We start from the raw sequence: 65,665 nt of genomic DNA, 5'->3' as shown, positions 1-65,665 counted from the left end.
TTTGTCACATTCACTTTTCAATTATCAAGAACAATGTAGGATTTTTGGGGAAAGTTGAATACGAGAAGTTTTTTAAGTAAAAAAAATTAGTCACCATCAAATCGGGTGTCCTGTTCCTATAAAAAGGAATGATGTCTATGAGACACACTTTGGAGAATAAATACATTGAGCTGCATGAACGCCTTGGTTAGGAGTTTGGGATGACTTAATTAAACTCCAACTAAAGTGTGTCTCTCATACACACCATTCATATTTTATAGGAAGAGGACATCGTATTGGATCCTAAGTCAAAAAATTAAGGATTTCCTACAAGAAATGGTTGAATAGGGTAAAAGCATTGTTTTAAAAGTTGAAGAGTTTTGAGGACAAAGTGGGGTTTTGATAGAAAATTCTTGGGTTTTTTTACTATGAGTGGAAGATGAGGACATTTAAGTCATTTTACTAGTCTATTGGGAAGACCATGGTCTATCAAAAGTTGAAGGGGTATCTCAAATATTCACCAACCCCCGAGGTTATGCCTAATATTCTCTTATGATACCCAAAATGTTCAACGATACTATTACTACTGTTGCGTCAGCCTCAAAGACCACTTCCCAATTTCCAAGGATTCACATCCCTATTTAAACCCTCGTGATATGTGTAACGAGTCCGATGAATATCCAACGGCTTGGACCCATCTAATTAGGGTGTTGTTTGGCGGACACCAACTCTATTTGGGAGGGTGAGACGGATAAGCAGAGTTGGTGGCGTAGTTGGTGAGCGAGTAGTGGTGGGCCAGTCCTCACGCATTGCTATTAGTCATTAGAATTTATACAAGTAACCTTTACAAGAAAAAACGACAGGCTTTTAGTAGGTGAAGTAAGACCTACTTAAACGTGCATTATTTTCCTTGATTTTTTGTTGGTCTTTAAAGGTAGGTGAGTCTACTATGGAGTGGAGAAATTTTTAGATTTTATATGGAGGATTTGGATTCATTTTTCTAAATGAATCTCATAGTCTCTTTCTATCTCAACCATGGTTGATGCTCTACCTCAAATGTCATTTGAGACTAATATTTTTTTGAATATGCAAGTGAGAAACATGTAATATTGCATTTGTTTTTATTGTGGAAAGGCGTTGAAGGTGCCAAAAACAATGTTTCAACGTAGTAAGGGTGTTTGGCTTGTCAAGTTCAAAGTTAGCAATCAATCAAATTCAATTAATTTTTGCCAAATCAGTCGACCAGCACAAGTTGAACGAATCCCTCAACTATACAACACCTTTCTCTCTCTCTCTCTCATTCTCTCTCACTGGAATTGTGTGATTTTAAAAATAAGAAGCAGAACTCATGGATTGGAGAAATAGCTTAAGTTGTAACAATCTTCCCCTCTCTCTTCTCCACTCTTTTTCTTTTTAAATGTTTTATAAAAACAGGGAACTCCCTTTAATTTGGATTTTTGTTCTTTGTTTTCTATCTTCTTTATATTTATAAAAATAGGAAAAATCTCATATTTTTTAGTTTTATTTTTATTTTTATTTTTATTTTTATTTTTGTTTGTTTTTCTTCTTCGTTTTATAAAAAACAAGGGAACACCTCTTTATTTTTTAATTAAAAAAAAAAAAACTTTGTTTTTTGGGAAACATTTTTTTTTTATGTTTTATTTTGAAACTATTTTATTGTTCTTTTTCAAAATATTATTTGGTTGATTTTTTTTCAAAATGATTTTTTAATATTTTTTTTAAAAAAAATTTTGCGTATATTTATTTTTATATTTTATCTTTTATTTTCAATGATGATTAAATTATTATATTTATAGAAAGGCATAATATTTGGGATATCAGTCTCTTTCATGTCTGTGAGAAAAATATATACAATATCACAAATTAATAGACACCTTTAAAAATTTTATTTATATAATTGTATTGTTATTTTGAAGTTGTTTGAAAGTTTCGGAATTAAAAATAGTAAAAGTTGTCATAATGTAAGATAGTAAAAGAGTAACAAATTTTCTTAGATAAAAGGAAGAATTGATTGCTGATATGAATATTATACGAAGTGAGATTGTTTAGCAGATTTATAATGTCATATATACATGATGATGAAAATTTTTATTTAATTATTTGTTGTTTATTTGATAGACATTAAATATGTTAATACGGAAAAAATGAAATTGAATTTTATTTTTTTTAATATTAAATCATATGTTTATACTTTTTATTAACATGTTATAATCACTTTTTTAAATATTATTTTTAATTCAATCCAGCAAATTTTAGATAACAAGTTATCAAACAGTTTAACATCTTAACAGCGCAATTAGACAGCATGTTACCAAACAGTATACTCAATTCAACAAGTCGCTTCAGCAACTTTACATACAACTTTTTTCAAACAGAGCATTAAACGTGCATTATTTTCCTTGTTTTGGTAGCTTATCTTAATGAAAATGACTTTTTATTAGTCTTTAAAGGTTGGTGAGTCTACTATTGAGTGGAGAAATTTATAGATTTTATATAGAGGATTTGGATTCATTTTTATAAACGAATCCCATAATCTCTTTCCATCTCAACCATGGGTTGATGCTCCACCTCAAATGTCAGTTGAGACAAATATTTTTTGAATGTGCATGTGAGAAACATGTAAAATTCTTGTTTTCGACATTCATATTTTTTGAGGAAGCGAACATCAAATTATGAGTTCCCATATCATTGGACACGATGGATCTTACAATAAAACATAAGCAAAAAGTTTTTGTTTTGTTGACACATTTAATCTCTTGCAAATTTGGGTTTAATCTACAACCTTTTCTAAATTTTTGGACTTTGACAATTAACTACAACAAATCAAATAACGTTGAAAAAATATTCAACACCCCCCCCCCCCCTTGTTGTGGTTTGTGGAGCTTAACAGTACTAGTAAACAAGGAGGTATTGTAAATCAAACTATGTGTTTACGTTTCTCAAGAATATTTTCATAATTTCACTAATATTATGTAAAATCCTAGTTGGATTTGTTGAGGTATTTATATTTCTCATTTTTTGGGTGAAAGGGTGTAATCTATAATTGCAAGTTTTCTTTTTCTAGTGGAATCGTTGTGATCCATGGATGTACCTTAATCTTGAGGGAACCACGTAAAGTCTTTGTGTTTTTTTTTTTTGTAATTGCACTTGTGTTTGTTTTTTTTTTTTCTTGGTTCGATTGCACCTATTTTTCTTAACACCCCCTTTAAAACATTTGAGGAAGGCAATGGTTGAGGACTTGAGGTGATGTGTTTCATTAGTTTCAGAGGGTCAGCCCATCTTACAAACTCTGATAGAGTTTCAATTGATTGGAGAAGGTTTGTTGATTAGGGTGGTGAATGGGGGTGTTTTTAATGAAAACTACTTAATAGACCTAGTGGGAGGGAAGTCATTCTAAACCCATGCTAAATTTTGGGACTATATCTTAACAACCCCCTTAGCAAAATCGTTCTTCCTTAATGTTCTATATAAAATAATGAATTGAAACAATGAGATTGATATTCAAATCACTGATAATTCATTTTTAAACATCAAAATTGATGATTGCAAAATATTGATGTAGACAATTTGAATAGTTGAAAGCAAGGATTCATCTTCTCCCGTCGATATCGACAATTTACAATCATTGATCTTGACGGTTGTAAAAATTGATCTCGGTGATTTGAATTTTTGATTGTGACAAAAATCACTTAAATGGACTTTCAAGTTTCTACGGGGGAAAAAAAAAAACAAAGGAGTAGAAAGAAGTCCCTCCAATAGTGGTGTATTAAGTGATTTTCACTTGTTTCTAAAGTTTGTCAATTTGGTTAGGAATGGCTTTGAACAATATTTAAAATAAAATGAAAATGTTTGGTTGGACCATCTAGAGTTTGAACAGTATTAGGGTTTTGAATTAGAACCTTTAATTAGGTTTCCTCATAATAGTTTGCTTTATAAATGGACTGTTTAGAGTATTTATGACATATTTTATGTTTATCTATTAGATCAGGGAGAGTATGGACCACTATTAGACTCCATATGGATATACTTAAAAAAGTTGTTTTTTTTTTTAACTTTTGAAAGTTGAAAAGCTTGTTTAAATTCATTGTAAAAAACTATTTAAAAAAATTAAAAAAAATATAACATTCTAAAATGGAAAGGGAAGCCACCTTCTACTTTCTTCCACAATTACTTTCTATTTTCGTGCTTACTTATTTATCATCCATATAGGTTGGTTTGCTATCCATTCCAACCTAGTATATTTGACCAACTCATCCAAAAATCTAAGGCCTTATTTGAATACTAAGGGTATGTTTGATTGCATGGAAAGTCACTTTCCATGGAATTTGAAATCCATGGAAAATTAGTAGTGGAAAATATAGGGTTGGAAAATCAAATTCCATTGTGTGTTTCACTTGGATAAAATCATGAAAAAAATATGAGAAAAAAGAAGAAGAGGAGAAGGAAAAAGAAGAAGAGGAGAGGAGGGGGAGAGGAAGAAGAAGAATGGACAAGGAGAGGAAAAGGGGAGGATGTGGCGGCGGCGACGGCGACGGTAGCGGTGGCGACAACGGAGGTAAGTGAGGAAGATGGGGGGAAAACGTGGTGGTGGTGGTGGTGCCAAAGGAGGTGAGTGATGGAGAAGAAGGAGAAGAAGAAGAAGAAAAAGAGAGAGAGAGAGAGAGAGAGGTGGTCGGAGACGGAGCCGACGGTGACGGTGACGGCGATGGAGATGACGACGGCGGCGACGATGAGGTTAGTGTAATGGTGGTGGTGGTGGTGGTAGTGGTGATAGTTGGTGGTGGTAGGGAAGAATTGAGGATGGAAAATATGGGTGGATTTCATTTTCCCACCCATATGGGTGGGAAAGTGAAATCCATGATTTAGTGGACTTTTGGAATGGGGTGGAAAATGAATTTCCATTTCCATGTGCAATCAAACACTTGAAAAATGTCATTTTCCATGGAAATTGATTTTCCACCCTATTTTCCATGTGCAATCAAACATACCCTAAGTAGAAAATAGAAAGTAATTGTGAAAAAAACTAACTTTTGAAAAGTAGAAGGTAATTTCCCTTTCCTAGGCCTTGGATTTTTGGATGAGTTGGTCAAATATCCTAGGCCATTGGATGTGTTTGCAAATGTTGAAGTGTAATGGTGTGTTTGGGAAAATTTGGACTAGGTTTGTAAGACGAGTTGGTCTTAAATCCAAGTCATTAGATTATTTTAGGTTTATGTTGAAGAATATAATGGTGATGTATTTGAAGGAATATGGACCCTAGGTTGTGTAGTTAGGTTACTCTATTTAGATTTTGGTGCATGAGATGAGCCAAATGGTTAGTGTTGAATTGAAGAAAAATCACATTAACGTCAATACCTGATATTTTTTTTAAGGATCCTGCAAAGACATAATCGTCTTCTTAGAGAAACTTAACACAACTTATTATATGATAGAGTCAAAATAGTCATGGTGTGCATCATTAAGGCTCTTGCACTTCGTCCAAATTGTTGATCCTATGAGACTCATACCTTATAATTGTTACTCATTTCAACAAAAAAAAATAAAAATGTTGCATGGTCCCTGAATATTTGATTATTCTTCCCAATTTCTCAAGCATAGAGACGGTGGAATACTAGTCACTTTTCATGCCAAATAGTTATTCCAAGATTAAAATGTACAATACATATTAATAAGTGAATCAAATCACCTTTAGTTAGCAAGTCCTCCATCATATAGAAGTTGCATTACATCCAATGCAACCTCAACTATGACAAATTAAGTACAAATCAAATATAATTAGTTTGACTATGATAATGTGTTACCTTCGCATTTGGTCGCAAAAGTGACTCCATTGAGCTCTTTTAGAGGTTGGTGTGATGGCTCATGTATAAGATATTTTTCGTTAGGTATCAAGGGGCAACATGTGGCAGTTAAGGATTTGAGTTAGATATGGAGATCTGAGGGTAAACTCGGTGGCTTAGTTGCAAAACGACCATGGGCTCGAATTTCGATTGGTCGAGGGAATATCGGGTCAAGATTACTCGATAGAATGGTTTAGTCAACAAAATCGGGGATTGGGCATAGCTAATGTAGTAGGAATTTTTATTAAAGGAAAATCTCGAAAATGAAGAGTTAAACAATGAAATGATATCGATTAGAGATATCTCTAATCAAGATCCACTTACTAAAGTGGATAAAAGCAAAATTGAAAAGGGGATAAAAAATGATCTTAAGTTTTTTTTTTTTTTTAATACTAAGGTTCTGACTTGGACGTCAAAGAGGTGTTGCTGCAAGCATACCCATGAGCATAGGAGGGAGGAATCGATCCATCAATAAGAATGTCAGGGTAGTACAAGTTTTTTCATCTACAACTTGATGTCGTCCGTGGAAAACTTACAAGGAGAAACGACAAATGGTAGGAGAAAAAGTTACTCAAAAGATCAACCACATGTTTATGGTTCTTAATTTAATTTTGTAATTTTCCAATTGGATTCTTCGATGTTTCAAGTTGTGTAAATATGAATTTTGCACATCTATATTGATGGTATTAATGACGAATCTTTGCTCAATAGAGCCACTAGGGGTATGCTGAAAAAAAAAAAAAAAAAAACAATCACTATAGTATTGCAATCGTGGTAAGGGAACTTTATCAGAGATAAATCGGGTAAAACAAGGGATGAGGAAGACAATGGTAAGGATAGGTTGGGAAAGTATAAAAAAAGAGTCACCGAAGAGAGGGGGGGTGACTGATGTGGAGATCATGGCCAACAAGGTATGATCTAACAGTGTGATCAAAAGTCTTTAATTCCAAGCAAGCAATGTTGAAGCATTGATATTGCAAGGGCATTAACGATATGGCCAGGTGATTTTATTTTTTATTTTTTATTTTTTTAAAATACATGTTTCTAAAAAAACGATAATAATAGAGAATAATGATTGGGTGTGTGACACTCACATCAACTTAGATATGCATTTGAATACCCTCTGATTTTAAAACACAGGAAGGAATCTTAAAAATTTTAAAAGTGAAACTTGGGCTATGATATACATCATTCTTGATATGTGGTAATACTTTATGTTTAAAGAAAAGTAACCAGTAACATGTCGTTGGGTAGAATTAGATGACATACATCACATCAATCTTGATGTTTATTTATAGGAATCCAATTTTTAGAACATAAAATATTATATTGCTTTGTAAGCATGCACCAATGACTTTAATTTTTTTATTTCATATAGACCTATAGTTGAATCATGGTTTTTAAACTCGTCCGATGCTGAGACGTATCGTCCGAGTTAACTCGGTATCAGAGCTGAACGAGACCAACTCACAAAGTCAATTTTTTGACCGAGTTTTATGTCTCACATTATATTTTTTGAGTTATCTTACAAGACGTCTCAAACGTATTGAAAAACTCATCCGAGACGCCTCGGTATCGGAGTTGAACGAGACGAGATACGATATCGAGTTTAAAAACCATGAGTTGAATGAAGAAACATCAAAATAAAAGGCAAAATTGGTAAGTGCCCAATTTGAGTGGTGGGTTTCGATTCTTCGAGTTAAAGGATTCCATCGACTCAAATTAGTTAGTCAAGAACTAGATCCAATCAAGGGATTCCATCAAGTTCATTAATCGAGAACTTGACCAAGTCATGGCACCAATGCTCTGTTTGGAAAAGCTGTATGTAAAGTTGTTGATGCTGAATTAAGTTGCTGAAGCTGAGAGAAAGTTGTTGTTGTTGTTGCTGAAGCAACTTGCTGAATTGAGTATATTGTTTGGTAACATGTTGTCTAATTGTACTGTTAAAATATTGAACTGTTTGGTAACATGCTGTCTAGAAATTACTGGATGAAATTAAAAATAATATTAAAAAAATAGATTATTTATCTGATATAAGTAATAATATGTTAATAATAAATATAAACATAAGATTTAATATTAAAAATAAAAATAAAAATTCAATTTCATTTTTTCTGTACTAACATATTTAATGTCTATCAAATAAATAATAAATAATTAAATAAAATTTTACATCATGTATATATGGCATTATAAATTTGTTGAGCAATCTCATCTCGTACAATATTCATATCAGCAACTAATTCATCATCAACTTCATTTGGTGTCATATTAGATGCGCTTCCTCTATCAATGCCAACATTTTCATCCTCATATTGTGTAAACCAACTATCAGTAACTGATTGTTATCGGATAAAATTATGTAAGGTCATGCACATACATACAATACGTATCTGAGTCACAAAAGAGTATGAAGCCATCCGTTTCAAAATCGGAAATCATTTCTTCAATACACCGAAGCAACGCTCAATAACATTTCTGCACGAAGAGTGATAATAATTAAATCACTCCTCCTTCGTTCTTGACCCATTTCCTCTATGAAAATCATGAATGTGATACCGTGTATTACGATATGGTGCAAGATATCTTCGCATATTTTGGTAACCCGCATCAATCATGTAATATTTTCCTAAGATAATTAAGATATTTTTTTCAGTAACTTAAAATTACTTTAATGGATATAAAAAATATAAAAAATAAGAAAATAAAATAATATTTCATTACCAACATGAGGATGTGGGAAATTCAAACTCGGATCGCTAAACGCAAATTGAAAGACTCTCCAATCGTGTACTGAACCTTCCCATCCAGCCAAAACAAAAGTGAACTGCATGTCAAATGAACAAATAGTCAAGACATTTTGTATACATTCGGTCTTTCTTCCTGATCGAAATGGTATTTGTTTGTCAAATGGTATAACTGCAGTTATATGAGTCCCGTCAATTGCACCTACGCAATCCTGTTTCATTTAAAAGTAAACATTAAATAATTAGTATGTTATTGATTATATTAATTCAAATATTACATAATTAATTACCTTAAACCATGGAAAATATCGTCGATCTGCTAATATTTTTGGTGGTGTGACGCTCAAGTCAGGTGCTTTTATTAAGTCATGGGCAAAACTATATAATGCTTGCAACACGTGATGAAAATATCAGCTTATTGTTTCACCAGAATATTGGAATCTATCTTGATTATTTCTATTCCTAACATTATGCTCAACTGTATATAAAAAAATTACAATTTGTTCTTCAACTCTCACTGTTTTACTATCTTGAAGTAATCCTCTATCTCTCATAAAATAACATAATCTATTGAAGACATATTTATCCATACGAAAATTGTCATAACAAGGCACTGGGTTGTCTGAATCAAGTATTTCTCTGACATATGAATCATCAGAAAGTAGTGAAGTTCGACATTGTTTCATGCGTCGATTATTTATACGGTAGTAATGCCACAGTAAAATAGGGAAGAAAATTGTCTTCTTTGTGATATCATCCATCTGTTATTGCATACATGTAAATCACATGATTATAAACATATAATAATTTATAATTATCAAATCATATAGAGTTTAAATGAAAAATAAAAAATTTAAACACAAATATTTCTACCAATCATAACGTAAAACTATTAAGTAAAAAATGAATTTAAAAATTTAATAAACTTAAATAATGTCTTCTAACAACTATGGTAATAAAAAAAAATAAATAATATCACTATTCTATTATAATATTTAATAGAATTTATAATCATAAATCTACCCTATCCTTAAAAGATTATCCATCACAAGATCCCATGAGCTTCTTCAAACTTCATTTTAATCCATTCTGATGCAGACATGTGGTTAATATCCATCAAGCCAACAAAAATCTCCCTGTTAGAAGACTCTTTGAACAATTTATCGATTAAAAACATCCATACTGGTCCATATCGATCCATGTCATTGAAAGTACTTAACAGGTTGATGCATGAGATAATAGAAGTGTCTTTCTTTGTGTTCTGTGTCATTTCTTGTTTTTTCAAATCCGCCTCTATACTATCAGCCATTACACAAAGTATTCTATGGACTTCAACATCGCCCATTTTTGCATTTCTTTTCGCATTCATACTTGTGGTAGAAGAGGGGTCAAACTCATTCGATCTCTTATGACGTCTTCTAGGTATCTCTTCAACAAATTTTTTAACTGGATCAATTGAAGTATTTGGTGTTGACCCTTCATTCACATCATCAATATCTGCATCCAAATCATCAAGAGAAACACGACTATCTTGCAAGATTGAAGAAGACATCTCGTTTGGGGTCATACAATATTTTCCAATTGCAACGATCCCACCAAATATTTGATCTAATTCATCTTCGTACTCCAGTGCTTTATATCGAAATTGATTGGAATGTTTATTTAACTGATAAAAGATATAAAATGTAATCAGAAAAAATAATTAACTAACACATTTAACTTCAATTATTATATTACCAAAACATATGACTTTCATTGTTCATCAGTTGCTTCAAAAGATTCTGTATTTACATCACATCCTAATCCAGATTTCATCCTGAGATTCTTCCACGCTTTCCATCTATCTTTCACATAATCCCAGCGATGCTTGTATTGAACTTTGGTGTAAGATTTTTTTGACTTTTCTTCAAAGATAGTTATAAAATAATCATGTCCTTTTGAAGTTAGACCCCCTCCTCCTTTACCATACTTTTAAACTACTTCAACATAACATTGCACTCAAATTTTATGTGTTGCTGAATCCCAATATGCATTTACTGATGGTTGACTAGACATCATTTTGATAAAAACTACAAAAATAAATTTTAAATTAAAAAAATTAAGAAAAAAATAATAATAAATTAATTCACATACAAATTTGTCTATGTATCAACCTGATTAAGTTATTGTTCAACTTACTTGTAGACATGTCATCAAGCATTCTAATTAAAAAACTACTCTAACTCAACATAATAAAATATTATAACACTCATTTAAATAAATTTATTAGTTTTTTACTATTAAAAAAATGTTCATATAAAAAATAAAAAAATCTAAGTAAAATAAAAAAAAATGAGAGTTTCTAATGGCACCTCAACTTGTTCTTACTTTCTACCATTCACCTATTTTTTTTATTTATTACTAAGGTTTGCCTCAAATTATAATGTCAACATAATAAAATATTATAACACTCATTCAAATAATTTTATTAGTTTTTTACTATTAAAAAAAGATTCATATAAAAAATAAAAAAATCTAAGCAAAAGAAAGAAAAAAAAATGAGAGAGTTTCTAATGGCACCTCAACTTATACTTATTCTCTACCATTTACCTATTTTCTTTATTTATTACTAAGGTTTGCCTCAAATTACAATGTCAACATAATAAAATATTATAACACTCATTCAAATAATTTTACTATTAAAAAAATATTCATGTAAAAAAATAAAAGAATCTAAACAAAAGAAAGAAAAAAAAATGAAAGAGTTTCTAACGGCACCTTAACTTGTACTTACTCTCTACCATTCACCTTTTTTTATATTTATTATTACTAAGGTTTGCCTCAAATTACAATGTCAACATAATAAAATATCATAACACTCATTCAACTAATTTTACTAGTTTTTTACTATTAAAAAAAGATTCATAGAAAAAATAAAAAAATCTAAGCAAAAAAAAAAAAAAATGAGAGAGTTTCTAATGACACCTCAACTTGTACTTATTCTCTATTATTCACCTATTTTCTATATTTATTACTAAAGTTTGCCTCAAATTATAATGTCAACATAATAAAATATTATAACACTCATTTAAATAAATTTATTAGTTTTTTACTATTAAAAAAATATTCATATAAAAAATAAAAGAATCTAAGCAAAAGAAAATGAGAGAGTTTCTAATGACACCTCAACTTGTACTTACTCTTTACCATTCACCTCTTTTTTTTTTTTATTACTACGGTTTGCCTCAAATTACAATGTCAACATAATAAAATATTATAATACTCATTCAAATAATTTTACTATTAAAAAAATATTCATATAAAAAAAAAAGAATCTAAACAAAAGAAAGAAAAAAAAAATGAAAGAGTTTCTAATGGTACCTCAACTTGTACTTACTCTCTACCATTCACCTGTTTTTTTTTTTTTATTACTAAGGTTTGCCTCAAATTACAATGTCAACATAATAGAATATCATAACACTCATTCAAATAATTTTACTAGTTTTTTACTGTTAAAAAAAGATTCATATAAAAAATATAAAAAATCTATGCAAAAGAAAAAAAAATGAGAGAGTTTCTAATGGCACCTCAACTTGTACTTATTCTCTACCATTTTATTTTCTTTATTTATTACTAAAGTTTGTCTCAAATTATAATGTCAACATAATAAAATATTATAACACTCATTAAATAAATTTACTAGTTTTTTACTATTAAAAAAATGTTCATATAAAAAATAAAAGAATCCAAGCAAAAGAAAAAAAAAATAAATGAAAGAGTTTCTAATGGCACATCAACTTGTACTTGTTTTCTACCATTCACCTATTTTCTTTATTTATTACTAAGGTTTACCTCAAATTACAATATCAATATAATAAAATATTATAGCACTCATTCAAATAATTTCAATAGTTTTTTACAATTAAAAAAAAAAGATTCATATAAAATCGTAAACCTAAAACAAAAGAATTTAACGTGTGTCCTAAATGGGCACCCGATAATAAAATACTAAAAATATATATGAATACACTTAGATTTCTTAGGAATATCTTCACATCTTAATGATTTGTTGGACACTAAAATTTTTCAAAAAAAAAATTAAAGAACACGAAAATGCTCACTTTTAAAAATAAAGAGCTTTTATTGCACACCAATCCATAATAAATTAGCAAATAATTGTATTGTTGTTGTAGCCTTAGTAAAATTTAGTGTGACAGTAGTAACTCTCTTTTTACTCTCTTTCTAACCCAATCAATTTTTGTGGCTGTGGCATACATTGGAATAAATCAACAAATAATTGTATAGTTGCTGTAGCGTTAGCAAAATTTAGTGTGACAGTAGTATCTCTCTTTTTACTCTCTTTCTAACCCAATCAGTTTTTGTGGCTGTGGCGTACATTGGAGTCCAATCTCTCCAAAATCAGTCCTCCACCATGTTTGATCTCCATCACCACCACAAATTTTTCACTGCAAAGTGTACAAATCTTTACCATCTCCACTCAAAGATTTATCTTCCTCTCAAGAGAACCTCAATCTCTCTCAAAGTTTCAGGTTTGTCCCAAATTTCTTCATATTTTACCATTCAATTTCAAAACAACATTCTAGTTTTTTTTTTCCTACTTAAAGAATTTATCTTTCTTTAGTTTTTTTCTTATTTCCATTATGATCAAGAGTGATAATTAGAAGATAGAGATTGGAGAGCAATTACCGACTGGAAATTTAAGGTTTTAAATATTGAAAGAAAAAAAAAAAAAACAAAAAAAAACAGAGGAACGTTGCTTACCTGACAGAGATGAAGATGGAGAAAGAAAGGTTCTTTGTTGTAAGAGAGAGAGAGAGATGACGTCAAATTTTTCCCTTTTATTTTTGTGGAGCCGTGTGATATTGCGGAGGCTCGTTAAAGTATTGGAAGTCGAGAGAGTCGAAAGATTTTTCCGAATGAAACGGAGTATGAAAGGATTTCTTATCGAATCCAAACACTCAAGTTCCAAAACCAGAACGAGTTCGGCGTGATTTTAGCCGTGCGAAGGTGTTTCCAATCAGAGTATTGGTGGAGTCAAGCTAACTCATAAAGAGACAAATAAAATAGAAAATGTGAGTTCTGGAAAAGGTTTATTTAAGATGCATGTCATACGCATCAAGTTTCGATGCATTAATTTGAATGGGTCTTCTAATGCTTGGATTGGCAAGTGTTGACACACACCTGGCTGTGATTGGCCCACAACAATATTTGTATGCGAAGGGAAGAAATAACTTAAAGATAAGAAAAGAAATGATTTGTTTGGGTACAACACATGCGCATCATTATGATGCTAGGATGTGTATGAGTTGAACCCCTCTACTTGCATAGAGAATAAAGAAAGTAAAGTGGGATCAAACCTAATAGGTCAATTTAATTAATTGTGAAATCAACCAAGCCAAGAAACTCAATCGAGTCAAGTGGCTTAATTTATTAAAAAAAAAAACATATTCAATCAATCCTGACTTTCTGAATCATATGCTATAAGTAGGGGTAATTCGGAAGACTAATTTGTTAATGGGCAACTTCGACTTATTGGCCTCGACTCAACGAGTTGAGTGAATTTGACTTAGGAAATCAATTTAAAAATTGGATACAATCATTTTACATTATTTTAAACAATGACATACATCGATAAAACTGGATTGAAAAATAATTACCTCATTTTTTTATGCAATTATTATTGGTCTTTCACTATCTCTATCCAAATGCAACTAATTATATTATTTTGGGTAAAAAATTAAAAATTCATATTTTCACAACAATGGCATGAACTATTGATTTAGGGAAGAGACATAGTACACTATCAACATTTTAGATTTTTTTTCTTTTATTTTATATTATTGGCGCTTTAGTATCGAATAATGATTTTTTGACTTGAAATTTTTCACTATGTCGACATGGCAAGTGCACAGAACTGTAAATCTTTTCGTTGTGTATCCCTAAGAAAAAGATCTATGATTCTGTGCACTTGCACATCGATTGAGTGAAATATTTAGAGTCAAAAAATCACAACTTCTCTATATCTATTCTCACAATTGGTAGTTTACACCATTGTTACGAAATTTCATATTTTCAGATGTAAACCACACATGCATATGATGCCAAACATATGTGTGTGTGTGTGTGTTCGGGGGGTGGGGGTAATTTTAGTTTTTCTCACTCAACTTAATTACAATAAGTGCCACGAGTTGTCACATTGCGTTCTCTAGTTACATCTAAGTATCTATAGTTTTGTGTTGGATTTCATTTAATTCGTATCTCAACATCTGAGATGAATCTAATTTTTGTCATATTTATTTTCTATATATATCTTGATTATTATTATTTTTTGGATTTTTGAAATTTAATAACTTCCAATATATAAGTTAGTATCCAAAAAATATTATCATTATAAAGTTATAACATAAATCCATCATTCACTTTTTCTAATCTAAACATAAGATTATTATTTATATTTTTATGTACCATACTTTGAATATCTATTATATTTTTTTAATAAATTTATATTATTTTTATCTAAAATAATATTTTATCAATTTACACATTTAGTGGAAGGGCAAAAGACTCATCAAAATCTCTGGGCTTTTGCAAATTTTATTTGAGTAGTGATTTTTTGACTCGAGTATTTTCACTCGGTCTAATGTGACAAAAGCACAAAATTGTTGATCGATTTCTTCAAAATGCTTTGGGATGTAGAAAGAAATCGATCAACAATTTTATGCCCTTATCATGTCAGACCGAGTAAAAATACTCAAGTCAAAAGATCATTAGTCATTTTATTTCTTATTTAAGAGAATTATAAACAATAAAAATACTATTATATTTAAAACGATTATGAGATATTATTTTTAATAATGTTAATTCATTTATTTAAGATTTTTTATATAATAAAATACTTTAATAATGATTTATAAATATCAATTAATGTGGTTTGAGTAAATAGTATCTTGGTATAGAGAGGTTATTTTGAATATTATTAATAAATATTTTAAATACATTTTTAATGATCGTTATCTTTCGCGTGTGCGAAAATCTCATCTTATTGATCGAAACCTTCCATGTGCTTCATTCGCATCGTGTGAAATCCCATTTAAGTGACGTGAGTCACGTGACAACAGTGATTCAAAGAATTAAAATAATCATAATTATAATTAGAAATAAATAATAAAAGGTTTTGTTAACGAGTGCTGTAAGGGCACACGTTAAAATGCATTAATCGCACCTATGGAATAAGCACGAGGGGGTATTTTGATAAAAAAAATATTTTGAGGGCATTTTCGGTAATAATAATATATTTGATAATAATTATAATTGTAATTATAATTAATAATTAATTAAATAAAAGCTAATACAGAAAACCACAAAGCTTTAACACGTTCGATCGCTTTGCTTCGACTGTAATCGTTTTAACTCGAGAGAAGCTCGAGGTCTCTTAAGTGTCGGCTCAAAAACCCTAACCTTAACATAATAAACAAAATTCTCTACTTTTCTCCTTTTTCTTCGTGACGATCTTCATTATCGACTACGAGGTCTCTATAACGCCGAAATCAAAACCCTAGACAATCGAAACGATTGATTTGAGCAGAGAAAATCAATGGAAATGGAGTCAGATTCAGAACAATCGACACAGAAAAAGGCGGAAACTTTGCAGGCGTTGGCGACTGGTCCCATAGCGTCTACAATTGCGAAGCTTTCGAGTTCTTCGAGAGGAATCCCTTCGGAAGAAGATTTCCATTTCTTTTACAATTTCAGCGAATTTAAAGCTCCAATAAAGGAAATAGCAGAGATATCTGAGTCGATGTTGAAAAGCATCGGTTCATCTAGTCATATATGGGGGAAACCATTGATATTTCCTGATTACGATGATTCTGACGAAGCTTATAATTGGCTGAGTGACGTTAACGACGAAGCTTTTGAGAGATTTGATGGTTGGGTGGACGAGTTTCAGAGATTGCGGAAAGAAGAAGAGGAAAGTGGGGTTTCTGTTAGTTCGATTGATACTGATGATGGGTTTCAGTTGGTTTGTGGTAAAAAGAAGAATCGAATTAGGGATAAAGATGAGGGGGAGAATTCCACTCCTTTGGGGTCGGTGAAGACGGTTTCCAGGGACAAGAAGACAATGGGTGCGCGGCCTCGTGTGCCGTTTCATATACCGACGATTCCTCGGCCTCAAGATGAGTATAATATATTGGTTAACAATTCAAATCAGCCCTTTGAGCATGTTTGGCTGCAGAAGAGTGATGATGGGAGCAGGTTTATCCATCCTCTGGTTAGTCCATATTTGATCTCTCTTTCTTTGAATCATATTAGTTTTTTTCTTTTTAAATATATATTTTATAATGGGTGCATCTGAGTTTGCTTAGTTATTCTGTTTAGCACTTTATCAGTGACATCGAAGATTTTATTTATGCCTAAATTTAGGTGAGAGATGGTAAAACCTACTATAATAATTCTGTGATGCCTGAGTAGGTACCTATATGATTACAGATGATTGAACCTAACATACAAGTTGGGGTACACTCGAATGAAGAATATCTCTTGGAAGATAAGGAATTTCACCCAAGCAAAATAATCAAACTCTAGTCATCAACTTTTCTGTGAAAATGGCAAGAGTGCATCAGTATTTATAATTTCTCTAGCCCTCAATTTCCCAATTCTAATAAAAGAAAATTAGAAACTCCTGCAATCTACCTTCCAATGAGATCAAATCCGTAATTTTAAATAAAGAAAATCCTAAAATATAAGTAAACCCCAATTCTGTGAGTTACGAGATTTATTTAACTTGGGTTTGAGCCCATGTGATGATTTTTTGGGCCTCTGGTCCATGTTGCATGAACCCCTTGCTTGAAAGAACTCGACCATTTAGAGTTGGACGCCTGGTCATCAGGTTCTAGTGCTGAAGTATACCTTTCGCCTGGATGATGTACTTGGATTATTAGCTGTCCTTCAGTCTGAAGTGTCAATTTACTCCTTGATCGATCAATCAAGCCAGCCAAGGGTAATGATTGAAGATGCTTTATAAAGTCTGACAAAATCATTGTGAGGCACATCAATGTGTTTGACAATCATCGCGGGTGCATTTGAGGGAGGATTTGATGTTTTCTTTAATGATCTTTAATATATGTAGGAACTTGATAGTTATTCACCTATTGAGATTCTTTTCCTACAACTGGGGTAGAATCATGATCAGTGTTGTCAAATGCGGTCGCATATTCACATATGTTATTTTCAAATTGAAAATCACATACCCCAAATTAAACTACCTACCACTATGCAATGTCATATTTTTGTGTGCGATGGCATATGCAAAGTGTGTGATGGCATATGCAATTTGTGCGATGGCATATTTTTTTGCAACATATGCTGGTCGCATGTGCTATTTAACAACATTGATCATGGTTCAAAGTTTCCAGTCGTTTTTTAACTGTTTTGGTAAAACGTTCTGGTTTTGAGTTTTGACCAAGATAGGAACAAACTGTTGGCCGCTAATCATTGAATGCTTTTGATTGTCTTGGTCGAGACTGTTTCGATTTTTCTCCTAACTGAAATATTTCCTCGGAAATGAAATTTTAGATCTTGAGTAGTTTTTTTTTTCCATAGGTTAAAGTGTGAAGGTGGGTGGAGTTTTGACACTGAGTCTATGTATTACCACACACACTTTACCACCTCACTAAGGTGGCACCTTCACATTGAGTAGAATTATTTTGCTATTTTTCTTCATTTTTACTTGGTTTGCTTGTAGGAGGCCTTTTGTTTATTCTTATTTATTAAAATAATAATAATAATTATTATTATTTTTTGGTTTGGGGGGGGGGGCAGTCTGTTTGTGAATGGGACCCATCCTTTCAAAAAGTATAAGTGTGTGTACTAGCACTAGGATCATAGAAAACTACCCTAATTAACAACCAAAATCTTCTCGAAAGGATGCGGCATTATATCGTGGATTTGACCTCACAATGCACAAATTTTCATTTAATCTTTTTCCATACGAAATAGCATATATGAGCATGGAATTTTCTTTAGCCTAATTGGAAACATAATTGTATCACTGGATGGTTAATATTCAATAATGTTCTCCTCAATTTATTTCCAACAGGGCATCTTGCTTGAAAATCCAGTTGAGGTAAATGGTGGCAATAATAGGGTTTGATGTCGATCCGGTCAACTGGGTTTTGATTGGGTTTTAGGGGTGTTTGGAGATGGTAAAGAGTGGTAGGGGTGGTTAAATATTTTCTGGTCAAGCTTAATTTGTGGGCTCTATTTGGGCATTGATTACGGGTTGGTTAATCGGTGTGGATTTGTATTGTGTTGTGTTGGACTTTTATATGCTTTTGGGATATTTGGTTTGCTTTAGGGTGCAAACCCATCTATTCTTAACCCGATAGGCATCTTTTGTGTGCATGTGGTGGTTAATCCTCTTTTGCTTGTTCGATAGATGGTTCTATCATCCCTTCCTTCCCAACCTTCATTGGGTAGGTTTGGGTTTGGTTGAACAAGTGAATCTCTGAAGCAGGTGGAGAAGTGAATAACCCCACCAGGCCACAACTATAGCAGAATTTTGACATCATCCCATCGGTTATATGTGCAATAGAGCCTACTAACATAGTTACACAGATGTTTACTTTTCCTCATAAAAGCATAGTTGAATTGGTCTGTTGGTAGCAATTATCTTCCTTTTGAGCCGGCAAGTAGTTATCTTAGGCCCACTTTCCAAACAATTAGTGATTTCAATTGTGACTGAACCAGTCCTCAAATGCCATCTTCAACCTTATGATCAAAGTTGGGGATTGGGGTTTTAGGAACCCTTTCTTCAATAAAGGGGCTTTTTTTGGTAATAAGGCATGGTGGTTATCTTATTGGAAAACAAATGGATTCTGATGATTTGAGAACATGGTGACAATGGTCTTCTGAAGCTTGCTGGAGTTGGAAGGATGTCCTGATGAGTCTACAGCTGGGGAATGTTTGTTGCACAATTAAGTATGATGGGATGCCACAATTGCTGAAAATAACAGCAATTCATCTGTATTTATAATTTTTTGTAGTTTCAGGCTCGTTTGTTCTATTCAAAGCAAAACAATAGAGTAGACTCCTACAATTTATCAAAGCTTCTAAACTTTAAGTAAACCCTAATTCAGTGGATTGTTGTGGACCTATTGATTGATCTTGTTTTTGAATACATGTGACAATTCTTGGGCTTACAATCCACGTTGTATCATTAACCAATTCAGGGTTCATGTTGTTCAAATGACTACACTAGTCCATTTTGAGAGGGCATCCTGATGAGGCTTATATCATTCAAGAATGACTTGCATTCTTTTTCTGTGTTTAAGCATTCATTCCTTTTGTGGAATTAATGTATATTGTTTATGTTTTTCGTCCATTCCCATTCTCATCATTATTTCTACCACCTTTAAGTTGGGGATTCGTGCCACATAGCCATTGCCTGTTGTAGGGCTTTTGGTATGTGATTTAAAAGTAATCACAATTTAACCTTTCTTGATGTTGTAGGGTTTGAGTTCAACGTTATGTAAGTTTTCTTGGAGGACTTGGTATCTTAACTATACTTTTTTTTGACATGAAAAAATGTATTTTATTTCTAATTTAAACATTTTTTTATTTTGGTTTACAAACTTTAGGATTGGAAGTGAAGGTCTAACCGTTGCATATAGTCATTATTATCAAATTAAAAATTAATAATTTAAATCGATGCCACCTTTATTTCTTTCAATGCATATTTTAGTATCTTTCACATTTAAAATTTAAATGTGTTATAATGCAAAAATTCTTAAAGTACAATATCATGGAGGATCTTTGACATTTGAAATTTAGATAAATTATAATGAAAAAATTCTTAAAAGTACAATATTATGGAGGATTAGAGGGCTCAACATGAGTTCTAAAACCTTCTTCTCTTTTTCTTCATCCAATGCACCTTTTTTTCCACCAAAAAGAGTCATGAAAATTACCCTAGTACACCAAATCGGTATAAATAGTGCTCCAAATCATTGAGTTGGGAGATCATTTTCAAAAGAGAGAAAAGTGATAGCTTTCTATCTCCCCTTGCCTCCCCCATCCCTCTTCTTACTATGAAAAGTGTTAAGGAAATTGTGCAGTACTTTTAGCAAACCTTATGATAACAGTGCTTATGTTTATTTTCTTACCTACCACACTCATGCAGATATAGTAATTTCTTTCTCGGTATGTTGGCATTGTAACTTTAAATTGGCATGCTTTATAAATTCATGCAATGATTTTCCCCCCCACTTTCATCCTCTTTCCGGGAATTCTTGTTAATATTTCCAGTCACATTGGTATTGTTGTTTGGTAACTGTTTCTCTTAATGTATACAGGAGAAACTCTCCGCGTTGGATTTTGTTGATCGAGTAACTGGGGATGTTGAAGTAGTAAAACCACTACCTATAGAGAGCACCCTGTTTAAGCTCGTGGAAGAAGTGAAAGAGTTGAAGGAATTGGCTGCTAAGTTGCATAATGTGAATGAATTTGCGGTAAATACTATGACTAGGGTGTTTTCTGATAATTATTTGTTTGGATCCTACTTTACACGATTAAATTTTATATTTTGTTTTGCTTTCGGGCTTGGCTAATTCATATGAAGAAAGGACGAAAAAGGAACTTCAAATTGGGAACTACTTCCTAATAAAAAGTGATGGACACCCAACTTCTCTCTAGAAACTGAGTCTAGCTATATAGTTCACCATTCTAGTAACGTGCTTGTGGTACTCCTGAAAAAGCATATGTGCGCTAAATAGGAAGGGATTTTCTCAGCTTCATGATATTTTTCTTAAATTCTTTTGGTAGGCAATGTTATAAGTTACACAAGAAAATAGGAAAATGGGGAATCATCAATGAGCTATATAAATATTATTTGTCAACAAACTTGGAACATTGCTTTCGCTTCAAATGTATCAATTTCTAACTCTTCAGGCCCCACATAGGCCTATTTTGTACTTTTACTCACTACTTTTGCTCCTTTTCTCTAGCACTTTTTTTAACTGCAGGCATTTTAAAGAATTAGGTCGATAGAAGATGGAAAGTGTTGTTCTTGGACAGCCATTCTTTATTATTTGTTCTTTCTCAGCTGTTAATTGTACCAAACATCTTCCAGAATATGTTTTCAAACCCTTATAATTTTTTGTACATGGATATTTAGCTATATCTTATTATGCATGGTATGTGGACTGCATTTAAAGGTTATGAAGGTTTTCATAAGAACCAATTATTTGCTTTTGTTGGATGATTGCTACATAATGTCTATCTTGTTGAAGTTTGTCATGAAGAACGTTCAATTATAGTATTACTTTGTGACATATATTAATTTAATACTTGTTTTTCTTCCATACTTATCCTCTGCCTCCTCTTCTCTAGGTTGACTTGGAGCATAATCAATATCGTTCCTTTCAAGGGATGACTTGCTTAATGCAAATTTCTACTAGAACAGAGGATTTTGTGATAGATACACTGAAGCTTCGTGTTCATGTTGGTCCATACCTAAGGGAAGTCTTCAAGGACCCTTCTAAGAAAAAGGTGGGACCTCTTAATTTTTATCGAGCATATCTTGCTGATAGTACATCTGCTTGAGAATTTTTTTTGATAGGTTCATCTTGACAATTTGATTAATATTTTTTTGCTTTATTAGGTCATGCATGGGGCAGATCGGGATATAGTGTGGCTTCAACGAGATTTTGGCATATACGTGTGCAATTTGTTTGACACTGGACAGGTCTTGACCTGCCACCCTTCTACCTTCTACTTATTGAACTCTTCAGAGTTTTGTCTGTTCCACTTGTTTATGGAGGAGCCAAAAAAGGAAAAAAAAAAGGCCTCTCTTCCTTGCTTATGGAGGGGGCGATAAAAAAACTTACCTCCTATGGAATAGTTAAATATTACTATCATGAACACCTCATGACTATCATTTATTTATTCCTCTAGTGAAGTTTTATCTGATTTTCTTTATGGTCGGCAAAATTTTGGACATTATGCTAAGAGAATGCCCTGGTTAGATTGAAGTCATTTCTTTTATGCACTTTGCTAAATATCTTTTTGGGGATATATAATTATTTAATATGTTTGTGACCATTTCTTTCTTCTTTTTTTAAAGTCTCCTCAATAGTAAAGCTATTTGCTTACAACCAATGATGGAATGACAACACTATGTTTACTAAGTAGCCTCCATTGGGCGTTGAGCAATTTATGATTTACTGTATATATTCAGAAGAACTAACCCTTCTGGGAAGGTCAACAATAAAATGGTCTTAAGGACTGAGTAAAGAAAAGTAAAACAAATATATATTGATTACCCATTCTGATAAACTGATTTAAGTTAACAACAACAATGTTACACAAATAATGACCTAACACTGTACCAGCTTCTGCATATCATCATAAATGGTTGGCAGGCAACATTACAGTAATTTAGGGTAACCAATGTTCAGGAATCATGTTCTTTGTTGTGCGATCTTTTGGAATCTTATATATATATAGATTGCATATAAGATTTCTTCTACGTTAAGGAAGCGCCCCCGGCCCCCTGGCAAGTCTCCCTGCCTTATCTGGTGCTTTGACACGTGCAATTTAGATTCTAACATGAGGGTCTCCTTGTTTTCAGGCCTCAGTGGTTTTTTGGATTGTGACCCATCATTGTGTTAAGGGAATTATGTACTCTCCTGTATTACTTTGGTTTCATGATGTCAGACTAGTCTTTTTTGAGGGCTTCAAATACGTCAACTTTACTGTTTGTTCTGTTGAGTTTTTTGTGTTCTGTGGAATGAGTGATTATGTTGCCTTTTATGGATGTGTAGGCCTCAAGGGTATTGCAGTTGGAGCGGAACAGCCTGGAATACCTTCTGCATCACTTTTGTGAAGTTACTGCAAACAAAGAGTAATTTATTTATTTCTCCTGTGTGTTCTATATATGGGCATGTTTAGGAAACATCTTCTTGTACCGAGTTTTTTCTACCAATAAACTACTTTTTGTTTTTTCATGTTATTTAAGGTTGCGCTCAACTTACCTTGCAGATACCAGAATGCAGATTGGAGATTGAGGCCTATTCCCGATGAGATGCTCAAGTAATGATCTTTACGTGCATTTATAGTGCATGTTCTTTATTTTCATGCTTTATTGTGCTATGCTCGGCTGATCAATTGCGAGTTGATGTGTAACCTTTCATCACTCAACACCATCTAACTGGGCTTATACTTCAACAGATATGCCAGAGAGGACACCCATTATCTATTGCACATTTATGATCTGATGAGAAATAGGTTGATTGCTGCATCAACTGGATCTGAAAGTGGTGATGCTCTTCTATTAGAGGTATGGTCTTTTGAACAATGTATCTCATATATTTATAGAAACTAGAAAAACATACAAGGATATTTTCTGTTTTTATGCTTTTAGTTGCTTTGCAGGGTTGAGTTCACATGACTATTATATGTTGTTTGCTGATAACTGCTGTTGTACACTTTCTTTATCCTACATCATTATTGTAAATTTATCCATCTATGATTTTGTGATGTTGCTTTCCCTGTTATACTTTTTTTTTTGTGATTATTCAGAGGTAAGTGTTAAAAGTCAAAGGCTCTTAGTTGAGCCTAGATTAACCTTGGTCCTCCCTCATCTCATGCTCTTCTTGGCCATTGCCACTTGGGGCCCAAAACTCCCATCTAAAATCTCTTTTTTTTTTGTTCGGTTGGTGGTCCATGGAAAAATTCTAATCATGGTCAATATTATGGCAAGAGGTGTTGCTTTTGTTAAATTTTTTGCTTTCTGTGCAAATCAAGCAGGGAATCGATTGATCATCTTCTTCTTCATTGCTCTTATTCAAGAGAAGCATGGGCTAATTTTTTTTCCGTTATTATATATGCAATGGTGTTTCTTGTCTTCAGTCTTAGCATTATTTCTAAGCTGTCATCTCAAAGCAATTTCCCGCAAAAAATGAATTCTCTGGTCTATAACCCTTTTTTCCATGTGTTGGGATGCCTGGTTTGCAGAATTATAAAGCTAGACTGTTCATTTTATTTCCTGCAAAAAAGGAATTCTCTGGTCATAACCCTTTTTTCCATGTGTTGGGATACCTTTTTTTCTTGTTTTAAACCACCTTATTTCAATATAGGGTTGGTCATCTCGCCATATAAAAAAATTGGTTTTAAAGAAAAAAAAAAGCTAGACTGTCCATTTTACTGTGAACTTTGCGGCCACATTTGTTCAGACTAGAATTTTCAGTGCTCTGATATTTGTGTGGATTATCTTCATGTCTAGGAGGCATGTCTCACCAGAATTCAGCCCTTGATTCATCTCCAGTGGCCTCACATAGGCATGTTAAAACAACCCAATATATAGTACATATGTATGTGGTGTATATGTAAATACATACGTGATTGTGTGTACGTGTGTGTGCATATGCTTGTGCGTATATATATTGTGTAGAACTGTTCTCGCACGTGCGTGTGTATATATATTCTGGAGAATTGTTTGTTCCTTACTATGTATTTCTTGCTGCTTATAGGTCTACAAGCGCAGCTATGACATATGCATGCAACTATATGAGAAAGAGATCCTCAAAGATACCTCGTATCTCCACATATATGGGTTTGTAGTTGACCACATCCATACATATTAAATGATTGCCTCAACTTTTTGTAGTCCCCTTGCATGAAAGAATAATTTACTCCATATGGTTTTTGTTTGAGAGATTCTATTGTCCCACCAACTTTTGCTAACAGCACTCCAATTCATATGTAAATCACCATAAAATTAACACACATCTTGGGGTGCTGTTAGTAAAGGTTGGTCTGGCAATAGGACCTCTTTTGTTTCCACCAATCAATTTTTGAGTGTATAAAATCTTTACACCACTTTTTTTGTTTTTTAAATGTCGCTGACAGGTTACAGGGGGCTGATTTCAATTCCCAACAGCTTGCTATTGTTGCTGTAAGTATTTGCTCCTTATCCTCTCCATGTCCATTCTGTACCATAACGAAGTATGCTTGCAAGTTGGATCTGGACGTATTGTTGGGTTCATACTTGTCTATCCATACTTTTGGCTCACATGCCAGGGGTTTTGGACACACCATTCACTGGGCTGCATAAAGGAAATCCTTTTGGGCAAAAGTGGACCTGATTGGATGATGCTAAGCCTTTGGTAGTTGCAATACCAATATTCATGGTTCTTAGAGGGAAAAGAAGGAAGTTATTAGTTTTTCTTTGATGTTGTGGTTGTGGTTGTGGTATGTTATCTTTCTTTACATGTTAGATTAAATGGACTGCAGGGGCTCTGTGAATGGAGAGATCTTGTTGGCCGTGCTGAGGATGAAAGCACTGGCTATATATTACCAAACAAAACTCTACTTGAGATCGGTATTAGGAAACCCGCAACCTTCTCTAACCTTGTATTTCGATTTCTTTTTCTTCTGTAGAACTTAAACATAAATTTACTTTCTTTCTTTCTTTCTTTGTTTCTTGTTTTCAATTTAAAAAGCTAGGCAGATGCCCGTCTCTGCTGGCAAGCTGCGCCGGCTCGTAAAGTCAAAGCATCCATTTGTGGAGCGCTATCTTGGCTCTGTAGTAAGCGTCATTAGGAGTTCAATTCAAAATTCTTCTGCTTTCGAAGATGCTGCTGAACAATTAAAGAGGGGACGTGAGGAAACGGTAAGTTAAGATGTACTTGCCAAAAAAAAAAAAATCTCTTTGATCAAAATAAGGATTATATAATTGACCTCAGGATAATCATCTTCGATGAAACCTCCAGAAAATACTGCACCCAGAGCTCACAAACTTATTGATTCTGATCATTAGATAGTGAGCAACCTCCTGTCATCGGTTCATAACACACACAACCCAATAACTGAGAAATCTTAGTCTTAAAACTTGGTGCTAATGCAAATGCAGTTGCCCAGGCACGTTTACGTTCTAAGTTCTCTGCTTTTGTGTGTTCTACTAGTCTAGACATATAAAATATTTATTTATTATTATTTGCACTTGGAGAAATTGAAAGCACGCATGTATACAAACCTTATTTCCTCTTCTTAGACTTCCATATCCCACCACTTAGTAGAGCTTTACCATATCCAGTTTGATTTGGTCATCCAGATAGGTTTCTAAGTTGTTGCATTTTTAATTATGCCCCTTGCAAACCGATCGATAAATATGTAACCTTCTTTAATTAATTTTATTTCTTTGATTTTTATGAAATATATGTTGTGAAGTTTTTACCTCATCCGTATAAATCTTTCATTAACTGCTTTGGGATGAAATTATAAAGGAGCAAAGGGGGCAAGATTTTCTGGAGGTGAAAATATTTACAGTATGGGAGGTAGAGTCCATGGAGGAGATAGACCCTGGATATACAATTTCTCACCAAAATTCTATTCTGTAATTTTCTGTTTGGATGACGGTAGTCTACTCTATATCTAGGCACCACAGCACAATATAGTAGTTGCTGATGAAACTCCTGAGGATTCTACACACGTGGAAACTGCAAGTGCTCAACCAGAAAAAGTCAACGATGAGAATGGTAACATGGTAGAAGGGCAAATGGCTGAACATGGAAGCTTTTTTGAGCTTTCCCGTGCAGCTGGAGAAATCAAGAAAGAAGTGGATGGCTATCCACCAGAGATTCCAAAGGAAAGCTTCACCATTTCAGGACAAATTGGAGGCACAGATATGAAGATGGGTGCATTGCATTCGACAAAGGCTGTACGTTGGAGCTCTGCCAATTGAAAACATATTTGTTTTGTATTTCAATGTGGTTAAAGGAGCTAAATAGTAGTAGTCTGTTCCTGTGCAGGTTACTGGAGCAACTGTCGAAGTGCTAAAGAGGCCAAATCGTGCTTTTGGGGCACTGCTGGGGAACTCATCTTCAAAGAGAAAAATTAGTCTGGATCCAAAAGTGAGTTCTTCTGAGCAGTTATTTGAATGCACTTTTTTCTTTTCTTTTTTCTACTTCATCCAGTTTATGAATTCTTGCCTTTAAAAGAGACGAATTGTTCATTTTGTAGCCCACCATGTAACACCATACTTGTAGACAACTTTATTGGTCAAATTGGTTAATTACTTGTTCTGTCTATAGTTCCAAAGATCACACTAATGCAAGATGCAGCTGACTATTATCACTTACTCTGCTAAATAGACTTGATTTTGTATCCTAAACATTTCAGGTGGACATGAAGGTTGAACAGATCAAATCCTCAGTAATCTTTCCATTCTATTCATTTTCAGGCATGAATGGACAATCGATACCACATACAGAAGAGAGCACAAAGTCCTCTGAAATTTCACTTCCCAAAGAACTGGTTGCCCCAGCTGAGGCCACCACCAAGTTAGAAGAGATTATCTTATTGGAAACTGATTTGAATGACCAGGAATCAGTAGATGATACCCCAACAGCTGCTAATGATGGTTTGGATCTCAGGGAGAACAACAGTACCATTGAGTCAGGTTTAGGAACAGAGGGTGAACCCATGTCTCTCACCGAGTTATCCTCCAGCTTCCAGAAGTGCTTACAATCCATGAATGAGAAAAGAAATGCCAAACAGACTGACATATCTCAAGAATCGGATGGTTTACAGTTGAAGCCTTTTGATTATGCAACGGCAAGGAAACAAATGAGATTCGGGGAAGGTGAAAAGGGAACAAAAGGCAATGGAGGTCGTAAGAGTCCGTTGGATTCAAAGGAGAGACGTAAGACTTCACTTGGCGATAAGTTCCCTAAAGATGATGAAGGGACGAAGGATTTTCAGCCGCCCAGACCACGTCAGGCTTTCCCTGCCAGTGGGAACCGAAGTGCAACTTTTCTTTGAGCCTTGGTGTTGGTGGTGGCTGTTCATTCTCACCTTGTGTTGCTCGTCTTTTAATCTTTCAATAGAACTGCAAGAAAATGTTGGCCCGTATGCTTACTAATTAAAAAATACAAACAAAAATGCAGAAAAATAATACCATTTACTAGTTTCTATCGGAGTTAGGGTGATAAAAGCTAACCAAGTAAGATCGATTTTACAGAGTAAGATCGATTCAATTTTGATTTGATTCAGCCTCTCTTTTAGGTCCGGTTGCTCAAAACCTTGGTTGGGACCCATGCATGTGCCATGGGATAGAGTAGTTTGGCCACCCTTGGCGTCTCGGTCTAATCTAACAAACAAGTATGAAAATTGCTGCCACTCATTACTGTTCCTGAATTGGGAATGAGTGGCAGCAATAGAGATGCCCCTCTAGGTTTTGGTGTATATTTGAGATAGCACATTGGGTTTTCAAGCTGATGATATATACCCCTCTTCACCATGGTCTTTTGGGAGCATGGCTTTTATAGACCAAGACATATCGCCCGAGTTAACTTGGTATCAGAGCTGAATGAGATTAACTCATAAAGTCATTTTTTGATCGAGTTTTATGTCTCACATTCAGTTTTTTGAGTTATCTCACGAGAAGTCTCAAACATATCAGAAAACTTGTCTGAGATGATTTGGTATTGGAGTTGAACGAGACGAGACGCGATAGCGAGTTTAAAAACCATATTTGGGAGAGAGGCCAAACAAAAAGTGAATGAAAGATCTGTCTTAAAAATTAGATTTTGTTACATGTGCCAATACACTTTAGAAATTTCAATCCGAGGTTATTTTGGTAAAAAAATAATATTTTTAAGGCCATTTTTGGTACAAAATCCAATTTCCAAAGTGTATTTATTGCATATTAACGTTTGCCTTAATAAGACCCCAAGAGTAATGATCTGGTTCGTTATTTACTTGTTTTTGTTGAACACTCAAATTTAGTTATTGTTTTACAAGAATGTGTTTTTCCTTTTTTTAATAGAGAACTATTTTTATGCCCAACAAAATCAGTTAAAAATTACGAAAAAAGTATTTTCTAAAAGCTCAAGTAGTTAAAAATGGTCTGTTATTTACAGAAGCCAGCTTCAGCTCCAGAAGTTGGCTTCTGGAAGAAGTAGAAGCCCAGAGTCTGAAAAGTCATATTCGGCAGAAGCTTGTTCGTTACAGAAGCACAGAAGCCAAAAAAGCATGTTCGTTTTATAGCTTTTTATTGCTGGATTCTGGTAAAATGACCAGAATACCCTTAATATTGATAATGCACAAAAAATAATCAGAATACAATAAATATATAATTATACTAATATATATATAATTAATCAATTTATATTAAAAAATGATTAAAATAATTATTTTCAATTTAAATAAATATATAAATTTTATGATTTTATCAAAATTTCGGTAGCACCTCCTCTTAAAAATGGACATATGAAATTTTCCTGATAAAGAAAATACCTGCATAATACACAATTTAATATTCACATAACATTCCATATATAATCTGACATTCACATAACATCCTATATACAATCCAACATCCACATAACATCACATACACAATCCGACATCCACATAATATCCCATACACATTAACATTCAAATAAATACACATTAACATTCAATCATGGATACATGGTATGGAGGCATAAACGGTATACATGGATGGATGACCATGATGCCCTTATGCTTTGAAAATATGATCACTCGAGACCCAATATTAGGTTAGACCAATCATGGATACAAACATACATGAGATTATATATTGAAAAAACCATGATCCAGTATTGTCAACCATGTCATATAAGGAAATCTACTTCTACATGATCAAATTGCAAGAATTACACAAATGAAACCTGAGAAATTAATCTAAATGCATGCATGGATATCTCCATTATGAAAGAAATTTGAGGGAAGGAAGTTAAAGTTGAAAATTTTAGAAGGCAAGTAGATGTAAATGAAACTGGGTTTGTTGGGTGATCCCTCACAGTAGGCTCAACACATCAGGTCTTGAATAGTTATTGAATTAAAATTAGTATTCCAGTTTATAAATTTATCATGAAATTTTCTTAAACAAGCCATGAGATGTATTGACATTGCATTTGTTGTTTGTTTTTCATTGTTAATTAAATAGAGAAAATATCCTTTTTGGTAAGTTTAAATAACGATCCATTTTTGATTGATGAAGGAAGTGTAGAATATAAAATAACAAAGAACGAAATGGTTCAATGAACACAAGACAATGATAATGGATTTCGAGCACTGATGTTTGCAAAAGAGATGCTAATCACATCATAAGACTTACTTAAGTATTGAATTATTTCCGAATTGGTAACAATCCGAAATAAAAAGAACTCATCAAGTCGATTTACAGAAAAAATCAGTAATAAAAAAAACAAATTAAACAAATTATCAAAAACAAAAAAAAAACAAATTAAAAATCAATACCTTTCTTGTTCATTAATGGCGGAAAGCAAACGATGAGATCTGCCGTTACAGAAGAGGTCGTCTGTAATAAGACGAGATTTGCCGTCAACCGTTAGGGCTTTTGTTCGGTTAGTTGTGAGGAAAAGATGAGAGAGAGAGGGAAGAGATCTCTGCGACAAGGAAGGATGGTCGATCGTCGACAGTCGAACATTCGATCGAAGTTGCTGGAGAAGATGAGAAACGTAAAGTGTTTCTCAATTCTTGTAACGTGAGGGACAGACGAGATCAGGGAGAAGGGTTGACAGTCGATCGGGTTGAAGGAGACGACTGAGAGAAGCGAGAAGGGTAACAGTCGATCGATTGGGTTGAAGGAGACGAGCTGAGAGAGAAAATCGAAAGAATTTAGGTTATAACTTGGTTTGTAAATTTAATTAAAGGCGAGGGGTATTTCGATAATTTCACTTCAACCGTTTTTCGGTAAAAACTTCGCGCAAGAGCCAAACGGAGAAGCCGGCATGGAGGGACTCTTCAAAAGAGCCATTTTTTGGCTTTTTAAAAAATTCATGAAGTTAAAAAAGCTGAATCGAACGTGTATCAGCTGGCTTTTTAGGCTTAAAAGTCAAAAAAATTCAAAAAGCCGGCTTCGAAAGCCCAAACGAACAGGGCCATAATCTCCAGGGTTTCTAAAGGTACTAAATTGTAAAGGGACTGCATGAAATAAATCCCCTTATAATATTCTTCTCTCTCAAGGGTTTACCTGTAAATAATTTATTGGACTTATTTGTGATTAATTAAATATTTTGATAAAGACAGATGCCATTAGCACCCGAACTTTACTTATTACACCCCAATTACAAAGAATGAATTTCCCTCAAAACTTGCAAAACATACGTCCAAATTCTGGTTTTGGTACACTGTTTATTTTAATTTCCAAATCATGCATTTAGTGAGTTCGTCACTTTTATAATCAATGAATTCGCTGATATATTTACAAATTGTAGATGTTAAAAGTGAAACTCATAAGTTCATATGTTAAAAAAATGACGAATGCATGTTTTGAGAATTAAAATGAACAGTATACTAAATTCGGAATTTCATCATATTCAGCACACGAAATGTAGATTCACCCAATAAATAAAGTGAATAGTTGAGAATAAGTAAAAGTGGGGATGGTAATAGAAGCTCTTTTGTTTTTTTTTTTTTCTTTTTGAGTTTAAGATTATGTATAAGCCTAATCATAATTGTAAACAACTACTGAAATAGTTTGAACTGAGTGTTACAATGTTTTGTAATGTTGAACTTCTAATTTGAGTCAAACCTTTGTAATGTTTGAAGAAGAGTGTTTTAATCTTTAATTGGGGTGAGATAAATAAGTTAAGAAATTGGGGAGCAATATATAAAAGTTAGGGTGCCAATAGCAACTCTCTTCGATAAAATACACCAATTTCCTATCTAAATCACCAAATAATTGCGAACAGTTGGTGTGGCATTAGTAAAAGTTGATGCGGCAATCATAGCCCTCAATATATACATTTTGGATAAGCTATTGCTCTTTCAAGACATTCTACTTAAATATTTCTTGAAATTAGGGCTGAGCATGTCCAAACTAGCTGAACCAACTTTCTCTTAGTTTCTTGCCGATTGAAATTACTTGTATATAAATAAAGAGTCGTGCTGAGTGACCTCAAGCTGGAACCTCATATTGCACTTCTTGATGTGAAAGTGGATAGGAACCATAGATGCTTTTTCACTTGATCTTGATGAAAAGCATCTATGGTAAATAAGTGTGATGTGATGAGGGTTTAGCCAGAGGTCACTTTGGCATTATTCATAAATAAAAGAAAAGGACCTCAATATCTCATGTGAATTCTTAAAAGATTGAACAAAAAGGTAATCAAAGTTATGTTTATTCTCAATTATGCTCTAGATTCACATATAATAATTGTTATAAAGATTAGACCAAATAAAAAAAGTGAAAATTTTCAAAAGAATCATAATTTCATCAACTTCCCCTTTAGATGCAACTCTGCAAAAGAAAGGAGAGGATAAACAACAATACAGAAATCCCAATATAAAGTTGCCACAAGACAGACATGCCGATACAGACAAAATAGAGAACATCTACTTTAATCAATTAAGGTTTGATAGAAGGAATAGAAAAAGGTGAAAGGAGGACACCTTAGAAATTGTTAAAAACAGCAAATAAATCTCCATGGATATAATCATTATCCACCAAGCTAACCAAATAATAACTGCTCTGGATCTGCAACAATGAGAATGAAATATTGACTTGAAATCACTAAACACAAACCTCACACTTAAAAACAAAATAAACGAGGGGAAGAAAGAATGTGTACCTGTCCCAATAAGTTCCTAGAAGAGTCGCCTTCTGGGTAGAAACAAGCCCATCCCCTCGTCCAAATCTCAAATGCTTCGTCTTTCCATACCATGAAGCTTGCAAGATCCACGACAGTTGGTTGGATGATCTCCTTACCTGGGAAGACACCCCATGTAACTGCATTCACGTCGGTCGGGCCAATGTTAGACACACACTTCCCATCTTTGTTCATGGCAATGTATGTGAGGGATGGGAAAGCCTTGCACTTCTCAATCAATGCATTTAGTTTGTCTTGAGAACAGAAGAACTCCACATAGGCCTTCTGATAAACATATCCACCAGATCCACCCCATCCTGCCAAGCATATTAACAAGATGTGAGAATTCATATATGTCGCAGATTTTGATAAAATGGAAGTATTATTTTGACAATCCTATTCAAATATCCAGCAGATCATCACTTAGAGGAAGAAAGAAACCTAACTTGATATCGATTTTTTTTTGCAAACTGAAATCAGATTGAGAAATCTTAGGACACAGAAGGAATCAAATTGCGAGTTTTAAGATTTTCACTATTTCTTCCTACTCTTTCTTTTTTCCACCCTTCTTAGACAAAGAAAGTGAACAATTTTTATTTTCTCTTTGGGATGGAAATAAGGCAGAAATGAAAATATTCGAAAAATTAGATGTATCAAATTTTAGGTCAGCTAAAGCCATTTCAAGGGATTTCCATGTAGCGAAAAACTATTACATAGAGCACGGAAAACATATGCATAATAGAAATCTCAAAATATTAACTACAGTTTCATTGCATAACCAATTGGTTAACTAGAGAAATCAGATTTCTCAAGAAATATTTGCTCTTGGGAAAAGAAGGAATGCTGGTGTTTACTTCATTACAATTTCACTATTGGATCTTGACTCCTATCAATATGATTCAAGCTGAACGGTAACAAGATTTGACTCGGAACAAAGGATTGGATTCGAAAAGCATCATATTTAAAAAACAATCAAAGAATTTTGACATGAAAATGAATTATATAGGAAACATTTGGGCTATTAATTTCAAAAGTATATTTAAACTCCCATATGATAAAACAAAACAATATGATATAAAGCTGTCTTAGATATAAGATTCACTCACCAACAGAAGGGGAATCAGATTTCTCCCCATTAACAGCTGGTTGGCTATTGATGGTAAGAAGCCCCTTCAAATTAATGTTTCCCAACTGTTCATTTATGATCTTTGTCTCTGGCTGAAGCCCATCTAACTCTGACCATGGACTGTTTTTAAGTTCCCCCAAGCAGAACCTCCTAAATCTCTGATGTATCAAATTTAATTATATGGTCATATTCCCTTGAGAAATCATATACAACAAAGGGCAATTTGAAGATGAAAGGATGAAATGACTTGAAAGATGAATATTGTACCTCATGAATGTCATCAACAGATTTCAATGGAATAGCCCACTCCTCCTTAAGTTTCTTGTCACGTGAACGTGGTCGCAGAAACTATTATTTCCCAATAAAACAATAATTAAAGTTTGATACCAATTCAAGTCAATTACTTCTATGAAAAGTTGAAAACTCTGCGACATTGCATGCAGATAATTAAGGATCACTTTATAGCCCAGCTTATAGGTTAACGTAATATCAATATGAATGTAAGCCGTTGGATTTGAGAGCAATAAAGTAAAGGTGATGATATGGTATTATACTGGCTTACTACTACAGCAATGGAATCAGTATCCTTAATGGAGTTGACTACACCGAAGTAAAGGATTAAGAGTGTTAAATCCCATTACCTGATAGTCAGTCAATGCTCCATATGAGGGATTACGAGAATCACCCCATCGCCCATGCGGGTATTGGTCCCATCCTATAGTTCTTGATATGTAGCTTTTCGGACGATTTGCCCTGCCATCATCAAACAGAGAAAATAAAAGCATTACAATTAGATCAATACCTCCCCACACTCCTAACGTGCTTAAGTACAATTTGGACCACGATTTAGATTTCCAAAGGAAATGAATACCAGAAAATTGGTCGAACGTCTTCTTTAACACGGAAGATATTTGTCGGACACCTCCATGGCAGAGATCTTGAAAGTTTCACCTCATCAGCCAACCCGAGATTCTACCACCATAAACTTTGTATAAGCTCCAAAGCCAAATATGACATGCAAACCAAACTTCTCAAGCCAGTACAGCATACGGGGAATAACCTTTAATATAGCCAAAGCTGTTTTGTCCATGTTTAGTGTATAAAGGTGCAATGTCTTGATCCCATGAGCTAAAATTTTCTTGCACATTTCAGTCCCAAGATGAATTCCATATTGTTTAACAGCCTCTTCATTATCTTTAATTGGCTCCAGAGCAGTTGTAATCTCAGATGGTATCTACAATGTGACAAATTTAAATATAAATAGTACATGTTAATGATAATGATGCCATAGAAATACCAGCAAGCAACCTAACATTAGCCACCAACAACAACATCTACACTTATCAATAAAAGTATTCCACTACAACATAGGTTTAGATACTAAAATTTTTAGCACCGCTCAAGGAAAAACTTTTTGGCAAGGAAGTTGAATACCAGGTTTTCAATATCTTCCAAGACGCGCACCAAGTATTTGAAAACTCATATCTATATTTTCTGTTTAGCTAACTCATCTCTGACTTGGCCGACGTTCTCCTACTAAAACTTTTACTTTATCATGCAGAACAATATTTGATAGAGAAGAAAAAACTAAGTGCTTCTACGAAATATTTGTGACTATCAAATGACAAAGATTTCTTTATAGGGAATGGCAAGCTGCTCCAAATTTCAAACTTTGTTAAAGAGGAAAATGACACTAAAGAAGATATAGGATCTCTGGGTACTTGTAACCAAAAAGAATGACCTTACCTATCTAAGCATTATATCCAACTTCAAAATTAACAAAAAAAAAACCAATACATGAAAGATATGGTCTACAATCTAGAAGACGAAAAATTTGCCAAACCCAGCCTAAAAAGATTAAAACGGGGGAGACGATGTACCATAGTTTTGCAAAAGCCCGTCATGCGCAAGAAGCCCTTGTAGTTATTGATTGGCATAATGCCAGGGACGATAGGACAAGTAATTCCAATTTGTCGGCAATCATTGACAAACTTCAGAAAAATATCAGTATCATAGAAAAGTTGAGTGATAATGACATCTGCCCCAGCATCAACCTATAAAAGAAAATTGCCATCAATGTAGGACAAATAAGCAGGCGGCAGGATAAGGAAATTTATAAAATGAAACCACATACAGTCCATCATGTATTATTTTTGTAACCAGAGATCATCCATAACATAATATTAAACCATGTTAGAAAATAGCAGCACAATAAATCAAATTGGGTTTAAAATCATAGAACTGCTTCTATTGAAGCTGCATATTTTATTCGAACACTTTTTGATAAAATTGTGCAGCAGTTCAGGGATTTTCACTGCACTGCCGAACAATTTCATCAAAAAGTGTTCGAATGAAATATCCAAACCGAGCAATCTGTAAAGCGCAAGGTATTGAATTTTCATAATTTCCCAAAACTTTGCAAGATATCACCCCTTTCCCAAAAAACGACATTGAAAGGCACTTATATTTCTGTGCAGCAAAATTTCCACTGAAATCACTACTCATTTTGAGAAATATTTTAAGAACAGTATATTTCCATCGAAATTTTAAAATTGTCTGCTTTCCTCAAAATTATGTCAAAATTTAGAAAATCAAATTTTGCAACCCTATAAAGCTGTCAAAATCATAACGTTCTACAAATATTATTTCCTAAATTCATTTGAGATAAACTAACATACAAATTTATTTTAACTAGTTGAAAATAAAAGTATTTTAATAATTAAAAAATTTGATAAAGATGCATGAACTTAATAATTAATAGTCTGTATAGCGCAGAAATGTGTCTGAATTAGGTGCGATTAAAATGCGAAGGCTCCAAAAAGACCGGACTAGAAAACAACATGGGAGGGTTGGAAGGGAAGTAGAGTTTTATGAGGTAGGTGAAAGTTCATCAATTGTCACATTATAGGAAAATAAAGTTACAGAGACTTTTCATTTTGATTACTTAAATTAAAATTAATATGACACAATCTCTATCATGTACAGTCATGGCTATATTTTTAGCTGCCAGGCCCTTGTATACCTGAAGACTAAGTGTAAGAAACGCCACATACATTCATTGCACACTCCATATAGTTGTTTAGTATGGTTTGATGGCTAGCAAAGTGTTTTCATTTTATTTTATTTCGTAATCATTTCATAAGGTTTCAGTGAATTTCTCAATTTTTCCATCATTTCCCACTCAAAAATTTCCTTTCCCAGTAGTCAAAATATATGTCAGTGATGAAATTTAACACTTGATAAAGAGAAAATGAAAAGATGCACAAACGAGTAACATGCTTATTTTTACTTGGAAGATCACATACTCCAATGGATTTTTTTATTATTATTATATAAAATAACATATGATATGCAAAAGAAGAGCACCGCAAAAGAGTATAAATAACAAGCCGGACTCTTCTTGTGAAGTGAATTATGAGAGATTCACTTTTCCAAATGGGAGTAGTCTTGTCACCCAAATATCACATTCTCATTATACAGAGTTAAAAAGCACCCATAAAATCAGGAGAATTTGTAGCACAAATCTCCACCCCTGCCCACTACCCTATGACATTATTAAAACAAGGACAAGGAGTCCTCAAAGAAAAGGGAGCATACAAACAATAGACATGATCACTCAGTTATTACATTTTCCCATCTAAACATAAAATCTACAAAAAAGAAACCCCTCAAAAAATGAAGACATATTCATCCATTAGAAAGTAATTAACCAGAATAACTGAGAAGTTGACTAATGTAATGAATGTACAAGCATCGATGAGCGAATTAACCAAGAGAAGGTTTCAAATATACCTTTCTCTTCAAATAAGCAAGATCACTTTGGTATCCTTCTAAAGAAGCCAGACCATTGTTCTGTATGACATCAGGATGTGCCTCTGTAGAGGAGGGTAAGTTTTCAAACATGCAAGAGATTAAGTGATCCATCCAAGAAAGCAATGTACAAAAATGCTACAAACACAATAACTTCTTTCTCCTTTTATTTTTCTTGAATGAATCAAATAAAGATGCAGAAATTCAAACACACCTGGATAACCAGCAACAGTTATGCCAAAGTAATCACCATATTTGTCTCTTATATGCTTAACCTACACGATACAAACAATTGTACACAATCAAACTTACATGGAGGAATAAATAAATGCAATATATTCAAATAAGTACTCCAATTAAAAACACCACAAAAATCCCTAATTGCATTACAGAAAGTAATTACCAAGATCACTACCCATTGTACGTGTTCAGAGAATATTGAAGAATTGTTTGACGACTACAGATTAGTAAGGATTTGTATGATTGTGCGGAAACTCAATGGAAAAATGATTTTCCTGAGAAAATGCAATTCTCAGGTGTATGTATGATTGTGCACTCAGGTATACCTTGGTTTCCAAACGCAGTTTTTCGTCTCCTCTCTCAACACCCACCAGGACATAGATGACTCGGACAATTTTTTAATGTTCCTAACTGGATTAATAGATGTCTAATCCCAAAATTCTCATTTTAATATAGAGAAATGACAAACATTTAAATTCTTAAAAATCAATTATTTTAATAAAAAACGCCAAAACCGATTTATATCGGTCAATTCGGCCAAGTTTCCAAAACCAGATGAAAATCTCGGCTGAGATGACTCGGATCTTGGACGAATCACATTGCAAGAGATTTAAACCAACAATGCCAACAAGATGATAAAGAAGAGGAAAAAGAAAGTAGAATACCAGATCGAGAGCACAAGCGAATCCTCCATCGATCATAACGAACTTATCCTGTCCATGAGGAGGATCTCCTCTCAGAGCTAGAACATTCTGGATTCCATTAGACTTTATGGCATCAAGAGCATGATCGATCTTCTCAACAGGCATGTTAGTGCAGGTCAAATGCATCATTGTTTCTACACAGATCTGAAAATTCCACAACGAAATTCAAACTTTTACAGAACGAGATCTTCGAAACTTGGAATTAAAAAAAACAAAGAGATCTGAGCAGATCCAGTAAAACTAAACGACAAGATAGAAATCATCAAAGAAGATGTTGAAGAGAAGGAGATTAGACACCATGTTCTGCATTTTGTTGGCAATTTCGAGGGTTAGATCTGCAGTGGAACCACCAGCGCCCCAAGTAATGTCGCAGAAAGAAGGACTGAATGTGACCATTCGATCCATTTTCTCAAACAAATTGTCGACTCCATCTTCTGTCTTTGGTGGGAAGAATTCGAACGAGAATACCACTCGTTCTTCCTCTGTTGCCTCTCTGATCTTCTCGATCACCTTCATCTCTCTCTCTCTCTCCAAATGTCAAGCAAGAGGAGCTAGAGCTATAGATATGGAGATTGGACTATTGTAGAGAAGCCAACGAACTTTACTAAGTGGGCGTGTTAAGTTATACAATATACACTTGCTGGGTGACACATGTTTACTGCGATTCTCACATTTCTGACGTGGACGTGCGAACATAACCAGATAACCGTAGATTCCTTCTAATTGTATCTCGAGGAAAAAAATATATGGCTATCACATCAACGCTATGAAAATCACAGTGAAAAACAAAGTCACGTAGGATTTTCCAATAAAGATTTAAGAGTAGATGTGTCTCTCACAGCTCCCAAGTCACACCATTGCTATGGATTTCACTTACCATTAACCGAAAAGGATAGGGAAATTACTTAATGCACCTGAGTGAGGAACTTGTTTTCTAAATAGGGTCATTCTATTTCCACCATGGTTTTAAATCTTGCCGGAGAGACTGTGACGACTCGTCTAATAGGTCTTGATATTGTCCACCAACGAGATGGATAGACAAGTCAAATGTATAGGACAAGATTTAAAATCATGGTTCATTTGTTTCATCGTTGAATAAAATGATTTAAATGTATTGAAAAACTCATTCGAAACAACTCGGTCTCGTTCATGGAAGAGATGAGATGTCAAAATGAGTTTTAAAACTATGATTTCCTCTCATCATTTATGCTCAGTGCAGCCACTTACCTTTATACATCCCACCCTAAAATGTGTTTTTAAGTAGGTGTAGTGAATACAAATAGTGGGTGCAAATAGCATGGCTTGTGTTATAGGCACCCCCACAAATTTTCAAGGGCACCCTTCATGTACAGTTGTGCTTCACCGACAAAATAGGTAAATCTTGTCATTTAAAAAATTATTTGATAGACCCTACGGGAGGTATTCTTTTTAAATAACCCCTAATTTTTGGGATGGGACGGTGGTTACTAGACAGTCCCACCCAAAAGTAAGAAAGAATGGGAGAAAAGGATAATTTGGGTATTCTAAAAATATTATGAGGATAGATGAGGTTCACAAATTTTAAGAAAGAAAAAAGTGTACTTAAGTCACTGTCAAAAAGTCAGGGACTATTTAAAAAAATCCCTTTCTACAAGGTCTATTAAGTAATTTTTCCTATATAATATGATCCAGACCATGCACCTAGGGAATTGTGGTGATATTTTTTATATCTCAATGCGACACTCTTCTTAACGCAAAAAAGTGTCACAAGAAAACATGCTGCAAAGGATCTACTCCCTAAAAACTAAGAGGGCCATGTGCACATGGTGAGTGGGGGCAAGATGAGGGCGATTTACAGGGCGAAGTACGTGTGGCCAATGGGGCCAAGTGTTCCTCCACGGCAAACAAGGAAAGATAAAGGTCACCAACAGGGTCAATTGTATGTGACCAAGGTTAAGTTGAAGGAAATTCATTAGAGACGATTTTTTGAGACCTGTTGGACCTAGGGCATTGAAGTTAAGGGAAGACAGGTTATAGATTTGAGAGATGAGAAGGTTACTTGATGGTTTTGAAAATGGTGGAAGAGATTTCTCAGGCGCATTGGTGGTGTTGTGTAGTACCAACATCAAACATGTGGAAAGCATAGGGCTCCATGATTATGTGGAATGCTGAGACGGACCATGTGGTACACTAGTCGCTGTCCAACCAACACAAGCCATTGAGTGACTTATAAGGTACAAAGCCCTAGTGCTCCAATGACACCCTAATATATTGAAATATGCTGAAAATTCCCCTCACCTACAACGATGTCCTCGGGTTGTAACCCAAGTGTCACAGCTTGCTTAGTGCACAATGGTTGAGTTGTGTCCCATGATACTATGGTATAGTATGTGTGACATGGCGCCTCGTTATGCTTAAAATAGCAAATTATGACATGTTGACCACATCAGGTGCCCCTTGGGCCATAACCCAAGTGTCTTGAGGAAACATGGAACTCAAATGACACCTAGGGGGCACTTGACATTGGTGTGGGGGGGCCTCAACACAATTCAACATTTTTGTGTAACATTGGAGCACCAAGGTGTCGTGGCAGGTATGGCACTCAAAGACTTGCATTAGTTAGGCCATGACTTGCACACCGCACGATCACTCCATCACTGAACTTACAAGACCATGATATGCAGGCAAGATGATGTTTATGTAGAGGAGCATTTCAAGTGCATTGGTGTTGACTGTCGACATGGTGTGACATTCTGGCCAAAACGGCCTTGGGTTTGGTGTAGTAAGGAAACAAGTAAGATTAAAGTCGAGAAGCATCCAAGGAATGCCATAGCAAATTTAGGCATGAAGGGGTACCTACCACGGGCAAGCTAGAAGAAGCAATTCTAGCATATTTGTCGTCCATCTAGATGGACCCATACAAATATTGGGTGCTAGGGTGTGTCAAGCATAAATATGGGATGCTGAGCATTAAAAGAAGCATGTTCAACCACTAATACTACCATTATCGGAGACAAAATCTAAAATAAGATTAGCCCAAAAAAAGGGACAAAATCTTCATATTCTGAATGGTGGCACTGGCAACCCAATTGGGGACACCAACATAACAATCATTTATATCACAGGAACGAATGACAATTGAAACTCTATATGCAATAATGCGCACCCATTTACAAAAACATGTCATGGCTCCTACTCTACTCCTCGTCTCTTGTACACTCTTGCGCAAATTAACAAGCATAGTAACAACCCGAGCTGTTTCTCCAAGTCTTAAAAATGCATCACAGACACAGATGAACAGAAAACCTTGTCTTGGACCGTTCATAGCTAACTGTCAGCCCAACAAACTGCCCCTCGTGCTTTAACCATAATGCAGCTAAAATCTTCTGGTCCTTTTATTTACCGAGAACTAAAAAATCTTTGCTATCAAACTCGACATGGTAATCACCCGTCTGCAGCACCAACCGTCCAGCTTTTGACCCTTGGCCAAGAAAAAGATTTCTGTACTTGAGTAAATGGACATCCATAGGTTCATTCCTTTGCCGAACCCTCCACTTTCTTGGATTCTGGACCACTAACACATTGATTCGTCAGTTTGCTATGAGTTTATATTGCATTCTTGCATGAACTGATCCTCTCGTTTCAGGTACTTCTTCCAATATGTTTTATATTTTGGAATGCCTAACTCGAGCCATGGTTTCATTTTCCCATTGTAATGCAACACTGCAGCTTTCTTAAGGGCTTGGGCATCAATCCCGTAGTCATGACCAAGTCCAGACAAGGCCCATGAACCATCAAGAGCATATACAAGATCTTGAAACGTGAGCAGGCTTGCAGGCAATACTCCAATTCTCGGTGATGGCTCTCTCGTAGTCTGCCGCTGTTCATGTAAGAAAGAGAAATTTTTTCCATAAAAAGTTCGAGATCTAATATCAAATCCCACTAAAAGGCAGAAATGACAAATGTGATAGTTATACTACTGTTGTCAAACATTTAACATCAACTCTTCCCATTACGGGGTATCTGGTCTATGAACTGAGTACAAATATAGTAATTGAATATGGTAATTGAGATCCAAAGCTCCCAAAAAAAGTTCATAAGCAGGGCCATAAGATTAATGGCACAAACCTATACACTCAGCAAATATTAAATTTCAACACATTTCCATGAAATATACCAAAATATTTCCACGAAATTAATCCAATGGTTTCTGTATATGAATAAAAAAGCCAAGAATTTGGTGGACATGTTTCAATAAATAGTAAAATTCAAATGAATATTCTTCTGAAAATATATCCTAAAAATATTGACAAAATTTATTTATTTACTTGATAGATAAGATAAAGAAAAGAAACAGAACAAAGGGGAAGGTCGAGATGAACCTCCTAAAAAGCAAATGAAAAAAAAAAGTAACAACGACCACCACTAAGGCAAAACAATGCTACAAATGACATCCCATCGAGACAAAAAATCCTGGAAAAAGATCACTTTGAACTCTTTAAAGATTTTGCACCAAAAGAATAAGAGCCCAAGAGTTGATCTCATTAACTTTTGTGATGACTTTTCCTTCCCTTGGAAAATTCAAGCATTTCTTTCGAACCAAATGCACAAAAGAACCGCGAACAGCGTTAAACTGCAAAATAGCTTCTTTGCATGGCGAAAATCCAACCCCAACTGGAGCCATTCCTCAAGGACTCTTCTAATAGAACCCGGCGCACACACTCCACTCCGAACAAAGAAAAGACATGGTCCCACACCCCTTTGGCAACCTCGCAATGAACAAGTAAGTGATTAGCGGACTCCTCACTTGACATACACATGCTACACCCGTTCGGACCACAAACCCCCCTTTTCCTAAGAAGATCTTGTGTTTGAATTCTCCCCAAAACTGCCGTCCAAACAAAAAAAAAAAAAAACCTTGGAAGGCACCCTCAGACTTCAAACCACGACATGAGGGAAAGTCAAGTCACCGCTCCTACTTAGATCTTTGAAGAAGTCCTTAACCGAGAATAGGCCTTTTTTATTGGAAGGCCACAAACTCAGAAACATCCGTTATCTCCCAATCATTTAACCTCCTTCTAAGACCCAAGTCCCACCCTATGGTCCCACTTTCCCACACTCGAAAGCTTGCACTGGGGAAGTTCTTTTTCCCAAATAACGCGAATACTGCTGAAAATCTCTCCCTCAAAAGATTTTTCCCGCACCATGTATCCTCCCAAAATCTAACTTTGTCTCCCCTCCCTACCTTAAAAGTAACCCTTTTCTTGAATTAGGGTAGAATCTTCAAAATACCCTTCCACACCCCACACATTTGTACAAACTAGAAACATCCCATCCCAAAGAAGCCTCCCCAAATTTTGACGCGATCACCCTCCTCCACAGACCGTCCCGTTCCACCCCAAACCTCCATAGCCACTTACCAAGTAACGCCCCTTTCAATCTCCCAATATTTCTGAAGCCAAGACCCCCCAATTTCTTAACAGAGCACACATTCCTCCAACTGATCAAAGGAAGAAGTCTCTAAACATCTTGTCCAATATCAACTCCACACTTCTTAAAATTGTTAACAAGGACAGGTAATCAACTGGAATGCCGTATAACACACTTTGGATCAAGGTTAGTTTACCTCCCTTAGAAAGGTAGTTCGATTGCCACGAACTCAACCTTGAGGAGACTTTTTGTAACACTGGATCCCAAACACTCTTGTTCTTGTAAGGAGCTCCCAAGAGTAAGCCAAGGTAGGAAGTCGGAAGAGTGCACGCATAATACCCCAAAGTTGCTGCCAAAAGATCCACCTCTAGCACTTGGCCCACAGAGTACACCATGTTTTTTCTAAGATTAACCCATAGACTAGCAACCGGCTCAAAGTAACACAAAATACCGCCCAAAAACCTCTCCTGCTCGATGTCTGCATCCAAGAAAATCAACGTATCATCTGCAAACTACAATTGGGTGACAAGTAAACCCTCTGTACTTGAGCAAAAACCACCCAAATCTCCATTCCCCACAGCTCTTTCCACCATTCTACCCAAAGCCTCTATTACCACCAAAACAAGGAAGGGGGAAAGAGGGTCTCCTTGACAAAAACCCCAAGAACTCCTAAAGAAACCCTCTGGAGATCCATTCACTAAAACTTAGAACGAAGAGAACGAAACACACCTAATCACCCAATAAATCCATTTGTGACCGAACCCCATACGACCCAATAGATACCTTATGAAGCTCCAACTTACATGGTCATAGGCTTTCTCCAAATCAATCTTGCACACTAGCTTGAGAACTCAAATCTAGACACTCGTTTACTATAAGAACACCATCCAAGATTTGCCTCCTGCTCACGAATGCCCCTTGACTAAGATCAATGACCCCAAATAACACCTCTTTTATATGAGTAGCTAGCAATTTCAAAATAATTTTATATGTGCCTCCCACCAAACTAATTAGTCTAAGGTCCTCAATGTCTTCTACCCCAACTTACTTAGGTATTAAGGTCACAAACGAACGATTCAACCCTGTATCCAACATCCTATTCTCAAAAAGATCAACTAAAACTGCCATCAAATCTGCCATAGTTATTTCCCAACTCTTCTTGAAGAATCTCAAAGTAAATCATCCGACTCGGGAGCTTTATCCTAGCAAAGGCTTGAGATAAACGCCCACACTTCCTCTTCCTCGAACGGTCTATCTAACTACAACCTTTGCATTTTTGATATACTATCAAAGTGCAATCCATTGAGCTTTGGTCTCACATCTTGGGTTTCGAAATATAAATTGGCATAGAAATCCGCCACCCCTTTAGAATGTTGTTGGACCTCCTACGTGCATTTGCTAAGCGATGGAAGAACTTTGTGTTACCATCTCCTTCCTTATGCCAACAAATCCTCGACTTCTCTCTCCAACAAATCTCTTCCATATTCACCTTATTATTATACTCCTCTTGAATTGCACCCCTTCTAACTCTTGCATCTATGGAAAATGGACTCAATTCTTCCCTCAAGTCCAACTTTTCTATCTCCAACAAAGGTTTTTTTTTTTTTCACTTCAACCCTCCCAAACACCTCTCAATTCCATTCCTAGCTTCTCCTTAATGTATTTGAGCTTCAATCAAAACACCATCCCGGGCCTTCCCACAAATCTCATACTCGACCACCAACTCTCGACTAATTCCTTGAAATTTTCATTCAATAGCCACATGTTCTCGAATCGGAATGGAGACGGGCGCCTAACAATTAGGCCCGCTCGAAGAAGAATAGGACAATGGCCCGAAGCTGGATTTGGAACTGATAATTGGGATAAATCTAAAAAATGCTCTTCCCAACTTGACGACGCCAAGAACCTGTCAAGTTTGTTCAATACTGGATTCCCTTGGTTGTGGAACGAATGGAAAATCTACGAACTCATTAATATGAACAAACTTGTTGAACTTCCTCATCTTCGTCGTAATCCTGGAGCCCCCTAACTTTTTGAAAGAAAATCTGATAACATTGAAATCCTTATACACCACGACAAGTCCCAATAAGAGTTATCGTCATTCAATTCTTCCTAGAATTGAGCTCTTTCCTCGTCCTTGCTTGGGCCATAAACCCCTCAGAACACCCATTTTAAATTGTTGTCTGTCAATTTGCAAAAAATAGAAACTGAAAAGGCACCTAACAATGATTCCTCGACCACCAAACTCCTACTATCCCACATCAAAATAATGCCCCTGATAGTCCTGATAATTGGGACAAAGTTCCACTCCACATTCCTACTACCCCACATATCCGAAATCACCCTTTGATCCACAACCTCCAACTTCGATTCTTGAATATCCACAATCAAAGGATTCAAACTACGCACTATTGATTTTATAACTACTCTCTTCCTCGAATCATTCAAGCCCCTGACGTTCCAAGATGAAGTTTTAAACATCATTACAAAACTAAAAGTCCGCTCCTCTGAACATTGCCTAATACAACATCGTGCCTTAGTTTACTATGATTCCTCCCCACACCCTCAAAATCTTTGATAATCTTCAACTTCTTCCTCATTATAGCCTCTGCATCAAACCCCAACTCCTCCAAACCATCTTGGCATCTGTAGACCAACTAGAACTTAGGGCAAGGTCACATTCCACCCATTTTTTTGAATAATGATCCAACAGCCTTTACCCTCTTTCAACTAAACTCGGAGGTCTTTTCTTCAATCATCGAATCTTTGTATGTCGCCGCATTTGACAAAACTCCCAACTCCAATACTGAACAATCCTTATTAACCCCCAAAGAGAAACTCAACTCTATAACTCTTACCAAATTCCACCTATACCTTTCTCTGGTTGTCATCCTCCCCTTTGAATCCCCAAGAACAATCGTGTGATCCTCCTTGTTGTCTCCATGATTTCTATCTAAGAAAACTCTTAAATAACTAAGATCTGACCCTATTGCTACCATCGCTAACCTTAAATTCATCGAAAAATGATTTGCCATTAAACCTGACATCCATACCAGCTCTAACAAAAGGTCACCCTCTCGGGATAAGATCTATACCTCAAACTCGTAAACTAAAAACAATATCGAACCCCTTTCTGCTACTACTGCTAAAGATGCAAAAGAAAAGCCTTCCCCCAAAGCATCCACCTCTTTATTAAGACATATGCAGCCCGCTCTTGACGTTTTCGTGCCTCCAACCAATGGCCCAATGGACAAAACACCACTCAAGCCCTCCCCTGCTGCTGGCCCAAGCCCACAATTTATATCCAAATCCATAGAGTCCTCAAAATAACCCTCTGGGTTTGATGCCTGGGCCAAGTAAGCACATTCTTCGTCTTCTAGCCCATAGGCCTCGATAAAACTCTCCATTCCACTAACATCACCTATTTCTAGAGAACATCGAACGAAAGATTCCTCCATGCTATTCTTAAACGTCTCTGTGTTCTTCCACGTGTCAAGAGGACCTTTGATCCTCCAAATCTTTTTTGCATGCGTCCCAAACCTTTCTTTCCTTTTGCGATGCATATCTGCCACGCGTCTTCCAAAACACTCCCAATTGTTAACCTCAGTACTCCTTGCAATTCTCTCCCTACGCCTTCTAGCTGCCCTACCCCTCCCCATCTGAACTCCACGTGTCCTCTTTTTTCCCCCCTACGTCCACCTCATTGCTAGCTTTTGTGCTGACCCTAGGCTTTAGTTTGAAAAACTCCTCATGATTTGATAGGGCCTGACGACCTATCTCAACTACCTTCCCTACCAACCCACCTCCATCCATCAACCAATCTCGGGTAGACTATGCTACAAGCTCCACCAAAGAAGAGGAAGAAGCAGCAAGATTTGCAACCTCGGCCCTGACATTGACCATCGTCTTCTTACCCATATAGTAAAACGACTTGTAAATTGCACATAACAATTATAATTGGTTATAATCTACCCAAAAAAAAAAAAAAATTATGATTGGTTATATATATCATCTTATTTGATGTATTCAAAGCACATTAGCATATTTATACAAGCACACACATACCATCATCCATGTCTTGAACACTTTGATACATCAATAATTTATTCATACCATCACCAACGTGTAGTAGAATACTGTTGCTCTTCATTTTCATACTCTATACAGCTGTTAGTTGTTGTTTGACTTATTATGTGTTTTCATACAATCAATCATTTCGTATAGTTCCAATTAAAATTCTCTCAATATTTTCATCATTTCTACAGCCTTTCCATTAAAATTGTACTAATTTCAACACTACCTTGACACTCAGTGCTCAAAAACTCTTTTATCTAAATCAACTTGGTTTACCCAATGGTGTAATCTCCCATGGTGCCAAATGTTCAAAAATTATTAAACATTTAGTGGAGTTGAAAGCCAAACTAATAACATGGAAGACTGATCACCAAGTTTATCTTGGAATTTGAAGCACTGCTTCCTCCAACAAATAATAGCAGTGACAAGAACTATTTGTGGAAAATATGTTACCTCTTGGAGCAACCTTCGATATGTTTCAGTAAGGTTCAGCTTCCTCCATTTCAGCAGATCAACTACGTTCAGTCCAGACATCCAAGTGCAAGAGCTTTTGTTGAAACTGTTTTCACCCAAATAACTTTTCATATGACCCAACCTTACTGCACAAAACTGTACAGCACCATTTACTTTCCCTTCCATCTCGAGACTCCATAGGGGCGACAAATCCTGTTGAACAACAATATCGTCGTCCAAAACCACCACCTTCTTTAGATTCTGGAATATTTCAGGGAGAAGAAAATGTGTGTGGCCAAATACCGAGATGTATTCAGTCCTCATCTGGGTTACAGATGGGCTATCAATATTCCTTAAGGAAACACGGAACTCCAGAGGCAATGACATTTGTAGTGGGTTTTCCGCATCATCATAGTTCAGGTTAAGATCTTCAATGTTCAATACATGAATGATGGCATCCTTGTAAGAATTCCTGAAGAACCAGAATTTCATGGCAAAGTAATTCTGTCCATCAGTTAACACATGAAAAACTTGATTCCCACTTTCCTGTAACGTACATTACAGAAGAACCGATCAAGATCAAAATTTTAACATAAAAAATAGATAATATGGCAGAAAAGAGAGTACGTTTCAACATACTTTGGCATGCATTACAGTTGAGTTGATAACAACAGATGAGGCCAATATGTTTCTGGAGAAGATGACGTAGTGGTGCAAATTTGGATCAATGTATTTCTTGTCCGGCAAGAGGTCCATATCAGGTGAGTGAGATCGGAAATATTCTACTGTCAATCTCATCGAAAGGCAGTGGAGACTCCTGGGCATGGTCTGGACGGCAAGTTGATAGAGGAACGCACTCTGCTTCATGTGGAAGTGGGCTTCATCATCAGTCAGATCTAGAATTTGTCTAAGTTTCTTGTCAACATTATTGAAGTCCACAGGGAACGATTTAGCTTTGGTTATTGCAGCTTCCATCCTCTGTAGCTTCTTTTTGACACTGCAATAACAGACAAAATGGAGCTTAACGTTCCTGACAGGTTCAAGTAAAAAAAAAAGCTTGCCCAATTTTATTTTTTTTGACCTGCTATTGGCACAACTTTTACTTATTACACCCCAATTAAAAATAAAGAAAATAAGTGAATGGTTGAGAATAAGTAAAAGTTGGGGTGCCAATAGTTTTTTTTGCTAGATTTCTATTTTTTGGGTTTATTATATGAGCCTAATAATAGTTGTAGACAGACAACTACTGAAATTGTTTGAACGAGCATTATAATTTTTTGTAATGATTAATGCAATCATGCAAGTGTCACCATCACTTACTCTGTTGGAAGATCGGCATCAGTTGTTGACTCACTAAAAATACGCTCAAATTCTTGAATGTTCTGCCTCATTTCACGTGACAGCTTGTCAAGTGCTGGAAGTTTTGCAATGCTAGGATAGTAAGCTCTGGCCACAAAAAGCCGGTCCTTCATCTTCTTCACCATTGAGTCTTTCATTTCTTCTTTGTGTTCTTGATACCAAAGGCAGTAGCTCCCAAATTCCAACTGACACAATGTTTTTGTTTCATCACCAATTAAGGCATTCACATACTCAGTAACTTCAACTTTGTCGTCGACCTTATTCTGTAGCATAGTTGGAAGGAAATGGTGAAAAAAAGTTTCCTTGAGTAGATCACCGAAAGGATAGAGATGAGGGAATTTTTTTGAAATGTAAGTGAAGAAGAAGTTATTTGGAAAAAAAAAAGCTTACTTTTGTATCAGGGAGCGACTTTGGCACATCTGGCAACACAGGACGACCTGCGTACAATAAAAAGTGAGCAGAGGTTCATGGAAATTTCATAAAGACAAAAAGAACCAAAATTTCAGTAAAATGCTTATAAACTAATTCCATTGACACCATTTTTTGGTTCTGAGGTGATTTGCACGGTCCCCCTGTTGACTGTGTCATTTGCAGCTTCCTTCACAAAGTTCTCAATAACATCCTGATACATGAATAACTCAAACTTTATTTTAAGAAAACATGAAATCTATTTCAACCATGAATTTAATATAAGCTCTATCAGCATGAAAATAGTGCTACCCAGACAAGATTAGTAGCAATATGGCATTAGACAAGAGAAAAAGATCAGTTAAATATGAATAGCCGTTTGAATTAGTCCTGCTGAAACACTCATCCACACCAGGAAGTAGGAATTAATTTGAATGCCAAAATGGGTGGTGAAATATGAACAATTACCTCATATGTAATCCTACATGTAATTAATAATGAGAATTAATTATTTAAAGATATGTTTTGAATGGAGTCTCAATCAATGAGAAGTTCCATATTGAATCTCTCTCAACAAGATAGCCTTTCTATAAAAATCCCTCTCCACTAGTTACACTTCTTACAGTCCTCTGCTTTATCATGAATGTTCCTGTTGCTCGCTGCCCCAAATAAACTTTAAATGAGAAAACACATGGAAACATCATGCATACATACTCTCGTTTATCTTATTTTGACACCCTTTTTAATGTAATCACACAACTGTTTGATTTGCAATGGGTGCGAATAACCAAAAGTGACACCAGTCTCAATGGTAGAAAGCAGAAAAAAGGACTATTAAAAAGAGCTTGATGACTACACAAAGTGGTTAAAATGAGAAGGCAGAGATATGATTGAAGCCTTGAGTATGTGGTTCACTACACTAGCCAGTTGCATTGTACATGGCGGCAGTCACTGAAATAGATGAACATCATAACCCACACTCGCTCCCAAGTGATCTCGTGAAATCTATGCAACAAGAATTAATAAGCATATCCACTACGAGTCATTCTCTATGTGACCCATGGGGTATTAATAAGTCACAACTACCCTCCCATGAGATTTATGCACACCATTCTTGATCTAGCCCCCCCCCCCCCCCCCCCCCCCCCACCCACCCACACACACAAAAAAAGCCCATCTCATTATGTTCTTAAGTTTTTCCCCCCTACTAGTGGGTCCTTCCCTTGAACCCAACAATGTCAATGTGATAGACAAAGATCCTTCATAGATTGTTATCAACTTCAGCCTTTCCGCTGACAACACAGCTCAAGATCTTCATTTCCTTCATCATCTTTAGTTTTTGCTCCTTATCACGATTATTACCATCACCTTCATAGATTACAAAATCATTCCACCCCCAATGGGCGGATCTACAGTGGGGGAAATGGGGGCACTTGCCCCCAAAAGAATTTTCAAACTCTATAAAGATTTATCAGCTATTGTGACAGACAACTGCGGTTCGCTGCTATTGCCCCCACAAAATTTTTCACTTAGTTGCCTCCAAGTGAGCAAAATCCTAGCTCCGTCCTTGACCCCCAACATCAGTAACTTCAAAAGTAGGTGGAGGACAGAAGATAACAATAGTTGGCAATTAGCTGGATCCAAAATGGTAATCTCAATCCCCGGAGATGGCCATAAGTTGGCCTTGATGACAGGATTAAGCACTCAAGAAGAGGGCTCATAAACGAAAGCAAAGATCTGAAATTTGTAACTTGATTAGCCCACTAGAATAGAGTAGAATCGTGTTTGTAATCCTCTAATATGAAATCCACAACTGTATCTTCCGACCAACACATCCCAAAAAAAGAAAAGAATAGAGGAATAGCCTTGCAAACGTCTTGGATATTTTTCTCATAGAAAGTGAACTAACGAATTTCAAAAAATAAAGGTTTCATAACCTTACAATTTCGCCTCTTATATACCAGTCATGCACTTGAATGAAAATCCTATCATCAAGGCCAATTGACACACCGTAGGCAATGTGTTGGCCAAGCATATATCACATATACAGACACAAGTATGATCTTAGATTCAGAATTCAACTAGAAGTAGAACGCCCCTGTGGATGAGTACGGACGAGAACATGCTCTTGAGCAATACTAGGTAATATTTGCATTGCAACAAACACTTCTTGTTGGAACTAAAACCTAACTGAATTGTTGATTGCAGATTTACAAGCTTAATGATAACAAGCATGACCTCAGTAGCAGATCTAAGATTTTTTTTTTGTCAGATATTTAAAATGTGTTCGATTTCCTCAACGAAAAATCAAAATGTTAATGTAAAATCAGGAAGGAAAATCATCAGATCGGTAAGAAAGGAACCTTCGACAATGACGGCTCCAATCTCCTCATCAGATCATCAATGTGTGCCGAGTTATCATCCTGCAAAGATCCAAAATATCAAATAATAACAAATCGAGAAAACAGACAAAAACATCAAACCAGCAAAATTTGCAAATATCACCTGCAAGTGGTTCCGAGAGTCATTGTGGTCCAGCGGATCGTAAGTTTTAAATCCATTCTGATTCTCAATAAAATAAAATAAAAAACAAAAAGATTGAGATTTCATCAACTTAACAAAAATCAAAAACAAAAAAGAAGAAAAAATCCAGAAATGCCGTCGAATCAAAAAAGAGATTCCTCACCTGAGGAGAATTTCGATCTTCGGTAACAAATCCTGCAGATCCAAAGAAGATTGGAGAATTAAATTAAAAAGGAGAGTAAGAATTATCAGATCTAGAGAGAGAAATAGAGAGAGACGAACCAGTTGAAAGAAAACCTTTATCGAGGCGAAGTAAGAAAACGAGGGGAACGAGCATAGAGAGGATAACGAGGCAAAGAACTGCAATCGCAAGCCCTCTCCATCCTCTCTTCGCTGTAACAGAATAAGAAGAGACCCCTCCCTTCATATATCACCACTTCGTCTCTCTCTCTCTCTCTCTCTCTCGCTTGCTCGATCTAAAATACGCTCTCAGTCACACACGGAGTGAGGAAAAACAGAGGAAAGTGAGTTGCGTTGTGTGTGAATTTGCCTAAAAAAAGACGACAGTGATGCTCTCTTTTCTCATCCATCTGCTTAACTGTCTTTTAACTTCTTCTTTTTTTCTCCATCTTCTGCTTTTGATTATTTTATTAAGTAAAATGCTGAAACGACAAAAAGTAATTTGGGACTGTTTTAGGGTATTACTATATGAAAAACACTTTTCTTACTAGCTTAATAAGATTATAAGTCTTACTAAGGGTCATTTTGCTAAAATGGATTACCACAATGGGAATCTAACACCATAACCCTATAGATTTCTTGGAAAAATTAAATCAAAAAACAAGAGAGAAAGAGATTCAATTGCCACACCTACTTTTGCTAACACTAATGGATGGCTATCGAAATTCCATAGAACTCGTAAATTTAAATTAAAATTTAATGATAAATATATATATATAATATATATATATATATATATATATATATATATATATATATATATATATATATATATATATTTTTTAATCTCATAGAATTTTTTCCTCTACAACTTGAAGCATCCGATCATGGTTAGATGCCAAAGGTGAGTCTGGGGACCCTTAGTAAGGGGGGAATCCTTACTAACTCAGTAAGACTAGTTGGACTGTTAATATATTAGATACCAAAGTGTCCCATGGATGACCCAGATGGGAAGATAAAAGACAGGTTTTTTAGGATTAGGTTCTGTTTGAATTGAGAGAAATGTGAGAAGAGAAGATAAAATAAATGAGTCTCTCAAATTCTCTTGTTTGGATTGTTAAGTGGGGAGAGAAGAGAAGGGAAAAATAGGTGAGATTTTTTCTCTCTGCAAAAGTAAAGAGAAGATGAGAGAAATGGATAGAAAGCCTTTTTAAAATATTTTATAATTTCAACTCTGCCCCTAAATCTCTTTCCAAATATTTTAAAATTCCAAAATTATCCCTAATTCTCTACTATCAATCCAAACATGGTGGAGAGAAATTGAGTTTCTCTCCTCTTCTCTTATCTCCACTTCTGTCATCCCAAGCATAGCCTTAGTAAAGATTTTGGATAGAAGTTACACTTGCCTAAAAATATTTCTTAAGGAAAATGCTAGTGTGACATTAAAATTGACATCGTTTTACACATTGCTGATGTGAAGGTTTTTCATCGAGATACAAGTGAAACGCATCTATGATTATGTGCATACCTCCACATCAGCAATGTGTGAAACGATGTCAAATTTAATGTCACTCCAGCATGACTCATTTCTTAAAGATTCTCTATGGAATCAGTCACTATGAAATTTATGCTAATCCCTAGGAAACATATTTATTTTTAGGATAATGTTGAAGTAACATTAAAATGTACATTGTAGGGTACATTTATGACGTAGATGTGTGTCAGAACCATAGAAGCTTTCATCGTGATCACTTCAAAAATGTTCCCCACAATGTACATTTCAATGTTACTCTAGCACGACTCTTATTTTTAATATATTACTTGAAAATTTTGAGAGTAGGAGTATGTCACACTTTGAGATAGTTTACCATGCAGCACTTGAAGACTTCGAGCTAAAAAAAAACCTGGTAAAACTCAAACACACACACATGCAAAGCAATACGAAAAGGCAATGAAGATACAACAAAGCCCATAGAGAATTTGATTAATATGATGATTTGTTACAAGGTATCTCATACGTATGTATGGGACACATTGGCTTGATTATATGCTTGTCACGTCCTAGTGAAGATGGGGCTTGGGCACCAAATCAATATCCCTCCTTAAGAAATATCAAATTTGAGGCGAGTCATAGTTGGGATTGCAACTTGATCGGACCAAACCCAAATCCGCTGGATTGAACCTGACCTTGGGTTCGGTTTGGGCATAGTTAGCTTGGGTTTGAGCAATAAAAAAAAATGTCTGACCCAAATCAGGTTGAGTTTGGGTATAGGTATCGACCAACCCGATTTGCCCGAACCCGAACTTAATATGATAATAATTTAAAAGTATTTCAATATGTATGCTTTTTTTTTAATCTATATATTAAAAATAATAAGTAATTATTCTCATAAAATAAATAATTGCTTTGTTATTAATGCTTTTGTTTAAGTGTAATTCCATATCATCACACAATGATTATATTAAAATTTTAAATATTTTTCTTTTGTTGGAACTTACAATTAACAATAAAAATGATTATTTTAGTTAATCTTTTTATTCTTCTTGTTTTAATTTCTTTATAATTTTATTTATACAAAATTTTGAAACACATTTTTAGGACAAAAAATTGTAAATTTTAAGTTTTTTTACATGCCAATTATCTTTGTATAAACCCTCATTAATACTAAATTACCTAGTGTTAATGAGAAATGAATTAACCGAACCAACCCAGCTTGAGTTGGGTTCGGGTTGAGCATTTCACACCACAGGTCGGGTTGGGCATGGGTGTGGATTAGTGTTTATAAAGTTAGGGTTAGGCGCAGGTTGATCCCCAACCGCCCAAGTTGCGACCCTAGTCATACTGAACTTAACGGAGGCCTAATCCTATTTATAAAGTCCAATAAGTTAGCTCATTAGCAAAAACACATATGTACTTGGACACTTGACGCCCATTTTACAATGGCACATGACCTGACACATACAAGACAGATTCTATAAACATATATGTCCATTACACATGGGCTTAATGAGAGCTTGGAGCAAGTGCATGTGCGATAGTACGAAGTTCAAAAGTTTCTTAGGGTGTGGAGCACTTTGGGAGTGTGATTCATTTCTTTTTAATTTACTTATTTTGTCACCAATTGCTGTCTCTAAAGAAGAAGAAAAATTCTTTTACATTTTGAAGTTCATAATATTTAAGAAAATAAATCTATTTAATTAATTAGTGTGTAACTTAACAAAAAACAATTACGACTTCATTACGGTCCATAAGTTAGTCATGTTTTTCACTCATCATGTACCCATGGCTTGATTGCATTTATTTTTCTAATTATTATGACTTGACTAATATCACTAACGTTGCTATTTTACCCACAACCTCGACTTAGTTACAACCAAATAATTCTCATCTATAACCTCGAGGGGCTCAATGGCAATTTCGAGGTTGACAAGCAATTAATGCCCATAGATCGTGAGTTTGATATTCAATATGAGCATGAATTCCTCAAGGACCACTTGTGTGGGCACACGTGCCCCAGGACTAGTCTTTGGACAAGACCATGGTCTATGGACTGGGCAAAGCCTAGATACGGTCATGGTCCATTGCCTACAAGGATACCTAATTATAATAATAATAATTCTCATCAATATTATTATTGATTATGTTTTTAAGTATTAAATTTGCCACGATTTCACATTTTTTGTCTCCAAATTACAATAATTGTCAATTTTTCATTACAATCATTGTTTCAAATAAAATAAAGGATCATTATTTGTTTGAGAAAGAAAAAAATATGTATCATAATGGACGGGGTGAGATTCTTTGTGGAGAGAGGGTTTCAAATATACTAGGAGTGGGTTTTATTATTTAGGAGTAGGGATTAAAGAAGGATCAGCTCTCAAAGCATCGATACAAGACCAAAGGGAGTAGTCCCCTTAATAGGAGGGTCCGTTCTCCAAGTTCATGGGGCTGTTAAAAATATATATATACTGAAGTTTTTTAACTTTGATGTCGACCCATGTTGTTAAATGGTTGATCATAGGGCAATGCCCACGAATCACAAGATATGGTATCTCTCCTGATAAAATTCATTTTATTGATGGATCACAAAATAAAGTTGTATTTTTTTTTTTTTTTTTCAAAATGGCCTTCATTTAGTTGAATTATCAAATTGCCATTATAATGGACTTTATTTAATGACAATTATCGTCACTCCATTTTATAAATTTCCAAACAGTATGGTCAAACTTTATGGAGGTTGTTCCTAGATGAACAATCAATGTAAGGGAGACCCCAAGAGCAATATGATTTGTGTTGGATGGTAGAATCTGATTATTTATGAACAATCAATGTAAGGGTGAGGAGTCGTTGTGGTGCACCCAGTCAGATACGATAGAGGAACTAGGCTTCATTGTATCTAGACACATATTTACTAGAATATTGCTGAAGTGACCTTAAGATTTGGACCTCACATTGCACAGCACACCCTGACGTGAAAGTGTATGGGAATCATAGATGCTTTTTCTCAAGATATGAGTGAAATAGTATCTATGGTTCCTATCTACTTTCACGTCAAGATGTGCATTATGAGGTCCAATCTTGTGGTCATTCCAGTATGACTTCCTATTAATCCAATTTGCTGTCGCATTTCTAACCAGAAAGGAGCAAATAACGTTTAAAGAGAGTTGACTTCAAAATGCCTCGGAGATCAATCTTTATCTTCTCCTCTCTCTAATTTAACATTGCTTTCGCAATTCTTCTTTTCCAACACTTTGACTCACTAATTTATGTGCTCAGACAAATTTCCCTATTTTGAAATACTTGTCAATTTAAGTGTCAGATGCTGGTGCTCGGAAACAAGACCATTCTTTAATCCTTGCCAATTATTTCCACAAACACAATTATTTGCAAAAACTACACTTGGCCATTCCTCGACATTGGAAAGGGTAGAGAGGATGAAGAGAGAAATCCAATGGGGCAACAATGGGGTGGTGGTGTTTCTTCTCGTTTTGGTTGCAAAAAGGTGCAAATAAAGAGAAAACTAGAGGTCTCCATTGGGATATAAAAGGTATAAACTAAAGGGTTACCTCATAACACAATAATTAATTAACACGTTTGACAATTCAAATTTTCTATCATCGATGGATTGTATATAAGAATACAAAATGAAGTCATCCGGTAAAACTTGTAAACCAGTCAATGTTACAAAATTGAAACGCAACATCCATCTCTGAGTTGCATTTGGGACCAACAACAAACAGACCAGCAATTATTCTGTGTTTGGTTAGCATCTTGACCGACACAATGACCACTTGCCATCATTCTCTAGCAAAATTAGCTGTTTGTGTCTAAGGGGGACGGAAGGGAGGAATGGGTCATTAATATACAAATAGTTTTTATAATGATGTATCAAACACTCGAAGATGGCTGTTTCTCATGAAGAACGGCATCCTGAAATTCTAGTTCTGCCTCTGATTGTGTGGTGGTGGTAGTGACATCGAGTGGTGACTTACAATGTTTCTGCAACTCAATGAATCTATGAATGTCAAAATTGTGTTGCTTAAACAGCCTCCGTTGCCTTGACAAGAAGAGCCTCTTCATCAGGTCTTGGTATGTAGGATCTCTTGACGTGAAGAGGAAGTAAGCGTATCCAATCACTAGGCCAGTGGTGGTGGCAAAGAATGCAACGGGTTCCATGACATCCCATGAAAACTCCCAAAATGTTAGACGGAAGAAGAGCCCGACTTGTACCACAGAGAAACCCAACCCTGCCCATAGTATGCGACGCACCTGCCTGTGCACCAACATGTCAATCATTTCTTTCTTCTTTTGCAGGCTCTTCAGTTCATCCTTTCTGGGATCATCTTCAGATGTCAGAGCAAGGGGCACTGCTCTTCTCACCAGATCTACCACCTGGAACAAAAACAAAAAAATGGAATGAAGTGAAGCAATCAGGATGAGTTTGAAAAGGAAAACTAAATATTCAAGGAATCCAAGGAGGGGTTAATTGAAAAACATTTCCACCTAACTCCCCTACCCCACTCTTTTTTACTCATTAAAACAGTTTGTTTAATCTTGAGTCCCAAAGTATTGGAAGCAGATATGAAGACGCTAGAATTAGTCGAAGAAATGACCTTAGAATTAAACTGAACATTTTATGTTCAACTAACCAAAGATAGTGTGAAACAAAAAAAAAATGCAAGACTAATTTTCAAGTCTTTCAATCAGTGTTATAATTCCACTTATTCCAAAATTTTGAAACAATCACAAACACCATGAATTAATATCAAAGTTTGAACTTAAAACAAAATTATGGTTTTGTAACTTTATTTAATGATTATAATTTGTATCAAAATCTATTTTTTGACATGGAGGTGCGCACATAACCATAGATGGTTTTTACCCGTATCTCAAGGAAACAAATCTATGGCTATCACATCAACGCAGTGAAAACCAAAGTCAACCCAGGATTTTCCTTAAGGAAAAAGAAGGAGTGACTGCGTTTCACACCGTGCTGACGTGGAGGTGTGTGCACAGAACCATAGATGCTTTCCTCGAGATATGAGTGAAAAGCATCTATGGTTATGTGCTCACCCCCACAACACCACAGTGTGAAACACAGTCACTCCAGCATGACTCTATCTTTATTCCTAATTAATAATATATTTTATTTTTCCTTTTTTTTTCAGAGTTTGCCTACTTTTTCTGGGGGTTTTCCGAATTTTTTCTTTGCTGAATTATTTCCAAACCCCAACTTTAACAGTACGACGATGAGGCTTTGAAGATGATGCTTCAACCTTGTTAAAGTACATTGATGCAAGACTGCAACTAATACACATGGAAACTCTTGCCGCTTTTAGTAAGATAACTCAAGAGTGTGATGAAACATTCGATTAATGTCAATGGTGCACAATTGCATACCGTTAAGGTGATGAGAGACCTGAATAGCAATCAATGAGAAAGCCTGGGCTAGACCCAAACAATGAGAAAGCATTTCAGATCTGTGTCGACAAAACAACTAAGGCGACAAAAACACATAACAAAATTTACATGGTTCGTCAATGCATACATCAACAACTCACTAATAACTCTGAGAAAGAAATTATAGCCTTGGATTTCTCCTACAATTCTCCCAAACCCTGAAACCGTAGTTTCTGTGTTCAATTTCACTCTCCCTTAACGCTAGAACAAGTTACATACCCAAAACATAAATTACCAAAATCACCCTAACCTCCAATTTAGGTATTAATTGTACAATGATCATCCCTAGAGATCAATCAACAGTTTGAATTGAACGGTTCATATGTAAGTTTAGAGCTAGACAATGGCAGAATCCCAACTTAAAAACACATTCTTAATTCAACAAATCATGTAAGTTGCATTATGAAATCAAAGACCACAGTTATATTAAACTTAAATCCGTACCAATTAAGAAAGACACAACAAGAACTTGAAATGAGAAAACCAACCAAATCATTACTTGAACCTTGAAAAAGAAAGACAAGGGAGACCCTACCATACCATCCCAGTTCCCCTTAAAGTTTTCTTCTTTAATCTCCTTCTCTAGACAAAATCATTAAAACCCTCAAAAAGAAAAGGTTCACAACTATCAAACAAAAACAAAACCCCCAAAAAAAAAAAATTAATAAAGAAAAGCGAATCCTTTAAAATAAAAATATAAAAAAAATCACAAATTAAACTAAAACTCAGATAAAAAAAGATCACACTAACCTACAAGATCTAGATTACCTTATCAGGGTGAAGATAGACTTTATCTCTGAAGAGAAGAACAACACCAGCCTCATCGAGTACTCGAGCGAAAGAGATCGCCTCATCACGAGATCTAGCGACGCCTACGCTTTCGCAAGCCTTGAGAAGCTCTGAATAACCGATCACCTCGTCTCCTTCCATACCTAATTTCTTCTTCAAAGCCTCCACATTAACCAACCTCATCAGTTTCTTCGCCTCAGCGAACGATATCGGCTCACCTTCCCCGCCACCGATGCAGCTTTTGTCTGTTTCTGATTCCGATGCCTTCGTTGATGCATCTACACAGTAATTTGCAGACAAAGCTGTACGGAAACAACTCTCATTGTTCTTCCGCCTCAAACCTATTGGATTTCTCCTGAATCGTACAGAAGTTGAGAAACTCTGCTTCAACAACGTCATGGCCGAAGATCTCCACATCTGTTCTGTTAATCTCTCTACCTTCAATTTCTTTTGTGGTTTTTCTTACAATCTAATTCAGTTAATTGATCTGCAGAGATCATCTAAGCCACATCGAAAGAGCTTTTAGAGAGAGAAACACAAGGAAAAAAAATTGGGGAAAGAATGGGCAGACACAGAGAGGTTTCTATTTCAAGGGCGAGACTAACGGAAACGGTCAAACGTCAAAAACTGGAAGACCAAAACGTCCGTTATTTAACGTTTTAAGGGTGAAGCGTGAAGTGGGACAAAGATGTATTTAAAATAAATAAGTTGTACACTGTAAGAAAAAAATTACTGGATGACAGTCGGCAGTGGAAACTTTTTTTTTGAAGATTCTTATCTTACGTGTCGCTAATTTATTAGCTATCAATTATTTTCTAGAGTACAACGATGTTGGACACGGAATGTCCAACGTAAACAGAAATTAGGACAGGTTTCTTAGGAATCAGTTTTCCTTATAGAATCTTTGTAGTGTGTGAGTGTGTGCTTTCTTTTTGCGTGTTTCCGCGTAAAAGACGTTTGTAAAGCAGGGCAGTTGCATCATGCATGGTTATTAACTCTGTCGAATAAAATCAGAGTGCAAAACGAGTTGGCACTAACACTTCTAAAAAGTCGGTAAGATTGGCCAGACTTTGAAAACTCGGCCGAGTCAGTTGGTCATGATTGATTTTATTTATTTATTTTTTTTTGGGGGGGGGGGGGGGGGGGGGTGGTTTTGTATAATATTGTTAAATGGATGTCAAGAAGAGTCGTGATAATCTGACTACCCCATGTACCAAATTCAATCGACTACATGACATGACAAGTTTGGGAATCATAGATTTACGCTCCTTGGGATGCACTATTCCCTTGAGATACATTTTTTATGGAGAAGTATAGCCGTGTCTCTCGAGAAGCATAGATCTACGATTCCCTAACTTGTCATGTCGGGGTAATTGATTGAGTTTGTCATGTGGGGTAGTCAGATTATCACAATTCTTGTAAGAATGAATCTAAATATTTCTACTTAACGATATATGAGGTTTTATGATTGTAATATCAATTAATATATCTAATTTATAAAAGAGAAATAATAATAATTTTTAAAATTTGAATATTTATTTGTGGATTTTGTTAAACGATTAAAGTGCAATAAACACACTTTGAAAACTCGAATCTGATGGTATTTTGGTAAAAAATAAATTTTTTTCAAGGTTATTTGGTACAAAATCCAACTTCTAAAGAGTATTTATTGTGCCCTAAGGGCACACGTTAACAAGACCATTTATTTATTAACTAATTTAGTGTAATTTATAAGACATACCCGTTTATGTTTTGATGAGTATTTGAGATACCTCAACAATGACGTATGTAGATACGTGGTTTTCGTCATTACAACGGTCACATCTACTAAAGTTTGGAGTCGTCATCATTCATGTTGTAAGTGGGTGTGAATGGTCACCCGATGCACATTTTTCTAAAAAAGTGACATTTTAGCTCGTAGTGATTCGCGATAGATAGGAATTAATCAAACATAGGGATTCGGGGTAAGCGGCTGGGTTGGAGAAAAGGGAAGGTGTTAGGCACCATTTTCTCCCCGCCAAGTGACGGTAACCTCAAAGAACTCGGTCATTTTGATTAAAATAAATGAAAAATAAAGTGTCACGTGTTGTGTGTTTGTACCCTAAATGGGGATTTACTTTCGGCTTGATCATAGGATCATCTCATTGAAGGAGATGATCCTAATAGACATGAGCCTTGAGAACCATTCACCTTAAGTCCATCTAAAATAAAATGGAGAGAATAGAGGATAATAGAAGAGGGAGGAGGAGAGGGTAGAGAGAGAGGGGGGAAGTTGTTCTTTTGACCCACCTTGATGCTTCACCCTTTTCTTTCCTTGCTTTTCTTCTTCTTCTTCTTCAATGTCTTCTTGAGTTGAGTCTTTAATGAGTCATGAGAATGTAATTCTTTTTGGATTAGTGTGAGAGAGTAGAGAAGAGATGAGTAGAGAATTGAGAGTAAATAGTAGAGTGATTTTTGTGAGATTTTGTAAGAGATTTTTTTAGTGGGAGTTGGGAACCATTTTTGGGAAGAGGAGAGGGGTTTTTATAGATGTTGGGAGGGTATTTTAGGGGTATAATGGGATGAAGTGTGGGAAAGTAGAGAATGGCATATGTTTTAAAGGTGGGGGGTATGAAATTAGGAGTTGGGAGAGAGGTAATTATGTAATGGAGGTAAATGAGTTGTGTTTTGATCCAAATGGTTTGGATCTTACCCAAATCATTTGGGTGGAGTGTTTGGTGAAATCAGATAATGGGTGTTTAAGAGGGTGGTTGATTGATTGAGTATTGTTTGATTTAAGAGAATGGAGGGTGTAAGAGGGTGGTTGGGAGGGTGAGGGAAATGATGACATGTGGCAAGATGTGTGGATGTTAGGGTTTTAAATTTAATTGATGGGAGAGATTGAGTGTTTAATTTGAGAGGTTGGGTGTAGGTTTAGGTTGTAGATATGGCTTTATAGGAAATGGTGGTGGTAGATTAGGGAGAGGTATGCTAATGGTAGGTTAGGGGGAGGTGTGGGTTGGAGGTGTTTGATTTGAGAGAATAAGGGTTAGAGAATTATGAGGGTAGGTTAGGGGAGGGTGTGGATTGATGTGATTTTTTAGAGAAAATGTGATGTGAGTAGTTAATGTTTTAGAGAAAGGTGATGGAGTGGGTAGTTTGATGAGGGAGGTGAAAGGGAGTGGTGACATGTGTCATCTTTTGATGATAAAAGAGTGATTGGTTGATGTGGGTTGTGATTTATGGGTTAGGATTGTGGGTTAGATATGAATTGGATATGAATTTGAGTTTAGGAGCATTGGACTTGGATTTTAGGAAAGATTAGGGGTTTTTATGAATTGGTTTGGGGTTATTTTGAATTGGGTTTTTGAGGATGGGTAGGTCATAGGGTTTTAGGTGACATGAGATTGAATTTTAAGTTGGGGGGGTGAGAAATTGATTTTGGAGAGTTGAGGGCTTATGGGCTTATGGGCTTTAGGTGGGCTTAAGGTCTTTTCGAATTTGGAAGTGGAGAGGTGGAGGGTATAGGAGGTGGTAGGCATCCCAAGTCTCGTTTTTTAATTTTATTTATTTTTTTGAGGTTTTTGAAATCATTGGTTTGATCAAAATGCCACGTGTTGGTAAATCGGGCCTTTTAGGGCCCGTTGATAAATTTTATTGAGAATTCATCATTTTTTATTTTGGGAATGACACGGTGAACATTAGGAAAGCGTAGGGTAGGCCGAGTCCTTTTGGTGAGCCTCCTAGACCATTAAGGGTCTATGGGACATCGGTTTGATCAAAAAGTCACTTTTTAGTGATGTGGGCCTTTGAGGTCTGTTAGCGAATCCTATTGAAAAATCAGTATTTTTGGGCCCTTTCGAGTGTGGACCCGTTCAAATTGAGGTGTCTACAACGTACACCATTTAACCTAGATCTTATATATATCACACACACTAAGGGTGGATTTACAGTGGGGGCAATGGGGGCAGTTGCCCCCACAAAACTTTATAAAACCTCAGGGAGTAACTAGTAATTTATAATGAAAATTTAATTTCTCAAGACTTTACCCCCACAAAGGTTTCTAAAACCTCTTATTGCCCCCCATAAGAATTTTAAAAATCTTAATAAATTGTTAATAATTTAAAATAGTTTCTTAAGAGTTTAGCCCACATAGAAATTTCTAAAATTTAGAAGGATTTTTGAATAATCTAAATTTTTTTTTAAGAGAGCTTTAATGGGCATACCTATATGTTACAATTTTATTGCAAAAACTCCCTTACTTTATCAAGTTTGTTAGTGAACAAACCATCCTTATAAATTAGACTAGCATAACTAATTTAGTAAGATTTCAAATCTTACTAAAGGTCGTTGGGCTTGTAAGGATTATAAAATTTGCAATCCAACACCACAATCTTCTGGATTTCTTGGAAAACATCAATTCAA

At 35.3% G+C, this 65,665-nt stretch overlaps 4 protein-coding genes across 7 annotated transcripts; 1 reads left to right on the top strand and 3 right to left on the bottom strand.

Moving 5' to 3' along the window:
• Positions 1–15,959: 15,959 nt before the first annotated feature.
• LOC147397104 (protein RRP6-like 2) lies at positions 15,960–28,557 on the top strand. Of its 2 annotated transcripts, none has more exons than XM_086452556.1 (14): positions 15,960–16,856; positions 20,938–21,093; positions 21,974–22,132; positions 22,245–22,328; positions 23,407–23,486; positions 23,624–23,674; positions 23,813–23,921; positions 25,114–25,196; positions 25,493–25,538; positions 25,877–25,964; positions 26,086–26,255; positions 27,021–27,302; positions 27,394–27,495; positions 27,825–27,965. In XM_086452556.1, the coding sequence occupies exons 1-14, from the start codon at positions 16,182–16,184 to the stop codon at positions 27,828–27,830; spliced, it is 2,091 nt and encodes a 696-aa protein (XP_086308682.1). In that variant the 5' UTR covers positions 15,960–16,181; the 3' UTR covers positions 27,831–27,965. The 2 variants fall into 2 exon arrangements, with proteins under 2 accessions (XP_086308682.1, XP_086308681.1); XM_086452555.1 differs by having other exon boundaries at positions 15,961–16,856; positions 27,764–28,557.
• Positions 28,558–32,728: 4,171 nt separating this feature from the next.
• LOC147397103 (methylenetetrahydrofolate reductase (NADH) 1-like) lies at positions 32,729–39,719 on the bottom strand. Its single transcript, XM_086452554.1, has 12 exons — positions 39,403–39,719; positions 39,067–39,249; positions 38,376–38,436; positions 38,144–38,226; positions 36,232–36,405; positions 35,412–35,585; positions 35,223–35,323; positions 34,993–35,104; positions 34,619–34,699; positions 34,332–34,509; positions 33,208–33,542; positions 32,729–33,113 (listed from the first exon to the last, which is right to left on the bottom strand). Exons 1-12 carry the CDS (start codon positions 39,619–39,621, stop codon positions 33,030–33,032), a joined length of 1,785 nt encoding a protein of 594 aa, XP_086308680.1. The 5' UTR covers positions 39,622–39,719; the 3' UTR covers positions 32,729–33,029.
• A 2,375-nt stretch (positions 39,720–42,094) lies between these two features.
• On the bottom strand, positions 42,095–53,898 carry LOC147397102 (putative galacturonosyltransferase 7). 3 transcript variants are annotated; one of them, XM_086452553.1, is made up of 10 exons: positions 53,614–53,898; positions 53,495–53,526; positions 53,314–53,376; positions 53,172–53,231; positions 50,938–51,022; positions 50,791–50,837; positions 50,362–50,663; positions 49,681–50,038; positions 49,042–49,587; positions 42,095–42,958 (listed from the first exon to the last, which is right to left on the bottom strand). In XM_086452553.1, the coding sequence occupies exons 1-10, from the start codon at positions 53,756–53,758 to the stop codon at positions 42,683–42,685; spliced, it is 1,914 nt and encodes a 637-aa protein (XP_086308679.1). In that variant the 5' UTR covers positions 53,759–53,898; the 3' UTR covers positions 42,095–42,682. The 3 variants fall into 3 exon arrangements, with proteins under 3 accessions (XP_086308679.1, XP_086308676.1, XP_086308677.1); XM_086452550.1 differs by having other exon boundaries at positions 42,095–42,964; positions 53,614–53,894; XM_086452551.1 differs by having other exon boundaries at positions 42,095–42,964; positions 53,314–53,370; positions 53,614–53,893.
• A 4,707-nt stretch (positions 53,899–58,605) lies between these two features.
• LOC147397101 (calcium uniporter protein 1, mitochondrial-like) lies at positions 58,606–62,131 on the bottom strand. Its single transcript, XM_086452549.1, has 2 exons — positions 61,241–62,131; positions 58,606–59,404 (listed from the first exon to the last, which is right to left on the bottom strand). The coding sequence occupies exons 1-2, from the start codon at positions 61,676–61,678 to the stop codon at positions 58,901–58,903; spliced, it is 942 nt and encodes a 313-aa protein (XP_086308675.1). The 5' UTR covers positions 61,679–62,131; the 3' UTR covers positions 58,606–58,900.
• Between the last annotated feature and the right edge of the window lie 3,534 nt (positions 62,132–65,665).

Source organism: Akebia trifoliata, chromosome 8, assembly GCF_017979445.1.
Source record: "Akebia trifoliata isolate Shusen 1 chromosome 8, ASM1797944v1, whole genome shotgun sequence".
NCBI classification, from domain to species: Eukaryota; Viridiplantae; Streptophyta; class Magnoliopsida; order Ranunculales; family Lardizabalaceae; genus Akebia; species Akebia trifoliata.
Note: the sequence above shows the minus strand (reverse complement) of the source record. Positions and strands in the feature narration are given on the sequence as shown.

Coding starts and splice junctions, on each gene's coding strand:
- LOC147397104 (XM_086452555.1), top strand. CDS start 16,182: ATGGAAATGGAGTCAGATTCAGAACAATCGACACAGAAAAAGGCGGAA. Junction 25,965..26,085: donor CAAAACTCTACTTGAGATCG/GTATTAGGAAAC, acceptor CAATTTAAAAAG/CTAGGCAGATGCCCGTCTCT. Junction 27,303..27,393: donor CATTGCATTCGACAAAGGCT/GTACGTTGGAGC, acceptor GTTCCTGTGCAG/GTTACTGGAGCAACTGTCGA.
- LOC147397103 (XM_086452554.1), bottom strand. CDS start 39,621: ATGAAGGTGATCGAGAAGATCAGAGAGGCAACAGAGGAAGAACGAGTG. Junction 39,250..39,402: donor CCAACAAAATGCAGAACATG/GTGTCTAATCTC, acceptor TGGAATTTTCAG/ATCTGTGTAGAAACAATGAT. Junction 38,227..38,375: donor AACTGTTGCTGGTTATCCAG/GTGTGTTTGAAT, acceptor CCTCCTCTACAG/AGGCACATCCTGATGTCATA.
- LOC147397102 (XM_086452550.1), bottom strand. CDS start 53,758: ATGAAGGGAGGGGTCTCTTCTTATTCTGTTACAGCGAAGAGAGGATGG. Junction 50,664..50,790: donor AGTCGCTCCCTGATACAAAA/GTAAGCTTTTTT, acceptor ACTATGCTACAG/AATAAGGTCGACGACAAAGT. Junction 42,965..49,041: donor ATCGAAGGTTGCTCCAAGAG/GTAACATATTTT, acceptor TTACATGAACAG/CGGCAGACTACGAGAGAGCC.
- LOC147397101 (XM_086452549.1), bottom strand. CDS start 61,678: ATGTGGAGATCTTCGGCCATGACGTTGTTGAAGCAGAGTTTCTCAACT. Junction 59,405..61,240: donor TCTATCTTCACCCTGATAAG/GTAATCTAGATC, acceptor TTTTTGTTCCAG/GTGGTAGATCTGGTGAGAAG.